General features: G+C 34.4%; 3 protein-coding genes and 1 pseudogene across 3 annotated transcripts; 3 read left to right on the top strand and 1 right to left on the bottom strand.

The window, feature by feature from the left end:
• LOC116113981 overlaps positions 1–22,860 on the top strand; it is a 26,692-nt pseudogene extending 3,832 nt beyond the window's left edge.
• Positions 22,861–38,034: 15,174 nt separating this feature from the next.
• On the top strand, positions 38,035–41,593 carry LOC116113986 (phytosulfokine receptor 1-like). The gene has a single exon (XM_031400136.1). It carries the CDS (start codon positions 38,175–38,177, stop codon positions 41,385–41,387), a length of 3,213 nt encoding a protein of 1,070 aa, XP_031255996.1. The 5' UTR covers positions 38,035–38,174; the 3' UTR covers positions 41,388–41,593.
• Positions 41,594–46,614: 5,021 nt separating this feature from the next.
• LOC116113984 (phytosulfokine receptor 1-like) lies at positions 46,615–50,173 on the top strand. Its single transcript, XM_031400134.1, has one exon. It carries the CDS (start codon positions 46,755–46,757, stop codon positions 49,965–49,967), a length of 3,213 nt encoding a protein of 1,070 aa, XP_031255994.1. The 5' UTR covers positions 46,615–46,754; the 3' UTR covers positions 49,968–50,173.
• Positions 50,174–51,867: 1,694 nt separating this feature from the next.
• LOC116113983 (aldo-keto reductase family 4 member C10-like) lies at positions 51,868–66,151 on the bottom strand. The gene is made up of 4 exons (XM_031400133.1): positions 65,942–66,151; positions 65,270–65,847; positions 63,274–63,528; positions 51,868–52,278 (listed from the first exon to the last, which is right to left on the bottom strand). Exons 2-4 carry the CDS (start codon positions 65,837–65,839, stop codon positions 52,018–52,020), a joined length of 1,086 nt encoding a protein of 361 aa, XP_031255993.1. The 5' UTR covers positions 65,840–65,847; positions 65,942–66,151; the 3' UTR covers positions 51,868–52,017.
• Between the last annotated feature and the right edge of the window lie 5,938 nt (positions 66,152–72,089).

Genomic DNA, 72,089 nt, shown 5'->3' with positions numbered 1-72,089 from the left:
TACCCCTACTAACAAGCCTATATTGTGGAAAAAAAAAAGCCTTTCTAATCATATCAACAAAAAATACATTTTTAGATAAAGAAATGAGAGTCTGTAGCAACTATGCATTTTGCTACTTCCTCTCGTGTTGCGAGTGTATTGTATTGCCAGTTTGAGAGAGTTGAGGATTGTGGATTTAAATTAAGTTGAGTTTGTATTTGCTTATCGGTTCCGATTGAAGTTGAACCATGTTGTGTTAATTGGGGGTGCTTTTTCTCCAGGTGATGCCTCATTGTAGAAGTCTCGTTCTTAACGCCAATCGTGGTCTGACAAAAATTGCATATCCCGCACATCTCTTTCCCCAACCCATTTGTCTCTACCCATTTTGATTTATTGAAAAAATTTCATACCACGAACACAACCCTCTTCCTCGATCTTACGGTGGTGTTGCAGCTCGCCTATGTTTGGCCAAACGTAGTCCCGGTCGTGTCTAGATTTGGAATTGCTGCGTCTAACAATAGTGAAAATAGATGGAACCCTTCCATTTCTTGGGTGGAGGAGAAACTGGAACATAATACTCATTTGGGGATGATGATCCTCCAAATCCATAATTTAGGGAATCCACTATGATAAAATAATAAATAACTAAAATGGACATAATTGAATAATGAATAAATATAAATAATAGATAAAATTGAATAATGAATGAAATTGAATAATGAATAAATATAAATAATAAATTGAATAATAGATGAAATTGAAGGGAGTTTGAGAATTGGAGTAGAGAGAATGACAGTTGAGAGTTGGGAGGAAAATGGCTGGAATTAGGGGTTATTCATAGTTTAGGCATGGGGGGAAGTACAAAAAATAAACCTCCCCCCATTTGATTGTTGGTGAACGGTCAAATTTTGTTTAAAAATTTTTTTTTTTTGTAAAATCATTTTTAACCCCTAAATTTATTATGTATTTCATATAGTATAGGGGTTTTGGATATTTTTTAGGGGGTTTATGTAATTTGGGGAAAGGGGGGTGTGCCGAGGTGGGCGGCAGCGTCCCTCCTCCCTTGGGCTTGGTTAGATCTTATGACCGGTCCTGAGATAGGGTTTTGGGCTTAGGATTTTTTACCACCTCTACTATTAAAAACACAAGGTCAATAAAAAAGGCTTTTTCAACATTATATTATTCATATTTATTATATGTTATGATGTATGTCCTTAGAATGATAAAACTGTGACAATAGTATCAAGTATTTCAAATCTCGATAATGAGGACCCTTTGATCACATATGGTGGCTATTTTAGAAATGTCCATAGCCTTAGTACTATTCTGACTAAGGACAGATGATACGGTAAGGCTATCGTAATGTTGAACAACCTTGTCGAAAGGTAGTGACTGATCTAACTTGTCAAGGCTGTTTGTCGACAACCTAATGCAACGTAGGGGTGCTTGCCATGGGCGAGTTCACCGGACAGACCCATCAAAGGATTTCACATAGATAGTAACCCAGTGTCTTTGGAATAAATCCTCTAACAGATGGTGGTGTATGTGATCCTTCGACTTGAGATCACTAGAGTGCCTTGTCCATCAATTGGTTGTAACAACTGCTTTATACGAAATGCGTATAGAAATACATATAATAAAATACATGTACATTAACAAAAGTAGGTGGGCCCAATTTTTCTTTATTTAAATATATACATTCTTTGTACAAAATAGAGTATCAGTTACACAAGGTCATCAAAAACAGTGGACAGTGTAGCTATTGCTCCTCGCTCGCCGACATCCAAACGACCGTATCCTCACCTAGATCCTGCAAACACAAAGAAAACAACGGGGTGAGCACAAAATAATGCTCAATAAGTAAATCCTCTACTCATATGTCCCCGTAACTCTTTCTCTTAATTCTTTCCTTACACTCTTCTCATCTCATTTATTTTCTCTTTCTGTTTCTCTTTCTCATAGCTCTTTTCTCATGTTTTCTCATTCTTTCTCACTTGAAGGTCACGACCTTATCTCACCGAAGGCACGGTCGGGTGGAGTTCACAAAGCACCAACCCACTCTTTGTGACTTCTACTCACTCAAATGTCACGGCCCCATCTTACCGGAGGCACGGCTGGGAGTCACAAAGCACCCACTCTCGTGACTTTACTCATTTTCTGCTGATCAGACTCGGTTATGCATGGATTCGGAACCCTTGGTCACGTGAGTGTATATTCTCCCTCTCTTGAATGTCATGGCCCTATCTTACCGGAGGCACGGCTGGGAGATCACAAAGCACCCACTACCCGTGACGATTCTACTCATCACTCTCGGGTTCCCCATTGCACAATCTACTCTATTCTCTTCTTTAGCACTACTCTTTCTTTGTTCACTAGTGCTTATTCTCTCTTTCTCTTTACTCTTGGAGTAGCTTAGACTCCAATTCTCTACTCTTTCTTGAGCTACTTCTCAAGTGCACAATTAATGCATATGGATGACTCATGCTCATTAATGCACTCATGAAATGCCAATATGCAATGTTGCAAGAATTAAGGTTTACTAATAATGCTCATACTTCTCTTAGGCATTTCATCAAACAACTCATGTGCATATAAAAACTCTACTTTAACTATAACTCTAATTCTTTCTCTAGCCATCCAAAAATGGGAGGAAACTCTCTCATAAACTCTAAATTCCTGTCAAGGAAAACACTCCCAAAGAGGTATACACAAAACCTCTCAAACTTCATCTCAAATTCCATCTCTCAATACACATCAAAACACTTCTCATAAATGAAGTGTATCCAACAACCATAAAATCAATACTCATCTCAACTCAACTTCTCAACAAGCATAATACATACATATATAAAGAAATCTCTACTCAAATGATTTCTTAAGCTTTAGCTTGAGTTGGATTTACTTACCTTGTGAGTGAGTGGCTTCACTAGCACTTCTCTTTCCCTTTGGTAGCTTGTCTTTTCTCTATAACTTTAAACAATAATACCATAAGATTTCAACACATCCATAATCAAATTTCATATCTAAAGCATGAATCCTTACCTTAGGATGCTTTAGATTAACTCTCTATCAAAAACTATTCAAAAGCCCTCCAAAAGTCCTTAGAAATTCTTGGAAAATGGAGTGGAAGGTTGAGAGAAAATGGGGAATGAGAATGGCGGTGGAAGAAGAAGAATGAAGGGTTTACTAAGGTTAATCCCTTTTTAGCTCAAAATATCTACATTCATTCCTATATTGCCCTTGCTCTTCCTTGGAAATCCCATCATTGTCCTTTCATTCATTACAATCACACCCCCACTCTAACATATTCTCCATGAAATTGCCTTACATTTCACTCCCCACTTTTCCTGCTAATTAGGGGTAGAATGGTCATTGTGCCCCAAAGGAAGAATTCTCTAGAAACTTAACAAAAATCTCAGCCAGTTCTTCGCCGCGGCGAAGCAAGTTTCTTCACCCTGGCGAAGAAATTCGCCGCGGCGAAGTCTGCCTTTCAAAAATTTCAACCAGACTTCACCAATTTCAGGGCATTCAAGCAATTTCAACACATACACACTTAACTAAGGGCACAAAAACAACTTTAAGTGCAAATTGAGCAAATAGGAGTTACATACCTCAAGCGGGCATTACATTGGTGTAGTTTGACACTAGCCTAATGTAGTTTTATTCAGAGCTATTAAAATGGTAGTGATTGGCTACATCGAGAAGTGTATCAAGACTATGGTGGATTGACAAAGGATTCATCACTCTTAGGTACAAAAGAAATTATCTCACTGAGCAATCTGGTAAATGGAAATGACACTAAATCTGTGGCCATAATGGGATTGAGTTGTAGTTCAATCCAATCTATTTTCGGTTGTTGGTCCAATAACCGAATACCGAGATGTCAAAGATATATGAGGTTGACACTATTTCCGTACCTCAACCTTGATGAGATAATGAATGATGAAAGGATTTGATTGCATGATAACCATATCGTTGATAGGTAAGCTGTTTTGCTAAATCTGAATCTATCGAGTGGCCATGACACCTTGCTCGAGGCTAATCTTGGTTTGTGTTTAGTAAGACGATTGATACTATTCACTATCGATATGATGAAGAGCCTTCGGGTCACACACATAGAAGACAGAATAAGGATAAAAAAGTGAGAAGGGTATTTTCATCTTTTAAGATGAAATGGTATTTTGGTAATCTCACAGCGCAATTAAATTTGCTAAGGTTCTTGCCTATATCTAATTTTCATATGGAAATCAAAATAAGTGAGATTATATATATATGTATAACTGTTATATTAATATTAATATTAAAGAAAATATAAAATCAAATTCAAGTTTGAATTTGAAATATAAAATGCCATGTGGGAATTTACCTTGATATTGGTAATTGTATATTTAATTTAATTATGGAATTATTTGATATAATTCAAAAATTAAGTTAGGGTTTTTGGTGTACACTATTTAAGTGTACTTAAAATCAAAAACAAAAAAATAATATTCACAAAAACAAAACCCAAGCCATCCACACTCTCTCTCACTCTCCCAAACCGTGGACTCTCCATTGTTGAAGGAGGAGAATTTTTCTTAGAAAAATTATGCATTCCTATCCTCAATACTTGTGGTTTTGGCTAGCACATCGAATCACTTGGTGATCAGCATCCTGTCTTCATGTGGATACCAAAAGTGCACTTCTAATTTGAAGTGGAAGCGAATCATATCGATTGAAAGGGCCTTCAAATGCTGATATGAATCTCTGATTTTTGGTTTAATATATGTTTCATATGTAAACTCCGTAAATGAGTATAAAGATCTAGGGCTCAAGGTTTATGGATCAAAGTTTGTGTTTGCATTCTGCTGAGCAAATCTGATCCATATACCTACAATGGTATCAGAGCCTCTTATACCTTATTACGTTGTTTTTAAATGACATTTGGTTGATTTGGTTTCGATATGTATCAATTAGGGTTTTAATGTTTTTCTTAAAATCTGTAAATTGATTAATAAAAACTGTTTTGGTTGATGTGTTGCATTGAATGAATATTGCATTAGATCTTTTATTTTTTTTGGTGTTTGATCAAGGTCAGGTAAAACTTGGTCTTGATCTGTAGAATGAATTGCAATGAAGGGCAGTACCTGCTATTGTGCGCTGTCGTAGATGGCAGCAGTTGTGGCAATGTGCAAACGCGTGTTGTTGCTGGTTAAAACACACACAACAGTGCTATTGTTGCATGCTGCCATGTGTGGAAGGGTGTTGGCCGCATGCCTGGGCTGTGTTGCCGCAAACGGCACAACAGCAGCCTTATGCGACAAGTAGCAACACATGTGAATGCACTGCTACTGTCCTCCCCGTGAACTATTTTATGAGGCTGTCCTGTGGTGTCCAAGTGCTCCTTGCACTTGGCCTTGACCAGTATTTGGTTTTTCAACCAAAGGCCTGATCTGGTGTGCGTTAAAATGTGCACCAAAACTGGAATTTTTGGGCAGCCCACGATTTGATGAAATAAGCTAATTTTTTGGGTCATGATTGTGTTATTACATGATATTTTTTTAATCCATTAAATGTTGTTGCATGTTAGAAGCATTATGGAGGCCCAATTGAGTGCGGCCAAATAACGAGGGACTAAAATGAAAATTTTAAAACTTGTTGGACTTAAAGTAACACTGCCGAATATCAAAAGGTAACATAATCTACCAACTTAATCAAATTTTGAATTTTGATTGTTTATGCATCTTCTTGTTTGTGAAAATGCATAGTGTTTGGTGCATAAGCCTATAAACCTAGTTTAATAATTTTTGGGATTATGTAATTTAAATAGGGCTTGCGTGCCTTGCCTTTCTCTTTATTCTCCAATGTAACTTCTCTCTCTCATCTCACTCCCCTTGAATGTAACTCGAGGTTTGTTTTCAAATATGTAAATTGTAATTTTATTTTGAAATTTTTGTAATGTTTAAGAAGAAGAAGCGATGGAAAGAAGAAGGCAAATTACTTGAAGAATCTATTTAATTATTTAAACTTAGGTTGACCTACCGATTCCTCTAGGCTTGAGGAGATCGGTTTTAGTTAAGGCTATGCACCAACACGTTTCCTTAATGTTTAGTATGCATGCTAAGGGTGTATGTTATGACTATAACATGCTAATAAGATAAAATTAGTGAGACATAAAATAAAAACCCCTCAGCTAAAGTATATTAAGTCAATTAATTGAAACGTCTTCCATCACCATGGGTTTGACCAAACCACTGTTCATCGAAACCTTGTTCGCTAAAGCAAAGTGTACACTTCTACCAATTTTTTGGCTTATTTCACATTTGAGGTTGGTAGTAGGAGCTATCATTGGTGTGAATTAAGTTTGTTGACCTACCTAATCAACTTATTTTGGCTTGTTCGCCAAAGCAAAGGTTTGAAATGGGCTAGATGGGATCTCGGTCCACTAGGAAAGCCAACAGGCTTTCCCAAGTTAATAGTGAGGGCTATTAACTTGAGGAAAATAGTGGGAGCAATTATTTAATAAAAAACCTTATTAAATAATAATAAACAATATACTAAAGTTTGTCTTTCTGCACTTGTAGAATCATAAAATGAGCAACAACAACCTTACAATGCGTCTGATAATCAACACAGGCTGGATGGTAGTAATTTTTCAAACTGGTGTAAAGATCTTCAGATTGTACTTAAGTTTGAAAGTAAATTGTGTACCATCAATCAGGCTCTGCATCAAAAGCCTGATAAAGACATCACTCGAGAACCATGAGATGTTGGCAAAAAAGGTCTTGATGATACTAGCATAGAACTTATTAAGTACATTATTTTAGCATCAATGACACTTAAATTGCAATAGCAATATGAAAAACATGGATCCTTCTACCATGATTTTATACCTTCAACATAATGAAGGTATGAGGTGTCGAAATAGTTGTTAACGTGCATAATGGATAAGCGTACTGAAGTTAGACCTCATGTACTCAAGATGATTGTGTACGTTGAAAGGCTTGAGACTTTTGGTTGTGGTTTGGACAATGACTTGATAATCGACTTAGTCTTGCAGTCCTTACCTGATTCTCATTCTCAGTTTATAGATAATATGAGAATGAATGAGAAGACTCTTCTTGAGGTCCTAACCTTAAAAGAAGACTTTAAGTCTAAACCAGTGATGTTAGTTGCTAACACTAGTAAAGAAGTGGTCAAAGGTAAAGGTAAGGCTAAGGCCAAACCCAAACCTAAGTCCAAACCTCAGGATGTTCTTAAGTTTAGGGTTGACATCAACTAAGCTGGGAAGATAGTTTGCTTCTACTGCGGTAAGGCCTTTCTGAAGAATAAGAAGAAGAATGCCTTTTCTTCTAAAGGTGTGTATTAGATCTATTCATCTCTTGTTACATTTTGGGTCATTGACATTAGATGTGGTTCTCACATTTGTGATAATGTGGACCTACTAGTTGAAAATGGAGCACATAAATGCTACATTAGTTGTGGGATGTTATTATTTGACTTTACCTATGGGCTTGTTATTGGAACTTATGGATTATTATGATTTACCTTAGTTTCTAGAAATAATATTTCTGTGTCCACTTTGGACAAATGAGAATATTGCTTTTATTACTAATGGATTATTGTCTTTTAGTATAAATAACATTCTTCATGGAACAATTTCGTAATAATTATATGTTCTTGAAATAGACACTATGAATATTCTCAAAGTAACAACTATGCCAAGATGGCAAATTGAGTTATACATACCTAATTCTGGGGTTATGCCTTAGAGACTACGACTCACGTACTGAACGATGTGCCATCAAAGTTTGTGGATAAGACTCCATATGAACTATAGAATGGGCAAAAGCCTAATTTGTTTTATCTGAAGATTTGGGGTTGTAAAGCTTATGTCAAGAAATTGACTTCAAACAAGCTGGACCTAAATCTAATAAATGTATATTTGTGGAGTATCCTAAGGAGACCAGAGGATACTATTTCTACAACTTAGAAGAGCGTAAAATTTTTGTTGCTTGTACTGATGTTTTCTTAGAGAAGGAATTTCTTCTAAGAGGTACTAGTGGGAGAAAAGTTTAACTCGATGAAGTTCTAGTACCACAAGATACATTAGACGAAGGACAGGATGATGTGCCACAAGAAGTGGTTGAACATCATGAGGAAGTTACTCCACAATCTGTGGATCAAAGTGAACTACCTCGATTAGCACAGGAGTTGCGTAGGTCTGGAAGAGTACATCATAAGCCCAAGAGATATGGTTTTCTCATGACTCAACATGGCGATGTACTAGTCTACCAAGACAATGAACCCAGAACCTACGATGACACTATATCAAATCTAGATTTCGTTAAATGACTTAAAGCCATGAAATATGAGATGGACTCCATGTACTATAACCAAGTATGGTCTTTGGTGGATCCACTTGAATGGGTAAAACCTATAAGGTGTAAATGGGTCTTCAAGAAGAAGACTGACATGGATGGCAGTGTGCATACCTATAAGGCATGACTAGTTGCCAAAGGTTTCAAACAAATTCATGGCATTGACTATGAAGAAATTTTTTCGCCGGTTGCCATGATCAAGTCTATCCAAATTATGTTCGCGATTGCTTCATATCACAACTATGAAATTTGGCTGAAGGATGTCAAAACAGCTTTCTTGAACATAAACCTAGAAGAAGATGTGTATATGACAAAACCCGATGGTTTCGTTCTTGTTAGACAAGCTGATAAGATATGCAAGTTACAAAGGTCCATTTATGGACTCAAGCAAGCTTCTAGGAGCTGGAATATTTGTTTTGATGAAGTTGTAAAAGACTTTGGTTTCATCAAGAACGAAGATAAGCTCTGTGTTTACAAGAAAGCAAGTGGGAGTGCAGTTGCATTCTTGGTGTTGTATGTCGATGACATACTTCTTATTGGGAATGATATACCAAACTTGCAATCAATAAAGACTTGGTTATCTAAGTGCTTCTCTATGAAAGACTTAGGAGAAGCAGCCTATATCCTTGGGATAAAGATCTATTGTGATAGATCACATAGGTTTCTTGGCCTAAGTTAGAGTACATACATAGACAAGGTACTGAAGAGATTCAGTATGGAAGAATCCAAGAAAGGATTTCTTCCAATGTCACATGGTTTTTATCTCTTTAAAGACATGTGTCCTAAAACACAAGATGAGAGAGATAGGATGAAAATGATCTCATATGCGTCACTAATTGGATCCATCATCTATGTCATGTCATGTACTCGGGTTGATGTTTCATGTGCATTAAGCACTTGTAGTAGATATCAATCAAATCCAGGTGACGTCACTAGATAGTTTTCAAGAACATCTTAAGTACCTAAAAATGACTAAGGATATGTTTTTGGTTTATAGAGGGGAAGATGAGCTCGTTGTTAGATGATACAACGATGTTAGTTTTCAAATGGATAAAGATGATTATTATTCCTAGTCTGGTTTTGTATTTTGTCTCAATGGAGGTGCAGTGAGCTGGAAGAGCTCCAAGCAAAGCATTCTAGTGGACTCTACAATAGAAGCTGAGTATATCGCATTATCCGATGCGGCCAAAGAAGCAGTTTGGATTAAGAAGTCATCGAACTTGGTGTGATTTCCACTATTGTTGATTCAATAGATGTCTATTGCGATAACAATGGAGCAATAGCTCAAGCGAAGGAACCATGGTCTAACCAACGATCCAAACACATACTTAGGTGATTTCATCTCATCAGAGAAATGGTTGAGAGAAAAGATGTGCATATTTGCACAGTACATACTGATGACAACCTCGCCGATCCATTGACAAAGGCTTTGTAGTAGTAGAAACATGAAAAGCACTTAATATCATTTGGTATCAAATACATGAATGATTGGCTATAGTGCAAGTGAGAGATTGTCAGAATAGGCGCCTTAGAGCCAATCCATTTTGTAATGTTGACTCTTGTAATAATTTTTATAATCAATAAAAAAGGCTTTTTATATTATGTAATTCATATTTATTATATGTTGTGATGTATGTCCTTAGAATGGTAGAATCGTTACGAGGGTATCAAGTGTTTCAAATATTGATAGAGAGAACCATACGATCACATATGGTGGCTATTCTAGAAATATTTGTAGCCCCAGTATTATTCTGACTAGGGACACATATAATACGGTAAGGCTATCATAGTGTTGAACGACCTTGTTGAAAGGCAGTGATTGATCTCACTTGTCAAGGCTGTTTGCCAACAACCTGGTGCAATACATGGGTGCTTGCCATGGGTGAGTTCACCAGACAGACCCACTAGAGGATTCCACATAGATGGTAACCCCAGTGTCTGTGGAATAAATCCTCTAACGGATGGTGGTGCATGTGATCCTTAGACTTACAATCACCAGAGCACCTTGTGCAATAATTGGTGTAATTTGACACTAGTGTTCCAGCGTAATTCTATTTGGAGCTATCAAAACGATAGTGATTGGCTACATCAAGAAGTATATCAAGACCATAATGGATTGACAAAAGATTCATCACTCTCAAGTACGGGAGCGATTATCTCACTGTGCAATTCGGTAAATGACAACGACATTAAATCTGTGGCCACAGTGTGATTGAGTTGTATCTCAATCCAATCTATTTCCAATCGTTAGCCTAATAACCGAATACTGAGATGTCAGGGATATCTAAGGTTGACATTACTTCTGTACCTCAACCTTGATGAGATAATGAAAGATGAAAGGATTTGATTGCATGATAACCATATCATTGATAAGTAAGCTATTTCGCTGAATCCGAATCTATTGGGTGGCCATGATGCCTTGCTAGAGGCCAATCTTGGTTTATATTTAGTGAGACGATTGATTGGGTGTCAATCGTGATACTACTCACTGCTGATATGATGAAGAGCCTTCGGGTCATACACATAGAAGATAGATTAAGGATAAATAAGTGAAAGAGTATTTTCGTCTTTTAAGATGAAAGGGTATTTCGGTAATCTCACAGTGCAATTAAATTTGCTGAGGTCGTTGCCTATATTAAATTTCATATGGAAATTAAAATAAGTGAGATTATGTATTTAAATATATATATTTAAATATATGTATTTAAATGTTATATTAATATTAATATTAATATTTGAATAATATTAATATTAATGATAATATAAATCAAATTCAAGTTTGAATTAGAAACATAAAATGCCATGTGGGAAATTACCTTGATATTGGTAATTATATATTTAACTTAATTTTGGAATTATTTGATATGATTTCAAAATTAAATTAGGGTTTTTGGTGTACACTATTTAGGTGTTTAAAATCAAAAACAAAAAAATAATTTTCACAAAAACAAAACCCTAGCCATCCACTCTCTCTCTCTCCCTCACTCTCCTAGACTGTGGACTCTCCATTGTTGAAAGAGGAGAATTTTTCTGAGAAAAATTCTACATTCCCATTCTTGATACTTGCAGTTTTGGCTAGCACATCGAGCCGCTTGGTGATCGGTGTCCTGTCTTCATGTGGATACCGAAAGTGCACTTCTAACTTGAAGTAGGAGCAAATTGTGTTGATTGAAGGAGTCTCCAAATACTGGTATGAAACTCTGATTTTTGGTTTAATATATGTTTCATATGCAAACTCCGTAAACGGGTATAAGATATAGGGCTCAAGGTTTATGGATCAAAGTTTTTATTTGTATTCCGTTGTGCAAATCTGATCCGTAGACCTACAATCCTTGGATCTTGTTTTGGGCCCAAGCTTTTTTACCACCTCTACTACTAGAAACACATGGTGAAGGTCAAATATCAATTTCCTTTATATTTGACGTCCTGTTTATTATCCATTTCGTCTTGATGAGATCTATGCGACTTATCTATCTTACTTTACCTTGATTGTAGGTCTTTAATGCAAATTTGAGTCTTAGTGGGTTTTTACGTATATTTTTAGAATTTAAGAATTTTTGAGGAAGAGATGTTATTCTTAAAGATTATTATTATTATTTTAATTAATACCAAAAGTTCTTCTAAGTTCTACCCAAAATTAAGATATTTATTGTATATATAGTTTAGGCTTCTTTTTTTAATGACAATATTTGGAAACAAAAAAAAAAAAAAAAACCTGGTAATATAAATACCTATTAGGTTCAGTGTAATTGACAATTAGACCTAAAGATTTAAATAAGTGATACTGTAAGCCCAAACGATATAGTATAGGGATATTTCCGTCCAAAAGATAACCGTCATTAGCATAATTTGTTATTGTTATCTAACACACAAATTTGACAAAAAAACACAAAAACGCTTTTGTCTTATATGATTATTCATATAATAAACAAATATATATATATATATATATATAGAGAGAACATAAAAAAATGCAAAAAATTGTTTTTCAGAAAAATATATTTTTTATCCAACAAAATTAAAATAACAAGTGTTTACATCAATGAAAAATAGTTTTTTTATTATACAATTTTTCTAATGATTTTAATATTTAAAAATAATAATTTGAAAGATGAAAATCATAATACAATAAAACTTATCTATAGACATAACTAAGGTGAAATCAAACTAATTTTATTACTATGAGGAGGTTATAACTTAATAGAGGTATAGTTACAAAAATTATTGTTTGACTTAGTTATGCTTAATGCAAGTGGTACATAGGTAAAGTAATAAAATTATTAATTGCTACAATTAGACAAAAGAGGAAGGAACCTCTCCCCTTATGGCCAGATGACAAACCCTTTAACCACTGAGGTTAGTTATACCTAGGGAGTCTTGTATTCTAGTAATAGGAGAGGTACCTACTATATTTATACCATTACCTTGGTTCATTAGGCCTTGTAGATTGTTTCGTGGCCTTGAGGATTAGACAATTTCTACAGTTGGGCTTGGATACCTAAAAAAAAAAAAAAAAAGAGGAATGGATAATTTGAGGATGATAGTAAAAAAGTATAGAAAAATTCATGCCAAAACTTTAAACATGTTTGAAAACCTAAAAATATTTTGGTTTTAATAAAAAGTGTTCGTGTGAGCGAGTTATACGTACCTATAAGTTCAAAGATATGGTCACAATTCTAAAATATAAATTATTGTCTCAAACAACTTTACATAAATTTTTTATTTCATTTTACACCTTTAATTTACATATATTTTTTGCTATAGACAGATAATATTACTATGTAGGCAAGTTCCTTAAGATGAAACTTAGAAAAATTATCATTTATTATTTTATCCCTTTCTGTATTTTTTTTTTTTAATGATCAAGGTATCTAAACCTTGCGCGTATCTCAACTAATTCTCCGAGGTCTATTGAATCCATATAAACCCAATGAGTCAAGTAAGTTATAAATGTATAAGCGGTCACTTGGTAAGACTCAATACAAGATGTTTGGATTCTAAACGTCTTGTTCACCGGCAACAAGTCAAGTGGTAACTTTTTCCCTTTGTTATCATGGTCATTGTGTTATCTTGTGAACAAAATAGACAAACTCTTCTGTTTTTAATCTTTCAAGTTTACTCTTTTATCTAACAAATAAGTTAACAACTATTGTCTTTTGGATGAAAATATCTTTATATTTAATACTGACTTGTAATAAAACTTGTTTAAATCTTAGAGCCTAATTATTACTTATATTATATCTAAACGGTGTTCACGTTCGAAAGCTTGTAATCAGAAGGTAAAGGACGCCACATGGAAATTCACTGTTCACCTAAGCATAACTGACTTTTTAACACTTTTGACTCATCCAAATCAACACTAGACTGTTCAACAACTTGCCCTCAATTAACGCGAACTAAGTCAAAATCAAATGACATGAAACCCACTACCCTTTACCATACTGTAAATTTAACTGCTAGTTCGCAAGGGCGAATGGTACTTGTATAATGAATATTAGTTTCCGTTGGTGGTACGCGGAAAGTGGGCCGTGGATATTATCAAAGAGCCGCTTAAGTGCTTGGTCGCCTTTTAACTGAAAGATTTTTTTGTTTTTCTAATTATTTATTGTCTCACGTCTTTGACCTCTTCTTGTTATAGCTTCCCAATATTCTCCTCATAAACCCTCCCGAATTCATCGCTAGCACTTTTATAGCTTTTGTTAATTTTGTCAATCTCTCATCAAACACTATTACTCTCTTCCATTTCCTTAGAGAAATGAAGATGGAATCTGCAGAGATTTTGAATAGATTCTCAGAAAATGCCGACAATCCCTCTCCAGATCATAATTCTAATTCAAATTCAAATTCAAATTCAAATGGCGATGCCGTTGAAGATTCAATTAAAAGTAAAGTGATGGAGTGGGGATCATCCAACCTCATTCACAGCTTCCAAAGCCAGAAGCTCCTCCTGGCCTTTCACCAGTACTCCTCCTCCTCCAGTTACAGAGAATTCATTCCTCGACATGCCTACAATCGGTAAATTTATTCGTGAAAGAAGCAACAACTTCTCTGCTGCAATCGCCAAAACTCTCTCTCTCTCAAAGAAAACTCGATGCAGATGCATGGTCTGAAACTGTAATGATCAAATCGGACGGGTAACTCAGTTCAATATCTCTGGACTCAAAGTTGTAGTGAAGCTCAAGAACGAGATGAAGATGAAAATATAATATAAATGGTCATGATATAAAACCGCATAAGCTCTTTTCAAGATCCAACTGCGAGACAGTACAGCTGTTCGGACCTTTTTTAGACAAAAGGATTGCAATTTATTGAAATTAATATCGACGTCTATCCAAAAGAGAAAAAGATGTATACAAAGACAGGATCTTCTCAGGTGCCGCAGATATTCTTCAACGATAAGTTGTTTGGAGTTTGGTGGCTTTGAATTCTTTGAGGATAGTGGGAGTTTTGACCTCGTTTCAGGGAGATGTTGGTGAAGAAATGTTCTAGTGATGCACCGCACCACCCGTCTATGGTTTGATGTGATCATGATGACGAATCCATGGATGATTTGTTGGATATTATTAGGGTGTTAAGACAGAAGTTGCCAATTCAAGACCGTCTGATGAAGATGAAGATTGTTAAAAACTGCTTTGCTGGAAGTGAGATGGTGGGTATGCTCCACCCTTGGATTGCGGCAGGAGGAAGGTACGTTTTTGAATGTTTTTTATTGAAATTGGATTTTGAGAAATATTGAATGTCTATTTGATTTGGTGTGTTTACAAATATCTGATTATCTCTAGAACTTTTTTTTATCAGAAATTGCTTTTTCATGTTTTTATGGTAAAATGAAAAATTACTGTTTGTCAACTTAATGATGGCGAGCACGCGGGAGATATGATAACCCCGCTATTACATAACTGCTTCCTATTCTAAAACAATAATTAATTAATTCCTTTAATAAACAATCATATCATATCATTGGTTAGAAAACATTATTATGGACTGTGTGTAATATACAAGTTGGTTGATATAATCACAGTACATGGACATCATAGATTAAATTGATAATTGATTTTGTCTGTGTATCAGGTTTGTATTTAATTTATCTGTTTCTTTGAGTTAAAAGAGCTAGAGCAAGGAGGTCCCGTATGATCCCGTGGAAATGTTGTTAACTGTAGCTGTAGGAACTGGCAATTTGAAGGCCCAAAGTTAGAGAATTAATTATAATAATTTTACTTCGTACTAAGTTAACAAATACATTTGGTCAGAAAGAAAATCGAGTTAAACAGAACACAATCAATTAGTATTAAAACTCACATGCGCATGTTCATTTCTGCTCTATATGAGTTTGAAATAGTTTTTTTGTGACGCACCTGTTCTGCCACGATTTACAAAAATTTATATTAAATACGAAAATAGTCCAAGATGATAGGGCATTATTGTCCTTCGAAAATGGGTCTATTTGTTTTTTTCCATGATTATTTTTGACACTATATACTACCCTTTTTCTAAAACTATTAAAAATTATAAATGAAATTTTGCATTCAGGAAGGAATTGAACAAGTGATAAATTCAGAATGAAGAAATGACTGATTTACCTTTTTGTAGTTTTGAGTTGTTGTACAATGATGCAAATTAAAATGTAGGGCGTTGAGATTGGAAAGCAGCTGAGCAAGAAGCATTTTATCCATCACGTTTTCGGGTAAGAAACATGTAAAAATAATAAATTATCAAATGGTGATTAACTTTGGTTATGCTTATGTTATAATATTAATGCAGAGAAAATGATTTTGAAGATGGAAACCATTTCTATCGTTTCCTGGAGCATGAACCCTATATTCCAAAATGCTATAATTTTAGAGGATGCACAAATGATTTTGAGCCTAAGACTGCCGTTTGGTTGGACAAAGACTTAACAAGATAATGTCTGCCATACTTGAGTCTTACGCCTCTGATGATAGATGTCATGTCGACTATGTGGCCATCAGCAGAAGTGGAGAATTTCGAAGGTATTAATTCTTTCTTTTCTTACGAATTGAACACACACACACACACACACACATTTATATATTTTGTAATATTTGGAATTTAATCTATTTGAGTTGTATATTTTTGGTTTATATAACCTTCTAATATTGATTGTTTTATATAATTTATTGTTGCTATGAGTGCAGATATGTTAATTTGCTCAAATCTTCATAGGGTGAACCTTTTACACTTTCAGCAGATAGAAATTAGCCTTCTTCTTGAACTGTACAATCATGTCTCCATGCTATAATTAGGATAGGTCACCCAGAGGGAGTAATTGAAAGGAAATCTCTTTTCTGATTTTCAATTGTATTGGAGGGTATCCCTATTCCTTGATTACAATAAAGAATGGAATCCTCAGAAACAATCGGAGGGGTACCTACTCATTAGTCAAGCCCTTTGGCTCTGGAGACAAGCGCCTAGAGGTTATTAATTTTTTTTTTTTTTTTTTTTTTTTTTTTGGTTGTATAGTATAATTATTTTATGAAATCTAAAAATATTTCATGAAATCTGAAGATATATTGACTTTTTTTCTTACTGAATAAAATGAGCTCATTACTCAGAAATGAATCCTTTAATCCACTTTGGACTTGCAATGGAACAAAATCAAGTCCCACGGTGAGGTTTTTCACATCCCAGGAGTTGAAGCTGATCTAGATTTGCCACAAGAGAATTCTTTCAGAGGGTGGAATGAAGTGAATTTGGATGAGACGACAATTTATCTGACGCGGATCATCAAGTGGTGAGTGATATCTTTTGTATAAATGGTTACAGCGATCTGCTTCAACATTATCCATTGGCAGGTCTTTCATCATCAGTTTAACTGCATGTTATAACGTTGTTGTGCCACGGTTCAAGTCGGATTTTGGACAGGACAAAGAAATCCTGAAGTGGATAATCAGTTATCTGATGCAACCAAAGCTGGTCTCTTGACTCACCTCTTGAGTGATGGGGGTCCCATAATATTGTATACCAGAACTATGATTGGTCATGAATTCCTAACCATCTTTAAGGGAGCCATCATTTGAAAAATTAATATAGGAAAAAAAAAGTAGTTACTAGAGGTGATGATTGTGTATATAAGATCTTAATAGGTGAACACTGTTTCCCCAGCCCTGAGCAGCTGTTTTGAAATGAAAATAGAATGCTAAGAATGATTTACAGTTTTTTCAGTGCATAAGAAAGATTTTGAACTGAAAGAAAAAAAAAATGGCAATACCACTGGCTTGTCTAATCTTTTGTTTTTGTTCCTTACCTGTGAACTCTTCATCGATGGATTACATAATTACCCGGTCCCCATTTACGCAAAAGCCCTTTGATTTTCTCAAACTTTACATCACCTAACCATGTCATTAAAGAACTCTCTAATTTTTTCTAATATAACAAATACCTCGTACAACTTTCTAAATACAATCTTAACGCCATAAATTACATTTTCTTACATGACCATCAACTTCAATTATTTCATGCCCTTCTTCTTCTTTTCTTTTGACTACATTCTATACATTAATCTATATTGTCATATTAATCATTGTAAATTCAATCTAATAAATGGCACAACATATATACTTTGGCTAATTCTAATTTCTTTCTAACATTTTTACCTAAACTTTTGGCCAATACAACCTATATCAAGATCTCCTGGCACAATTCTATAGCTTGTAATATATATAAGGCGTAAACACACCTCATACCAATCAATTTCTAAAATGGTCATGTTATTTATATATAAACTAAACTTTTATTTCTTTGATGTTTCTTTTGATATCTATACTTGGGAAAGCTTTTCTATTCTTTATACAATAAAATCACTTATTACAATTGTTTTTAATTAATCTCAAAACAAGAAACAACATTATACTCATTTGGCCAAGCCATTATTTGGATGATCTTTCTATATTCAAGTACACAAACTTAGAAAATTATATGGCAATTGATATGTCATGACATAATCTACCATTCTCTACTTCACACATGCATATCAAAGTAACAATTTAACATGTAAATCCCTTCTAACACTTTCCCAAAGTCATAGTTTCACAATTTCTAATTCAATAACTAAATAAAATGTGCTATTGAAGAAATACTAAGGGTTCAGTAACTTGAACCATGCACTAAAAGTCATTTATCTCATTGAACTAACATGACCAAGTGATATTATAAATTTTTGGCATACAAAATGCACTCTTGAATACTAAATTTACACTTGGTTAAGCCTAACATAACCTTCGACTCCAATTCTTTCCTTTCTCTAACAATTTCTTCAATAAGATTTAACAAACAATGCAGGCATTTCTCTTTGAATTTTCATCAAACAATTCACATGCACATGCAAATACTTAGTTGGCCCCACTTCCAAATCTCTCCAATCCACCAAATTGGAGCAAAAACCACTAAATTTAACTTCAAATCTGGCCGGATTCAGCACTTCAAAATTTCATCAACAATCTTCCATATTTCATCCATAATTCCACCAAATCCACCACACACACATGAACTACTTCTCATGGCTGGAATTTTACACATCATTCAACATTAAAACAACCAATAATTCTCCCCATATAATCACATACAAACAAACAAGATCAATCTACACAAATTGCTCAAATCAAAACTAAAATTGGATTTACTTACCTTGAATTGGTGCAACACTAATGATATAACCTTTCTTTGCTAAATTCTCTTTCTCTTGGACCTAAATCATATAAAACCATAAGAATTTAAAACTTTAAAGTTTAATTACACACCTTTGTGCTGAATCTTACATTTGGATGCTTTATGATTGAAAATCTACAAAAATTTAAGCCAAATCCTATGAATTCTCTTTGAAATTTGGTGAAGAAGTTTGAGAAAAATGGGATGGGGGTGGCGTGTACTAGGGGTGGGAATGGATAGGGTTTAGTTTATTGAAACCTTATATATATATATATATATATATATATATATATATATATATATATATATATATATATATATATTTATATTCCCATTTTGCCCTTGTACTTTTATGATAATTCCAATTATGCCATACATGCATTTACCGATACCCTCACTTTCAATGGATTAACACATGTTCTTGGTCATTTTCACTCCCCACTCTTTCATCTGTTGTGGTGAAAAGACTATTTTACCCTTATTCTTTTATTTTTTTCTATTACTTTACAACCTATTTATCTCGGCATCCCACCACGTTTTTTTCTATAATCTTTCTACTACTCTATTCTCATCGTTAGCACACTTAATACATTATAATTATCATACTCACTTTTCACTTGAACACGCGATTGGTGTGAAATGACCATTTTGCCCCTATTGAAACTTTTATGGAATTCCTCTATAAACTAGTTAATATATTCACTATAACTATAAATAATCCCTACCATATTTCTGATGTGGGTATTACATCCTATCCCTTTCTCATTTTCTTTACATTGAGGGCAATGTTGACTTTAACTTTGGGTAGGGATTTTGGGAAATTTTTTTAAAACTTTAATATTTTTGCACAATTAGGTAGTTTTAGGTGTTTTTATGATAGGACATCTTGAGAAATTTAAAATTTTTAATATATTTGCACAATTAGGTAGTTTTTGGTGTTTTTATGATCATGACATCTGAGAAAGTTTGAATTTTTTTTTTTTGCTCACATAAGTCTATGAGAGTAATGATTGTGTGTTATAATGATTTCTGAAAAATGTTGAATATTGCTTAAAATTTGAGTTTGGTTGACTTTATGTTGCTAGAGGCTCTTTTGTTAGAGTAGATGCCGTAAAGCCAATCAATTATTGTAGAATTGACTCTTTGTAATAATGTTCATTAATCAATAATAAAAGGCATTTTATTCTATATCGCGTAAATCATTATTATTGCAATATGTATTGATATATAGATTAGACATTGTTGAGGAGATGATCTAGGCTATCTTTGGATCGTTTGAGCCTTTCTAGCTAACCTTTATCATATTTATCACTAGTCACCTCTTTGAGCTTTTTTATATAATAGAGCCATATTTTTCTTGTGTGGCCAAATTGTCTGACTCTTATATGCCTAAACACTTTATTCTTACAATTTAAGAGAACTACGTGGCATATACATAGCATAAAGAGCAATAAAGGTCTATGTACAAATGGTTGACCAATAAAAAATCCACCATCCAAGGCTATAAAAATGATAAGTTTGGGGGTTGTGGAAAGTCAACAATAAAGCAAGATATTCTATTTTCAAGTAAAGAAAAAAAAATGGTAGTTGACAAAAGAGAAAGGTCGAGCAGTGGTGAAAAGTTAAGAATTGAAGTATAGAGGTTCTTTGTGTTTGCATTATGATCAAAGCGAGTTCTCTTCCTTTGTTTATCCTATCCTTTCTTTGGAGCCTATTACCTTAGCCTAACATTACAAGCTTTATAAAGATATTTTGATCTTTGGCAATGCACTAGTTTACATTAGTGGAGAGTGATTTGAAAAGTAGGCCTATGGAGTTTGTTAGAGATCTATCATATATGTGCTTGTTTGCATAAAACAATCTGAGAAGTCGAATGGTAATTTTGCAATACCCACATTTAGAAATATGGTAGGGATTATTTTATAGTTATAGTGAATATATTTAACTAGTTTTATAGAGGAATTCCATAAAAGTTTCAATAGGGGCAAAATGGTCACTTCACATAAAATCACGTGTTCAAGTGAAAAGTGAGTATGATAAATATAATTTACTAAGTGTGCTAGCCATGAGAATAGGGTGGTAGAAAGATTATGGAAAAATGCATCCGGTGTGATACCGAGATAAATACGTGTTTGTAAAGTAATAGAAAGAAATTAAAGAATAAGGGTAAAATGGTCTTTTCACTCACAACTAGATGAAAGAGTGGGGAGTGAAAATGACCAAGAACATGTGTTAAATCCATTGAAAGTGAGGGTATATCGGTAAATGCATGTATGGCATAATTGGAATTATTATAAAAGTGCAAGGGCAAAATGGGAATATATATATACGTATATACTTTATTAGTTATAAGGCTTCAATTGACAAGCCCTAGCCATTCTTATCCCTTGAGCACGCCACCTTCCTCCCCCATTTCTCTTCCATTTCTTCAAAGTCTTCCAAGGGAATTACATGAGAATTCATGCCTAAGTGAATATATGTTCATTTTGTGGCTTTCTAAGGTTAGAATTTTAGCAAATGTTTGTGATTTGTGTTTTATAAGTATGAGTTCTCATGAATTTATGTGTTTTAGCATGAATCAATGGAGAAAGTGAGCAAAGGAAGCAAAGAAAAGGATTCTTGCAAGAAAAAGGTAAGTAAACCCAATCTAAGCTTTAATTTGAGTAGTTTATGTGTAATTTGATTCTTGAGTGTTTGTTTATGATGTATGATAAGAATTATTGGTTGTTTATATTTTTGTTTGATGGAGAATAATGTGTAGAAATTCAGCCAAGATGAGTAGTTATGTAGATGTGATGTTTTGGTTGAACTTTGGATGAAATTTTGATGATTTGATGTTGGAATTTGGAAGTGTTGAATCCGGCTAGATTCGAAGTTAAGTTTGGTGAGTTTTTACTCCAATTTTAGTGGATTTGGAGAGATGTGGAAGTGTGGCCAACCAAGTATTTGCATGTGCATGTGAATTGTTTGATGAAAATTCAAAGAGAAATGCATGCATGAGTTTGTTAAATCTTGTTGAAGAAATTGTTTGAGAAAGGAAAGAATTGGAGTTGAGAGGTTGTGTTAGGCTTAACCAAGTGTAAGTTTTAGTATTCAAGAGTGCATTTTGTTATGCCAAAATCTAGAATAACACTTGGTTATGTTAGTTCAATGAAATGAATGGCCTTTAGTGCATGGTTCNTATGCAATGGAACAAAATCAAGTCCCACGGTGAGGTTTTTCACATCCCAAAGAGTTGAAGCTGATCTAAGATTCGCTACAAGAGAATTCTTTCAGAGGGGTGGAATTGAAGTGAATTTGGATGGGAGGACAATTTATCTGACGCGGATCATCAAGTGGTGAGTGATATCTTTTGTATAAATGGTTACAGCGATCTGCTTCAACATTATTCATTGGCAGGTCTTTCATCATCTGTTTAACTACATGTTATAACGTTGTTGTGCCACAGGTTCAAGTCGGATTTTGGACAGGACAAAGAAATCCTGAAGTGGATAATCAGTTATCTGGATGCAACCAAAGCTGGTCTCTTGACTCACCTCTTGAGTGATGGAGGTCCCATAAATATTGTATACCAGAACTATGATTGGTCAATGAATTCCTAACCATCTTTAAGGGAGCCATCATTTGAAAAATTAATATAGGAAAAAAAAAAGTATAGTACTAGAGGTGATGATTCTGTATATAAGATCTTAATAGGTGAACACCTGGATTCCCCAGCCCTGAGCAGCTGTTTTGAAATGAAAATAGAATAGCTAAGAATGATTTACAGTTTTTTCAGTGCATAAGAAAGATTTTGAACTGAAAGAAAAAAAAAATGGCAATACCACTGGCTTGTCTAATCTTTTGTTTTTTGTTCCTTACCTGTGAAACTCTTCATCGATGGATTACATTAATTACCCTGTCCCCATTTACGCAAAAGCCCTTTGATTTTCTCAAACTTATACATCACCTAACCATGTCATTAAAGAACTCTCTAATATTTTTCTAATATAACAAATATACCTCGTACAACTTTCTAAATACAAATCTTAACGCCATAAATTTACATTTTCTTACATGACCATCAACTTCAATTATTATTCATGCCCTTCTTTCTTCTTTTCTTTTGACTACATTCTATACATTAATCTATATTGTCATATTAATCATTGTAAATTCAATCTAATAAATGGCACAACATATATACTTTGGCTAAATTCTAATTTCTTTCTAACATTTTTAACTAAACTTTTGGCCAATACAACCTATCTCAAGATCTCCTGGCACAATTCTATAGCTTGTAATATATAATAAGGCGTGAAAACACACTCATACCAATCAATTTCTAAAATGGTCATGTATTTAATATATAAACTAAACTTTTATTTCTTTGATGTTTCTTTTGATATCTATACTTGGGAAAGCTTTTCTATTCTTTATACAATAAAATCACTTATTACATATTGTTTTTAATTAATCTCAAAACAAGAAACAACATTATACTCATTTGGCCAAGCCATTATTTGGATGATCTTTCTATATTCAAGTACACAAACTTGAGAAATTATTATGGCATATTGATATGTCATGACATAATCTACCATTCTCTACTATCAACAATGTCATATCAAAGTAACAATTTAACATGTAAATCCCTTCTAACACTTTCCCAAAGTCATAAGTTTCACAATTTCTAATTCAATAACTAAATAAAATGTGCTATTGAAGAAATACTAAGGGTTCAAGTAACTTGAACCATGCACTAAAAGTCATTTATCTCATTGAACTAACATGACCAAGTGATATTATAAATTTTTGGCATAACAAATGCACTCTTGAATACTAAATTTACACTTGGTTAAGCCTAACATAAACTTTCGACTCCAATTCTTTCCTTTCTCTAACAATTTCTTCAATAAGATTTAACAAACTATGCATGCATTTTCTTTGAATTTTCATCAAACAATTCACATGCACATGCAAATACTTAGTTGGCCACACTTCCAAATCTCTCCAAATCCACAAAATTGGAGCAAAAACTCACTAAATTTAACTTCAAATTGGCCGGATTCAGCACTTCAAAATTTCATCAACAATTCTTCCATATTTCATCATAATTCCACCAAATCACCACACACAACATGAACTACTTCTCATGGCTGGAATTTTACACATCATTCAACATTAAAACAACCAATAATTCTCCCCATATCACATACAAACATACAAGAATCAATTACACAAATATGCTCAAATCAAACTAAAATTGGATTTACTACCTTGAATTTGTGCAAACATAATGATATAACCTTTCTTTGCTAAATTCTCTTTCTCTTGGACCTAAATCATATAAACCATAAGAATTTAAACTTTAAAGTTTAATTACACACCTTTGTGCTAGATCTTACATTTGGATGCTTTATGATTGAAAATCTACAAAAATTTAAGCCAAATCCTATGAATTCTCTTTGAAATTTGGTGAAGAAGTTTGAGAAAAATTGGATGAGGGTGGGCGTGTACTAGGGGTGGGAATGGATAGGGTTTAGTTTATTGAAACCTTATTATATATATTATATATATATATATATATATAATATATATATATAATATATATATATAATATTTATATTCCCATTTGCCCTTGTACTTTTATGATAATTCCAATTATGCCATACATGCATTTACCGATATACCTCACTTAATGGATTTAACACATGTTCTTGGTCATTTTCACTCCCCACTCTTTCATTAGTTGTGAGTGAAAAGACTATTTACCCTTATTCTTTTATTTTTTTCTATTACTTTACAAACACGTATTTATCTCGGCATCCCACCCGTTTATTTCTAATCTTTCTATACTCTATTCTCATCGTTAGCACACTAATACATTATAATTATCATATCCACTTTTCATGAACACGCGATTCTGTGTGAAATGACCATTTTGCCCCTATTGAAACTTTATGGAATTCCTCTATAAAACTAGTGTAAATATATTCACTATAACTATAAAATAATCCTACCATATTTCTGAATGTGGGTATTACATCTATCCCTTTCTCATTTTCTTTACATTGAGGGCAATGTGACTTTAACTTTGGGGTAGGGAATTTGGGAAATTTTTTTAAAACTTTTAATATTTTTGCACAATTAGGTAGTTTTAGGTGTTTTATGATAGGACATCTTGAGAAATTTAAATTTTAATATATTTGCACAATTAGGTAGTTTTTGTGTTTTTTATGATCATGACATCTTGAGAAAGTTTGATTTTTTTTTTTTGCTCACATAAGTCTATGATGAGAGTATGATTGTGGTGTTATAGATTTCTGAAAAATGTTGAATATTGCTTAAAATTTGAGTTCGGTTGACTTTATGTGCTAGAGTCTTTTGTTAGAGTAGATGCCGTAAAGCCAATCAATTATTGAGAATTGACTCTTTGTAATAATGTTCATTAATCAATAATAAAAGGCATTTTATTCTATATCGCGTAAATCTATTATTCATATATTGATATATAGATTAGACATTGTTGAGGAGATGACTAGGCTATCTTTGGATCGTTTGAGCCTTTCTAGCTAACCTTTATCATATTTATCACTAGTCACCTCTTTGAGCTTTTTGATATAATAGAGCCATATTTTCCTTGTGTGGCCAAATTGTCGACTCTTATAAGCCTAAACACTTATTCTTACAATTTAAGAGAACTACGTGGCATATACATAGCATAAAGAGCAATAAAGGTCTATGTACAAATGGTTGACCAATAAAAAATCCACCATCCAAGGCTATAAAAATGATAAGTTTGGGGTTGTGGAAAGTCAACAATAAAGCAAGATATTCTATTTTCAAGTAAAGAAAAAAAAATGGTAGTTGACAAAAGAGAAAGGTGAGCAGTGGTATGAAAGTTAAGAATTGAAGGATAGAGGTCTTTGTGTTTGCATTATGACAAAGCGAGTTCTCTTCCTTTGTTTATCCTATCCTTTCTTTGGAGCCTATTACTTAGCCTAACATTACAAGCTTTATAAAGTATTTTGACTTTGGCAATGCACTAGTTTACATTAGTGGAGAGTGATTTGAAAAGTAGGCCTATGGAGTTTTAGAGACTATCATTAGTGGTTTGCATAAAACCATCTGAGAAGTGAATGGTAATTTGCAATACCCACATTTAGAAATATGGTAGGGATTATTTTATAGTTATAGTGAATATATTTAACTAGTTATAGAGGAATTCCATAAAAGTTTCAATAGGGGCAAAATGGTCACTTCACATAAATCACGTGTTCAATGAAAAGTGAGTATGATAAATATAATTTACTAAGTGTGCTAGCCATGGATAGGGTGGTAGAAAGATTATGGAAAAATGCATCGGTGTGATACCGAGATAAATACGTGTTGTAAAGTAATAGAAAGAAATTAAAGAATAAGGGTAAAATGGTCTTTTCACTCACAACTAGATGAAAGAGTGGGGGGTGAAAATGACCCAGAACATGTGTTAAATCCATGAAAGTGAGGGTATTCGGTAAATGCAGTATGGCATAATTGGAATTATTATAAAAGTGCAAGGGCAAAATGGGAATATATATATACGTATATACTATTAGTTATAAGGCTTCAATTGACAAGCCCTAGCCATTCTATCCCTTGAGCACGCCACCTTCCTCCCCATTTCTCTTCCATTTTTCAAAGTCTTCCAAGGGATACATGAGAATTCATGCCTAAGTGAAAATGTTCATTTGTGGCTTTCTAAGGTAAGAATTTTAGCAAAAGTTTGGGATTTGTGTTTTATAAGTATGAGTTCTCATGAATTTATGTGTTTTAGCATGAATCAATGGAGAAAGTGAGCAAAGGAAGCAAAGAAAAGGATTCTTGCAAGAAAAAGGTAAGTAAACCCAATCTAAGCTTAATTTGAGTAGTATATGTGCAAGTGATCTTTAGTGTTTGTGTAGGATGTATGATAAGAAGTATTGGTGTGACATGTTTGTTTGATGGAGAATAATGTGTAGAAATTCAGCCAAGATGAGTAGTTAGTAGATGTGATGTTTTGGTTGAACTTGGATGAATTTTGATGATTTGATGTTGGAATTTGGAAGTGTTGAATCCGGCTAGATTCGAAGTTAGTTTGGTGAGTTTTTACTCCAATTTAGTGGATGGAGAGATGTGGAAGTGTGGCCAACCAAGTATTTGCATGTGCATGTGAATTGTTTGATGAAAATTCAAAGAGAAATGCATGCATGAGTTTGTAAATCTTGTTGAAGAAATTGTTTGAGAAAGGAAAGAATGGAGTTGAGAGGTTGTGTTAGGCTTAACCAAGTGTAGTTTTAGTATTCAAGAGTGCATTTTGTTATGCCAAAATCTAGATAACACTTGGTTATGTTAGTTCAATGAAATGAATGGCCTTTAGTGCATGGTTCTAGTTGCTTGAACTTTCAGCATCAGTTGAATGGCATATTGTATTTAGTCATTGAATTATGAGTTCTGAAACTTATGTCTTTGGAAAAGTGATGGCAAGAACGGATATTAAATTGTTGCAATAGTGTAGTATTGATGTAGTAAAAGGGTGATCATATTATAATATTACAATATGCCACAAAAATTGTCAAGCTTGTATGCTTGAAATTAAAAAGATCATTCAAAGAATGGCTTGGCCAAATGAGATATTGTTTGTTCTGTTTGAGATTAGTTATAAATAATATGTACTAAGTGATTTTATTGTATAAAGAATAGAAAAGCTTTCCCATGAATAAATATCAAAGAAACATCAAAGAAATAGAAGTTTAGTATATGTATTAAATACATGACCATTTTAGAAATTGATTGGTATGAGTATAGTTTTCATGCCTTACTATATATTACAAGCTATAGAATTGTGTAGAGATCTTGAGAATATTTTGTATTGGCCAAAGTTTAGTTAAGAATGTTAGAAAGAAATTAGAATTTAGCCAAAGTAGATATGTTGTGCCATATGTTAGATTATATTTACAATGATTAATATGGCAATATAGATTAATGTATGGAATGTAGCCAAAAGAAAAGAAGAAAGAAGGGCATGTATAACAATTAAGTTGATGGTCATGTTAAGAGAATGCAAATTTATGGCATAAAATTTGTATTTAGAAAGTTATACAAGGCATATTTGTAACATTAGAAAAATTAGAGTGTAGTTTAATGACATGGTTATATGATATATATATATATATATAATGAGAAAATAGTAGCATAATTGGGCAAGTTAGTAGACTTAATACCTAAGTTGTGGCATAGATTTTTATAGAAGAAATTAGATTGCCATAAGTAAAATTTATTCCCTAGTTGAATTGTACCGTTTTAACATCTCACTAATAGAATTATAGAAGAGTAGAATTTGTGAAGATAATTTAATTGTGCACGTGTACATTTACATAGCATGATAGAATTGAAGAATTATATAATTATGTAGAAATTATACAAGCGCTTACGTACACATGATGCATAGAATTCATAAATAAGAAAAAATAGAAAATGCTTAAGTTAAGCATGTTACTAGAATAGAACTTTGGGCTTTCCAGAAAAGTATAGAAATAAAAGCCTTAGAATTAATAGAATACATGCCAGAGTCCGACACATATTTTGGGATCATGCATAGACAACATATAAATGCATGACATAGGATAGCATATATTTCAGATATTTTAAAATTATTGGAAAATGTCTAGCTAGTTATTTTTTTCAAATTTACAGAGCATGTTTTCAAAGGGCTATTGCGATAGGAAACCTGTGAGCATTCGCTGCGTTAGCTAGTGGCGACAGAGATGTAGAAGTTTCCCATATGCATGCCACCATCAGTGAGCAGCCTCAGAATAGAAAACAAAATCGTATAGTCCGCTAAAAGTGCATGTGGATGAGGACTATACTCAGAAAGAATTTCAGAATACGCTCACACGGCCAGGGTTCCAAATCCATGCCTCAGCCTAGTCTGATTGGCAAATAGAACAGAATACAGAAAGAGTTTCAGAAAGAAAGAAAAATGGAATAGGAAATAGAGCAGAAAGAATTAGAAAAAAAAAAATTCAGAAAAAATACAAACATTATCATTAGCATATGCATTAGACATTTTATGTGCATTGCATCTTCTGCATTTATGCATAGATTAAAGAGTTTATTTTATTATTCCATGTCTGACTAGCCAAGAAAAGAAAATAGAAGCTCGTGAGAATAGAGAAGAAAAGAGAATAAAAGCGCATGAGAATAGCCAAGAAAAGAAAATAGAAACCCATGAGAATAGAGAAGAAAAGAAAATAGAAGCCTACAAGAATAGAAAAGAAACTAGAGATATACAAGAAAAAAACAGAAATTTGATACATGCTAAAAAAGAACAGAAATTAGGAACATGGCAAATAGCAAGAAAACTTAGCGATTTGTTGAGTAGACAAAGAAATAGAAAGTTATAATCGGATAGAGAAGAGAAATAAAATGATAAAGAATATCACAACACTAGAAGGATTTAGAAAGATTTGAGAAAAATAGAAGACTACTAATTAAGTAGTACGCCTAAGAATAAAGAGAGAAAGCAAGTAGAAATTTAGAAGCAGTACAGCGAAAACGGGGACAGCGGAGTAAGAGCATAGTTAGATTTGGTTTACTTACTGAGCATTTATAGCTCACCCCGTTGCTTTCTTTATTTTGTTGGTATTAGATTGTAGTGGTCAGGAGACGTCAAGCTAGCAAGATGATTGCATACACTGTCTCAGTGAAGGAATTAATGTAGATTTATATATGTGAGAAATAATCATTGTGTAATAGTATGATATAACTGGATTAAGGATACAAATTTTAGATGAGCACCCTTTTTTAAGCTAGCAATTTTCTAGATTCTCTCTATAAGATACTTAGTGAATACTTGCCTAGTGAGATATTGCAAATTTGAACTGAGGATTACACATTTAGAGAATTGATAGTGAAATACGGTTAAATTTTGAATTTTGAATTTTTATAATATTTGGTTTTTTCCTCAAGTTATATCTCATACGCAATGTTTGAGACAAACATATATTTTGATCCCAAAACTAATGTTTTTGTTTTTATTTTGAGTCTAGGTTAGGTTTAGTATGGATGTTTATGGGTGCCATCTCTGGAAACTCTCACGAGACTATAACTTGTGGAACTAGGGCAACCTAGGGTTTAAAGGCTTGTTGCATATGCTAAATGCAACCGTGACAATCCACAAAAGTGATTTTGGTTAGCCTAGGCATATATTTTATTTTGTTTTTTATTTTTAAGGTTTTAGATCACTTTGCCTACTGGGGACTAGCAAGATGCTAGTTTAGGGTTGTGATAAGTGCTTGAAAATGCACTTATACTTAGTAGTTTATCAATATAATTTGTGAGAAATCAGGTTTAATTTGTGTTATTTGACTTAATTGTTTCATAAATGTGTTTTTTGGGATCATGAGTATGTTTGGTGTCTTTTCATGTCATAAATACTTAAAAATAAATTTTGAATCGAGAATGATGTTTGTAACGTAATTTGTGATTACTAGGAACAAACAGTTCGAGAATAAGAGTTGAAACGAGGAAGCTATGTCATTTTGAGTATGAATCGTAAGTCCTAAAACATGATTGATTCTGAAACATGTTTTAGTATTTTGACGATAACTAGATATGTAGACCTTGGATTAGGATGATTATTGAACCATTAGAAATTTGACTCAAAGGGCTACAATTTATGTATTTACGCATTTTCCAGATTCAGAAGTTATCCTGCTAACCTTTTGACATCATTACAAGCCACGAGATTCAAAATCTTATTCCGCGGCATTGTAGTCTCGGGTTTTGTTGGGAAATAATGAAATCTTATGCGTGTCGCAGCATGCAAAAATTAATGTCGCAGCCCATGTCATGGAATCTTAATTCTATGTGATTTTTACTAAGTCGTATCCTAATTTGCCTAGGATTGTTCCAATCATATTCTTAAAACCATAGCACTATAAATTGATGTCTTTGGCTATTTTTAGGGGGGTTCGAAAACGGTTGGAAGTGGCAAACTTTGGGGATTGCAATTCTAGCAATGCATAGAAGAAATCTTCTTTGCTTTATTCTATCTTCAAGATGTTTTTGAATCTGATTGTTTCTTTTAAACTTTTGCACTATGAACTAATTTTATTTTGCTAGGGCTAAGATGTAGCCAAGTTATGAAGATACATTTTTTATGATTTAAGTTACTCCATGTTCTATTTTCCATGATTGAGTGTTTATTATTGTTCTTAATGTTTTTGGATTCTTGATCAACATTCAAATTGATTTGTTGTTCATAATGAGATTGGGAAGTGATTTATGAAATTAGCTTCTTGTAACAAATATCATTAATTGAGCGAAAACTAGAGATAGATAAACACAATTTGTGTGACCTGGGGTGGAATCCATAGAGGCTTAATGATCCTTTAAGACCTAAATTCAATTTAGATACATCTTGAGCTGGTAATAGAGGTTTAATCCAATATTGTTCGAGAGAAAATAGTGGAGTTTCAAGGAATTCGGTCATCAATTAGGAAAATAGGGTGGGACTAGTAAGAAATTGACGTTTTATCATGTTAAATAGGTGAAATCAGATGCTCTAGTTCTTTCTTTTGATTGAATCAATTCCAAATTTAGACTTTAGTTACAATTAAGTTTTTGTTCTTTATTTTTTTTAGTTTTTGAATATATATTTTTAGTATTTAACTACTCTAATTTTGGTTTTTCAATTTGTGTTAAGACTAGTAATAGGTTAACTTTCCTCATGGGATTGACACTCTATTTTAACTTTATTACTTGAGCTATTTAGTGCACTCGCTAAGTTTCACTCATCACTTAACATCTGCCAGCATAAAAAATAAGACCATAGCCCCTATTATGTTAAGTTTTTTTATGGAAACTCATTAAATATGAAAATGAAAATTTTACCCTTAAAATAGGATCTCATAACCACCCCAAAACTTATTAATTTTAAATCCAACAAACAAAATTTATGAAACTTTCATATTTACCCAATAAATTTGTTTGCTCTATGCTAACAAACGACATTTTAGTGGAATCTAAGTAAGTTTTAAATTGGTTGTTGCTTTTGCATGCATCAATTTTTGGCATCGTTGCCAGGGATTTTTCTTAAATTGGCTTTTTATTTAGTTTTTTGTTATTTTAGTTTTTAGTTTTTAGTTTAGATTGTTTTTGTTTTTGTTTTTCAAGTGTCTTGGTGAATGAGCTCTTATTACAATTTGAGGTTGAATCCCCAATTTCATTTGATTCTACCTATCACCCATTCTTGACAACCTATGAATAAGAGAATGCTCAATCAAGCGATCAATACCGATCTTCCATCCACAGGTAGTTCGCCAAACGATTCAAATTATTTCGATCACAAGGAGATAGTTGGGAATAATCAAATTTGAACTCTTAAGGAGATGGTTGCATTGAGTTTGGACTAACAACCTTTGTTCATTTGATACGAGGAAACAGGTGAAGCTTTTGAATTGAAGTAAGACATGATTCATCTCTTTCCTATTTTTCAAGGTTAACGAGAGAGAATGCAAATAAACATCTCAAGGAATTTCATGTTGTATGTTCTAGCATGAAACCAATTGGTGCTATTGAGAAACAAGTTAAACTCAGGGCATTTCCATTCCTTTAGCAAACAGCGGTAAGGAGTGTTTCTACTATCTACCATTTGGGACCATTGATAGTTGGAATGAAATGAAAAGACTCCTTTTATAGAAATATTTTTTTGGCTTCTAGAGCTACTCACATCTAGAAAGAGATTTGTGGCATCCGATAGTACAACGAGGAAAATTTGTATGAGTATTGGGAGCGGTTTAAGAAACTTTGTGCTAGTTGCCCTCTTCGTCAAATAAGTGAACAACTCTTACTCCAATACTTCTACGAGGGATTGATGCCTATGGAAATAAGTATGATCAAATGCAGCAGGTGGTGGAGCTTTGGTTGATGAAACCCCTGAGAATGCAAGAAGAAACTTGATTGCAATTATGGTTGCGAATGCTCAACAGTTTGGCTCCCAATTTGGTCCATCACCAAAAAAGGTCAATGAAGTGGGTACTTCGACTAATATTGAGCAGCAATTGACCACCTTGACTACACTTGTGCAATAAGTGGTGGTCAGACAAGTTAAAACATATAGAATTTCCTCTAACATTGGTCATTCTATTGATATGTGATCTACTCTTTAAGATCCTAATGTGGAGCAAGCAAATGCTTTGGGAGGATTTCAAGGACAACAAAGGCAAAGATATGACCCTTTTCTCCAACACCTATAACCCACGATAGAGGGACCACCCCAACTTTAGCTATTTGGGAAACCACCAAGTTGTTGTCCCTACTAGTCTACCTGATTTTCCTTATCCAAAAGCGCAACAACCTTATCAAATGAGGCCACAAAACGCTCCCCCACCTCAAGGCAAGTCTCTAGAAGAATTAATAAATTCTTTAGCCACCAACACTCTCAAATTCCAATAAGAGACTATCAAGTTCCAGCAAGACACTAAGACATTGATTAAGAACCTTGAAAACCAAGTTAGTCGATTAGCAACTACCTTTGGAAGACTAAAGGCACAAGGATCCGGTAAACTTCATTTTCAAACCGTGGTCAGCCCTAGGGAGGATGTTAGTGCTATATCATTGAGAAGTAGGAAACAACTTGAAGAAGCTCACAATAAACAAATCAATAATGAAGAGACTAAGGATGAGCCGATTCAAGATGGAGCAAACAAGTCCAATAATGAGGGAGATAGGGTGACAACTTCAAAGAAGCAAAACAGCCACTTAAGGTACAATCTAAGTTTCCAATTTCTACTTATGAACCTCCTTTACCTTTTCCTAGTGGGTTTGCAAAATCAAAGAAGGAGAAGCACGAACAAGAAATCTTGAATACCTTCCAGAAAGTGCAAGTCAACACACCGTTGTTGGATGCTATCAAACAAGTACCACGCTATGCGATATCTTAAAGGAATTGTGTACCAACAAACAGAACCTCAAGGGAAATGAGGTGGTGAACATAGGGGAGAATATGGTCGATGGTTTTGTAAACGAAGCCATACCATGCATTATAAGTAACACTAAATTTGAAAAAGGCTATGTTAGATTTAGGTGCTTCAATTAATGTTTTGTCTTATTCTATTTATGTTGCTCTAAACCTTGGCTCTCTTAAAGAAACCAGCATAGTTATTCAACTAGCTGATCATTCTACACCTATCCAAAGAGAGTTTTGGAAGATGTTTTGGTGCAAGTCAATGAGCTCATCTTCCCGGTTGATTTTTATCTACTTGATATGGAAGATGACTCTACTACTAAGTCCACCATTGTCGGTATCTCTCTGTCCAAAATATTTAATTATCATTGATGCACATATAAAGACAAAGTAAGATTAATATCGTCTTTTACATGATTTCCAAATTAACAATTAATGGGAATTCAAACGACGTCACAGTTTTTGTCTTCGTTTGATGAATTTATGAAACTATGGGAGACACTTGATAAAAATCTATATCATTCCCCACAAAGACTTTTTGAAACTATAGGGGGCAAATTGATTTTCTCTTTAAAGTTAAAATAAAAAGCTTTACCAAAAGAACTGATGGTAAGGGTTTCATAACTTAAACCCGGAGGTGGAAAAAATGGGTTGGGTTAGGTGGGTCAACCCTAACCCAGTTTGCCTCAATTCAGGACCAACCTGGCACGGCTTAAAGGCATGTCGGGTTCAACCCGACCTGGGTATCCTCCGTCGGGCGGACTGGGCCTTTATAGGCCAACCCGATGACCCGACAGGTCATTTTTTTTTTAAATAACCCGTCCAACCCATCAGGTTAGACAAAAAAAAAAAAAAATTGTTTTTACAAAAACCCATTTTACCCTTCAAAACGTTTCATAGCAGTTGGATGTTTTCTTTTCCCATTTTTTTCTATAAATAGGATCTGAACTTCTCATATTTCCTCACATCCCAAATTCTCTCATTCTCTCATTTTCTCTATAAAAATCTGTCAATCTATTTGTTGTCAATTTTCTCTCATTTTAATTTTTATTAGTTTTTGCAATTTTCAATTCATATTTCCAAATTCCAATTCTCCTTCTTTAATTTTTTTATATCCATTTTTTTTTTTTTTTTTTAAACTAGAATGGATAGATATTTCTATCCCACCATCAATTTCGATGATGAAGAAAATTATCCTAGTCCTCTTGAATTTACTAACATAAATGCAGTAGATTCAAATAGTCCCGATTTCCCATTCTCAGAATCTAATACACCTCATAATATTCTCCCCTTCCTCCCCATGCTACTACAGCTCCCAAGGGTTCTAAAGGTCGTTCTCATAATCGTCATTCTCGTCTAACTCCATCTAAAGTAGAAGTGGGTTCATCAACTATAGTCAGAACCGACGAGAGGCACACATCAGACGTTTGGGTGCATTTCGAAAAGTTTTACGAGACAGAAAATAGAGTTCAAGTGAAGAAAGCAAGATGCAAGTATTGTAGAAATATTTATAAAACTGATATAGGTAATGGTACTAGTACTTTAAAAAGGTATGCTAGTAAATATATAAATCATCATGGAAATAAAGAAACCAATCAAACTCAAATAACTAGTATGGGTAATACTTGGCATTATAATTATGATGTATATAAGGAACAATTAGCTTTATATATTGCTGCAACTGATCGACCTATTAATATGGCTGAAGATAAATATTTTTGAAAGATTTATTAAAAATTCATTTTTCCATAATTTAAAACTTATTCTAAAATTGTAACTAGAAATGATTTAATAAAATTGTTTGGGAAAATGAAATTAGAATTAAGAAACAAAATACATAGTTGTGATGTTATTGTGGCTCTAACTACAGATATTTGGAGTGGTAGAGCTAAATAAGATTATATTTGTGTGACTAGATATTATTTTGATAACCAATGTAAATTAAATAAATCTTTATTAGGATTTAGATTAATGATGTGGATCATAGCGGTCAACAAATTTATAATAAAATTGTTGAAGTTTTAGAAGATTATGATATTGTTCACAAAGTGATAAGTTTAACTTTAGATAATGCAAGTGCTAACAGTAGAGCTATAGATTTTTTTAAAATAATTTTTCTTTTTTTATGACAATTAGAGGTTTTTTCACCAACATTGTGCATGTCACATTATTAGTTTAATTGTAAAGAGTGGTATGAAAAGAATTAGAAATAATATTGATAGAATTAGGGATTCTTTAGCTTGGATTACTAGTAGTAATAGAAGAAATGCAGAATTTCAATATGCTTATAAAAAAACAAATTTATCTCCTAGAACTTTTTCATTAGACGTGCTTGTTAGGTGGAATAGTAGTTATTTAATCCTTAATTCACGTTTACCTTATGCAAATTTAATTAGTTATTTTGTAGCAAATCATAGGGGTCCTCATTATTTGGTAGAGAGTGATTGACATATAGCTCAAAAGTTTTATTATTTTCTTAAAATCTTTTATCTTTTCACTTTAAAATTTTCTGGTTTGTATTATCCTACTAAATCATTGGTAATACATACAATTATAAAAATTTCAGATCTATTTGCTTGAAACAGAAACAATGAAATTTTAGCGGAACCAATAGAGGCAATGAAATTAAAATTTAAAAAATATTAGAAACTCATTCCTTTTCTTTTTTGTTTAGCTGTCATATTTGATCTTAGGATTAAATTAGCGGGTTTCGAAAATGGTTTAAACTCATTAAGTGAAAATTTACAAGATGAAATGTATGCCAATCAACTAGGAGAGATAAGACAACGTCTTAGAGAGATATATTTGCAATATGAAAGTAGATATGGGAACCAGCAAAAAGGTGCAATACCCGAGAAAGTAGCATCAAAAGACACAAATAAAGACTTCGCCTTCTGGAGTGCACTTAATAGGCCGAAAAAGACCCAAACCCGAAGCACAGCCTCCTCTTCAAAAGCATCAACAATGAATATAATGTCCTCCATGCAGCCATAGAGTAATGAGCTTAACCAATATTTGAAAACCCCTGACTTGCTACTAGAAAATCCACAACAAAGAGTCAACTTTGACGTCTTAGAATATTAGAAAACCAGAAAATATATTTTTCTTGAACTATCAAGACTTGACCTATATGTTTTTTTTTTTTCCTGTCTCAACCATCTCATTCGAACAAATATTTAGTGCAAGTGGAAAAATTTTAAATAAAAGGAGGACTAAATTTTCACCAAAATTGATTGAAGTTCTCACATATCTTCGAGATTGGGAACGGTCGCGCCATCAAAATCAATACGAGGTTGTTGACGATACCTTAGTTGAATCATTTCAATTTTGTAATTTAGATGATACAGATGAGGGTGGTCCTAGTCAACCCTCAAATTAGTTGTTTTGTAAATTATAACTTTGTAATTTGTAAATTAACTGTCAATTATTGCACTCTTTTTTCTTTATCAAGTTTTTGTCCTAATTGAGTTTTTCTTGATAAAGTTTTTAACGAGGCAATAATTGTTATAATTTCATATTTCATATTTTATTTTTTAATAAATAAATAAATCTAATTTTTCTTATATTACAATTTAATTATATTAAAATTGAATTAATATTTGAAATGTTAACTAAAAAAAATTAATTGAATTGAATTGATATTTGAAAAATTAACTAAAAAAAATTAAAAATAAAAAAATTTGGGCCAACCCAACCCAGTCCGCACAAAAACCCACCGGATTAGGGTTGACAGGTTGGACTGGACTAACCCTTGTAAACAAAGAGCCAGGTATCGTTGTTGGCGGGCCAGGCTCTAACCCGCCACAGGTCGGGCTAAGCAGGTTATTTTTCCATCGCTATGTCCCCGAATATTAAACGTTAAAAATGGGAAAGGTGCGTATTACAGAGGCGGCCCGGCGTTGTCTGTAGGAGTGAGTAGTCATTAAGAAATAAGAATAGGTGGCAGCCCAACCTTTGACTTGCTTTATTGCTACCCCGTTTATCACCCGCTATAGCCGGTAATCCGAAGCCACCATTTTGTTTCTCTTCTAACACAACAAAACCCTTTTGAAGTCAAACCCGTCATTTTGTTTCTTTATTATCCATCTATCTCTATCATTCCCAAGAGCCAAACCCTTTTTTTTTTTCTTTTCTTCTTCATCATGCTTCCTACTGATTCTTGATTTTACATTACATGCACATAACTCTCTTGGGCTATCATGGGGTTTCAAGATTTGTTTTTTATCATCATTTTTGTTGGGTTCTACTTGCAAGCTCAAGCACTGGCACTGAATCAAAACTTGACATGCAATCAAAATGATTTGGCAGCATTGCGAGGTTTCTTCAACAGTTTGGATTCAAGAATCGATGGTTTGGACACCAATTCATCAACTGATTGCTGTAACTGGGTAGGCGTCACTTGCAATTCTTCATCTTCACTTGGATTAAATGATACTTCAGGTTCTGGTAGAGTAACCATGTTGGTTCTTGATAAAAGAAGATTGACTGGCAGATTATCTGATTCATTAGGCAATCTTCTTCATCTTAGAGTCCTCAATCTCTCTCACAATTTCCTCAAATCTTCACTTCCTCTCTCTTTGTTCAATTTGCCAAATTTACAAGTACTAGACTTGAACTCCAATGATTTTTATGGTCCTTTTCCTCAAACTATCAATTTTCCTTCACAATTTAGATTCCTCAATCTCTCTCACAATTTCCTCAAAGGTTCCCTTCCTTCCTCTTTGTTCCATTTGCCAAATTTACAAGTCTTAGACTTGAACTCTAATGACTTTTATGGTCCACTTCCTCTTACCATCAATCTACCTTCACTTCAACTTCTTGACATTTCTTCAAACTCCTTAAACACTTCAGTCCCTACTCATATTTGCTACAATTCTTCTGAAATTCGTATTCTTCGTTTATCAATTAACTATTTCTCTGGTCATCTATTACCAGGATTAGGAAATTGTGTTTCTTTGGAGGAACTATGTCTTGGCATGAATAATTTGAGTGGTGTTATAGCTGAGGACATATTTCACCTTCAAAACTTGAGTTTATTGGGTCTCCAAGACAACAGATTTTATGGACAGCTTAGTTCTGTCATTTCTAATCTTTCTAGTCTTAAGCGTTTAGATATATCATCTAACGAGTTTTCAGGTATGATCCCAGATTTGTTTGCTAAATTAAGTAAGTTTCAATATCTTGTTGCTCATTCCAATAACTTTAGTGGTAGGATACCTCTTTCATTGTCAAATTCACCGACTCTTAAGTTGCTTAACTTGAGGAATAACTCTTTGGAAGGTTCGTTAGATCTTAATTGTTTAGCTATGACTAATCTGATATCTCTTGATTTAGGTACTAATAGGTTTAATGGTTCTCTCCCTAGTAATCTTCCCTTGTGTAGGCAATTGAAAAGCATCAATCTTGCCAGGAACAATTTCAGTGGTCAAATTCCGAAAAGCTTTGAGAATTTTCAAAGCCTCTCGTATCTGTCCCTCACAAATGCCGGCATCTTTAATCTTTCATCTGCTCTCAAAATCTTGCAGCACTGCAGGAACCTAACTACTTTAGTTCTCACCCGCAACTTTCCGGATGAAGAATTGCCTGCTGATCCAAGCCTTCATTTTCAGAACTTGAAAGCTCTTGTTATTGCGAATTGTAGACTTAGGGGTTTGATACCCCAATGGTTGAGTGGTTGCACCAAGTTGCAGTTGTTGGATTTATCTTGGAATCAGTTCGGTGGAACAATTCCGGTCTGGTTTGGCAGTTTTCAGGATCTCTTTTACTTGGACTTATCAAACAACACCTTCATTGGGGAGATTCCGAAAAGCATAACTGGATTACCAAGCCTCATCAGTAGGAATATTTCATTGGAGGAGCCTTCCCCAGATATACCTTTTTTCTTGAAAAGAAATGAAAGTGTCAGAGGTTTGCAATATAATCAAATTTTAAGCTTTCCTCCAACTCTTTACCTTAGCTATAATGCCCTTAATGGATCGATCTGGCCAGAGTTTGGGAAGCTGACAAAACTCCATGTCTTGAATTTAAAAGCTAATGATATATCTGGACCAATTCCGAGTGAATTATCTGGCATGACAAGCTTGGAGAGTCTAGATTTGTCTGATAATAATCTAACAGGGACCATACCATCTTCTTTGGTAGAACTCAGCTTTTTGTCCAAGTTTAGTGTTGCCTTTAATCAACTCTATGGGAAGATCCCTTCTGGAGGTCAGTTTGCAACTTTTCCAAATTCAAGCTTTGAAGGGAATAATCTGTGTGGCGAGCATCGATCCCCTTGTGAGAACAATAATAAAGATATCAATCAAGTTCCTGTTGGGTCTCGTAAAAAATCAAAAAGGAGCAAAGATATCATTATAGGAATGGCTGTTGGGGTCACATTTGGGACAGCTTTTCTTCTTGTCCTCATGATCATGATTTTGTTGCGGGCACATAGCCGGGGAGAGGTCGATCCTGAAATAGAGGAGGCTGACACCAGTGATAAAGATTTGGAAGAACTCGGGTCAAGGTTATTAGTTTTGTTTCAGAACAAGGACAATAATAAAGAGCTCTCCATTAATGATCTTTTGAAATCTACTAACAATTTTGATCAAGCAAATATCATAGGCTGCGGGGGTTTCGGTCTTGTTTACAGAGCCACTCTCCCTGATGGTAGGAAGGTTGCTGTCAAACGGCTCTCTGGTGACTGTGGTCAGATGGAGAGGGAATTCCGTGCTGAAGTTGAAACCCTCTCAAGAGCTCAACATCCAAATCTTGTTCATCTTCAAGGATACTGCATCTACAGAAATGACAGGCTCTTGATATATTCGTACATGGAAAATGGGAGCTTGGATTATTGGTTACATGAGAAACTTGATGGACCATCCTCACTTGATTGGGATATGAGGCTTCAAATTGCACAAGGGGCAGCACGGGGGCTTGCTTATTTGCACCAATCATGTGAGCCTCATATCCTCCACCGAGACATAAAGTCCAGTAATATTCTTTTGGATGAGAATTTTGTAGCCCACTTAGCTGATTTTGGTCTTGCTAGGCTCATACTCCCCTATGATACTCATGTGACTACTGATCTTGTTGGTACATTAGGCTATATCCCTCCTGAGTATGGCCAAGCCTCTGTTGCTACTTATAAAGGTGATGTGTACAGCTTTGGGGTTGTGCTTTTAGAACTTCTTACTGGGAAAAGGCCAATGGATATGTGTAAACCGCGAGGATGCAGGGATTTGATTTCTTGGGTGATACGGATGAAGGAAGAAAACAGGGAAAGTGAGGTGTTAGATCCTTTCGTTTATGACAAGCAGCACGATAAGGAACTGTTGAGGGTTCTTGACATTGCATGTTTGTGCTTATGTGAATCTCCTAAAGTGCGGCCTACCACTCAGCAACTAGTTTCTTGGCTTGACAACATTATCTAGTTCTCTAGTTCTTCCATTTGCTGCTCTGTTTATCGGTGTTTTTTCAATATAGACAGTGATCCTGTTGTAAATATTTGTCCACGTACTTGGATTCACTGAGTTGCCGCCTCTGATAACTTTGAGGAGAGATAGGGATCTGACAGAGGAAACTAAACTACTGATCCTGGACACTGTAAGTCCTTGCATTCAACAGAAAGTGTTGGTTCTCAAACATGTACGAAATAGAATTTTGAATATTTGTGTATTATGGTCGTTCTTAGTTTATATAAAGAATGAGAAGCATATCTGAAATTATGTCTGAAAGTTTTCAATCTATATTTTGGTGCATGTCATTTTAGCTCAATAAGAAATTGAAATGATTTTGTTTTAGTTAATGTGGTTTGGCCAATTTTGTATTTATTATTTTATTTTTTAAATAAATAAAATCTAATTTTTCTTATATTACAATTTAATTGATTAAATTGAATTAATATTTGAAATATTAACTAAAAAAAATTAATTTATTGAATCGATATTTGAAAAGTTAACTAAAAAAAATTACACAAAAAAATTTGGACCCCCGGCCCATCATACAAAACCCACCGATTAGGGTTATGGGTTGGACTAACTAACCCTTGAACAAAGAGCCAGGTATGGTGTTGGCGGGCCGGTTAGGCCTGACCCGTGATTTGGTCTAACCCCACAGTCGGGCTAACAGGTTTTTTTCCACCGCTATGTCCCCGAATATTAACGTTAAAAATGGGAAAAGTGCTTATTACGAGGCGGCCCGGCGTTGTCTGTAGAGTGCGTAGTCATTAAGAAATAATATGGCAGCCCAACCTTTGACTTGCTTTATTGCTATCCTTTATCACCCGCTATAGCCGGTAATCCGAAGCCACCATTTTGTTTCTCTTCTAACACAACACAACAACCTTTTGAAGTCAAACCCGTCATTTTGTTTCTTTATTATCCATCTATCTCTATCATTCCCAAGAGCCAAACCCTTTTTTTTTTTCTTTTCTTCTTCATCATGCTTCCTACTGATTCTTGATTTTACATTCATGCACATAACTCTCTTGGGCATCATGGGGTTTAAAGATTTGTTTTTTATCATCATTTTTGTGGGCCTACTTGCAAGCTCAAGCACAGGCACTGAATCAAAACTTGACATGCAATCAAAATGATTTGGCGCATTGCGAGTTCTTCAACAGTTTGGATTCAAAGATCGATGGTTTGGACACCAATTCATCAACTGATTGCTGTAACTGGGTAGGCGGTCACTTGCATTCTTCATCTTCACTTGGATTAAATGATACTTCAGGTTCTGGTAGAGTAACCATGTTGGTTCTTGATAAAGAAGATTGACTGGCAGATTATCTGATTCATTAGGCAATCTTCTTCATCTTAGAGTCCTCATCTCTCTCACAATTTCCTCAAATCTTCACTTCCTCTCTCTTTGTTCAATTTGCCAAATTACAAGTACTAGACTTGAACTCCATGATTTTTATGGTCCTTTTCCTCAAACTATCATTTTCCTTCACAATTTAGATTCCTCAATCTCTCTCACAATTTCCTCAAAGGTCCCTTCCTTCCTCTTTGTTCCATTTGCCAAATTTACAAGTCTTAGACTTAACTCTAAGACTTTTATGGTCCACTTCCTCTTACCATCAATCTACCTTCACTTCAACTTCTTGACATTTCTTCAAACTCCTTAAACACTTCATCCCTACTCATTTTGCTACAATTCTTCTGAAATTCGTATTCTTCGTTTATCAATTAACTATTTCTCTGGTCATCTATTACCAGGATTAGGAAATTGTGTTTCTTTGGAGAACTATGTCTTGGCATGAATATTTGAGTGGCGTTATAGCTGAGGACATATTTCACCTTCAAAACTTAGTTTTATGGGTCTCCAAGACAACAGATTTTATGGACAGCTTAGTTCTGTCATTTCTAATCTTTCTAGTCTTAAGCGTTTAGATATATCATCTAATGAGTTTTCAGGTATGATCCCGATTTGTTTGCTAAATTATTAAGTTTCAATATCTTGTTGCTCATTCCAATAACTTTAGTGGTAGGATACCTCTTTCATTGTCAAATTCACCGACTCTTAAGTTGCTTAACTTGGGAATAACTCTTTGGAAGGTTCGTTAGATCTTAATTGTTTAGCTATGCTATCGATATCTAAAAATCTCTCAATCTCTTTGTTGTCAATTTGCTCTCATTTTAATTTTTATTAGTTTTTGCAATTTTTAATTCATATTTCCAAATTCCAATTCTCTTTCTTTAATTCTTTTATATCCAATATATATATTTTTTAAACTAGAATGGATAGATATTTCCATCCCACCATCAATTTCGATGATGAAGAAAATTATCTTTGTCCCTTTGAATTTACTAACATAAATGCAATAGATTCAAATAGTTCCGCTTTCCCATTCTCAGAATCTAATACACCTCATAATATTCTCTCTTTCCTCCCCATGCTACTACAGCTCCCGGGGGTTCTAAAGGTCGTTCTCGTAATCGTCATCCTCGTCCAACTCCATCTAAAGTAGAAGTGAGTTCATCAACTATAGTCAGAACCGACGAGAGGCACACATCAAACGTTTGGGTACATTTCAAAAAGTTTTACGAGACAAAAAATGGAGTTTAAGTGAAGAAAGCAAGATGTAAGTATTGTAAAAATATTTATAAAACTGATGTAGGTAATGGTACTAGTACTTTAAAAAGGCATGCTAGTAAATATATAAATCATTATGGAAATAAAGAAACCAATCAAACTCAAATAACTAGTATGAGTAATACTTGGCATTATAATTATGATGTATGTAAGGAATAATTAACTTTGTATATTGTTGCAACTGATCGACCTATTAATATGGCTAAAGATAAATATTTTTGAAAGATTTATTAAAAAATCATTTTTCCATAATTTAAAACTTATTCTAAAATTGCAACTAGAAATGATTTAATAAAATTGTTTGGGAAAATGAAATTAGAATTAAGAAATAAAATACATAGTTGTGATGTTATTGTGGCTCTAACTGCAGATATTTGGAGTGGTAGAGCTAAATAAGATTATATTTGTATGACTAGTTATTATTTTGATAACCAATGTAAATTAAATAAATCTTTATTAGGATTTAGATTAATGGATGTGGATCATAGTGGTCAACAAATTTATAAGAAAGTTGAAGTTTTAGAAGATTATGATATTGTTCACAAAGTGATAAGTTTAGCTTTAGATAATGCAAGTGCTAACAATAGAGCTATAGTTTTTTTTTTTTTTAAATAAATTTTCCTTTTTATGACAATTCGAAGTTTTTTCACTAACGTTGTACATGTCACATTATTAATTTAATTGTAAAAAGTGGTATGAAAAGAATTAGAAATAATATTGATAGAATTAGGGATTCTTTAGCTTAGATTACTAGTAGTAATAGAAAAAATGCAGAATTTCAATATGCTTGTAAAAAATCAAATTTGTCTCCTATAACTTTTTCATTAGACATGCCTGTTAGGTGGAATAGTAGTTATTTAATCCTTAATTCATGTTTACCTTATGCAAATTTAATTAGTTATTTTGTAGCAAATTATAGGGGTCCTCATTATTTGGTAGAGAGTGATTAACATATAGCTCAAAAGTTTTATTATTTTCTTAAAATCTTTTATCTTTTCACTTTAAAACTTTCTGATGTGTATTATCCTACTAAACCATTGCTAATACACACAATTATAAAAATTTCAGATTTATTTGCTTGAAACAGAAACAATAAAATTTTAGCGGGACCAATATATGCAATGGAATTAAAATTTAAAAAATACTGGAAACCCATTCCTTTTCTTTTTTTGTTTAGCTATCATATTTGATCGTAAGATTAAATTAACGAGTTTAGAAAATCGTTTAAACTCGTTAAGTGAAAATTTACAAGATGAAGCGTATATCAATCAACTAGGAGAGATAAGACAGTGTCTTAGAGAGGTATATTTGCAATATGAAAGCAGATATGTGAACCAGCAAAGAGGTGCAATACCCGAGGAAGTAGCATCAAAAGACACAAATGAAGATTTCGCCTCCTAGAGTGCACTTAATAGGCCAAAAAAGACCCGAACCCGAACCCGAAACACAATCTCCTCTTCAGACGCATCAACAACGAATATAATGTCCTCCATGCAGCTGTAGAGTAATGAGCTTAACCAATATTTGGAAACCCCTGACTTGCTACTAGAAAATCCGCAACAAATAGTCAACTTTGGCATCTTAGAATATTAGAAAACCAGAAAATGTATTTTTCCTGTACTATCAAGACTTGACCTAGATGTTTTCTCTGTTCCTGTCTTAACCATCTCATCTGAACAAACATTTAGTGCAAGTGGAAGAATTTTAAATAAAAGGAAGACTAAACTTTCACCAAAATTGATTGAAATCCTCACATGTATCCGAGATTGAGAATGGCGCGCCATCAGGATCAATACGAGGTTGTCGACGATATCTTAGTTGAATCATTTCAATTTTGTAATTTAGATGATACAGATGAGGGAGATCGTTGTTTTGTAAATTGTAACTTTGTAATTTGTAAATTAACTGTCAATTATTGCACTCTTTTTTCCTTATAAAGTTTTTGTTTTAATTGAGTTTTTCTTGATAAGGTTTTTAACGAGGCAATAATTGTTGTAATTTCGTATTTCTTATTTTATTTTTTAATAAATGAATAAATCTAATTTTTCTTATATTACAATTTAATTGTATTAAAATTGAATTAATATTTGAAATATTAACTAAAAAAAATTAATTTAATTGAATCGATATTTGAAAAGTTAACTAAAAAAAATTACACAAAAAAATTTGGACCGACTCGGCCCAGTCCATACAAAAACCCACCGGATTAGGGTTGATGGGTTGGACTAGACTAACCCTTGTAAACAAAGAGCCAGGTATGGTTGTTGGCGGGCCAGGTTAGGCCTGACCCGTGATTTGGTCTAACCCGCCACAGGTCGGGCTAAGCAGGTTTTTTTCCACCGCTATGTCCCCGAATATTAAACGTTAAAAATGGGAAAAGTGCGTATTACAGAGGCGGCCCGGCGTTGTCTGTAGGAGTGCGTAGTCATTAAGAAATAAGAATAGGTGGCAGCCCAACCTTTGACTTGCTTTATTGCTATCCCGTTTATCACCCGCTATAGCCGGTAATCCGAAGCCACCATTTTGTTTCTCTTCTAACACAACAAAACCCTTTTGAAGTCAAACCCGTCATTTTGTTTCTTTATTATCCATCTATCTCTATCATTCCCAAGAGCCAAACCCTTTTTTTTTTTCTTTTCTTCTTCATCATGCTTCCTACTGATTCTTGATTTTACATTACATGCACATAACTCTCTTGGGCTATCATGGGGTTTCAAGATTTGTTTTTTATCATCATTTTTGTTGGGTTCTACTTGCAAGCTCAAGCACTGGCACTGAATCAAAACTTGACATGCAATCAAAATGATTTGGCAGCATTGCGAGGTTTCTTCAACAGTTTGGATTCAAGAATCGATGGTTTGGACACCAATTCATCAACTGATTGCTGTAACTGGGTAGGCGTCACTTGCAATTCTTCATCTTCACTTGGATTAAATGATACTTCAGGTTCTGGTAGAGTAACCATGTTGGTTCTTGATAAAAGAAGATTGACTGGCAGATTATCTGATTCATTAGGCAATCTTCTTCATCTTAGAGTCCTCAATCTCTCTCACAATTTCCTCAAATCTTCACTTCCTCTCTCTTTGTTCAATTTGCCAAATTTACAAGTACTAGACTTGAACTCCAATGATTTTTATGGTCCTTTTCCTCAAACTATCAATTTTCCTTCACAATTTAGATTCCTCAATCTCTCTCACAATTTCCTCAAAGGTTCCCTTCCTTCCTCTTTGTTCCATTTGCCAAATTTACAAGTCTTAGACTTGAACTCTAATGACTTTTATGGTCCACTTCCTCTTACCATCAATCTACCTTCACTTCAACTTCTTGACATTTCTTCAAACTCCTTAAACACTTCAGTCCCTACTCATATTTGCTACAATTCTTCTGAAATTCGTATTCTTCGTTTATCAATTAACTATTTCTCTGGTCATCTATTACCAGGATTAGGAAATTGTGTTTCTTTGGAGGAACTATGTCTTGGCATGAATAATTTGAGTGGTGTTATAGCTGAGGACATATTTCACCTTCAAAACTTGAGTTTATTGGGTCTCCAAGACAACAGATTTTATGGACAGCTTAGTTCTGTCATTTCTAATCTTTCTAGTCTTAAGCGTTTAGATATATCATCTAACGAGTTTTCAGGTATGATCCCAGATTTGTTTGCTAAATTAAGTAAGTTTCAATATCTTGTTGCTCATTCCAATAACTTTAGTGGTAGGATACCTCTTTCATTGTCAAATTCACCGACTCTTAAGTTGCTTAACTTGAGGAATAACTCTTTGGAAGGTTCGTTAGATCTTAATTGTTTAGCTATGACTAATCTGATATCTCTTGATTTAGGTACTAATAGGTTTAATGGTTCTCTCCCTAGTAATCTTCCCTTGTGTAGGCAATTGAAAAGCATCAATCTTGCCAGGAACAATTTCAGTGGTCAAATTCCGAAAAGCTTTGAGAATTTTCAAAGCCTCTCGTATCTGTCCCTCACAAATGCCGGCATCTTTAATCTTTCATCTGCTCTCAAAATCTTGCAGCACTGCAGGAACCTAACTACTTTAGTTCTCACCCGCAACTTTCCGGATGAAGAATTGCCTGCTGATCCAAGCCTTCATTTTCAGAACTTGAAAGCTCTTGTTATTGCGAATTGTAGACTTAGGGGTTTGATACCCCAATGGTTGAGTGGTTGCACCAAGTTGCAGTTGTTGGATTTATCTTGGAATCAGTTCGGTGGAACAATTCCGGTCTGGTTTGGCAGTTTTCAGGATCTCTTTTACTTGGACTTATCAAACAACACCTTCATTGGGGAGATTCCGAAAAGCATAACTGGATTACCAAGCCTCATCAGTAGGAATATTTCATTGGAGGAGCCTTCCCCAGATATACCTTTTTTCTTGAAAAGAAATGAAAGTGTCAGAGGTTTGCAATATAATCAAATTTTAAGCTTTCCTCCAACTCTTTACCTTAGCTATAATGCCCTTAATGGATCGATCTGGCCAGAGTTTGGGAAGCTGACAAAACTCCATGTCTTGAATTTAAAAGCTAATGATATATCTGGACCAATTCCGAGTGAATTATCTGGCATGACAAGCTTGGAGAGTCTAGATTTGTCTGATAATAATCTAACAGGGACCATACCATCTTCTTTGGTAGAACTCAGCTTTTTGTCCAAGTTTAGTGTTGCCTTTAATCAACTCTATGGGAAGATCCCTTCTGGAGGTCAGTTTGCAACTTTTCCAAATTCAAGCTTTGAAGGGAATAATCTGTGTGGCGAGCATCGATCCCCTTGTGAGAACAATAATAAAGATATCAATCAAGTTCCTGTTGGGTCTCGTAAAAAATCAAAAAGGAGCAAAGATATCATTATAGGAATGGCTGTTGGGGTCACATTTGGGACAGCTTTTCTTCTTGTCCTCATGATCATGATTTTGTTGCGGGCACATAGCCGGGGAGAGGTCGATCCTGAAATAGAGGAGGCTGACACCAGTGATAAAGATTTGGAAGAACTCGGGTCAAGGTTATTAGTTTTGTTTCAGAACAAGGACAATAATAAAGAGCTCTCCATTAATGATCTTTTGAAATCTACTAACAATTTTGATCAAGCAAATATCATAGGCTGCGGGGGTTTCGGTCTTGTTTACAGAGCCACTCTCCCTGATGGTAGGAAGGTTGCTGTCAAACGGCTCTCTGGTGACTGTGGTCAGATGGAGAGGGAATTCCGTGCTGAAGTTGAAACCCTCTCAAGAGCTCAACATCCAAATCTTGTTCATCTTCAAGGATACTGCATCTACAGAAATGACAGGCTCTTGATATATTCGTACATGGAAAATGGGAGCTTGGATTATTGGTTACATGAGAAACTTGATGGACCATCCTCACTTGATTGGGATATGAGGCTTCAAATTGCACAAGGGGCAGCACGGGGGCTTGCTTATTTGCACCAATCATGTGAGCCTCATATCCTCCACCGAGACATAAAGTCCAGTAATATTCTTTTGGATGAGAATTTTGTAGCCCACTTAGCTGATTTTGGTCTTGCTAGGCTCATACTCCCCTATGATACTCATGTGACTACTGATCTTGTTGGTACATTAGGCTATATCCCTCCTGAGTATGGCCAAGCCTCTGTTGCTACTTATAAAGGTGATGTGTACAGCTTTGGGGTTGTGCTTTTAGAACTTCTTACTGGGAAAAGGCCAATGGATATGTGTAAACCGCGAGGATGCAGGGATTTGATTTCTTGGGTGATACGGATGAAGGAAGAAAACAGGGAAAGTGAGGTGTTAGATCCTTTCGTTTATGACAAGCAGCACGATAAGGAACTGTTGAGGGTTCTTGACATTGCATGTTTGTGCTTATGTGAATCTCCTAAAGTGCGGCCTACCACTCAGCAACTAGTTTCTTGGCTTGACAACATTATCTAGTTCTCTAGTTCTTCCATTTGCTGCTCTGTTTATCGGTGTTTTTTCAATATAGACAGTGATCCTGTTGTAAATATTTGTCCACGTACTTGGATTCACTGAGTTGCCGCCTCTGATAACTTTGAGGAGAGATAGGGATCTGACAGAGGAAACTAAACTACTGATCCTGGACACTGTAAGTCCTTGCATTCAACAGAAAGTGTTGGTTCTCAAACATGTACGAAATAGAATTTTGAATATTTGTGTATTATGGTCGTTCTTAGTTTATATAAAGAATGAGAAGCATATCTGAAATTATGTCTGAAAGTTTTCAATCTATATTTTGGTGCATGTCATTTTAGCTCAATAAGAAATTGAAATGATTTTGTTTTAGTTAATGTGGTTTGGCCAATTTTTCGCTCTTTTGAGATCTGTGGTCGGAAAGGAACCCAGAAGTTGTTAGTGACTGGTTGAATCAGTTAATTTCTTGGTTCTGAAAAGTTTCTCATAACTGAAGATTGCGAGTTTCTTTTCCATATTGTAGTGTAACAAAAAAAAAAAAAAAAAAGAAAAAAAAGAAATGGAGACCAGTAGGAGTGCCTACTAAACCTGTAACAAGTATTGCTGTATGCTTTTGCAGGCAAAAGTATTTCCAAAAACTTTAGTGACTATGGTGCCTTAAGAATTCTATTTCCTGATGAATTTTTAGCATCTTTGTTTACATAATTTAGAAGATTGAAAAATCTGGAACCTCATTTGCATCATTCCCAAAGAAACAGCTATGCTCATGTGAAGATTTTGTATTGTTGGACTTCAGTTTATGAGTCTCACATTAGTTTCTTCTGTCAAAAATTCATGTATCGTGGCATGTGGAAGTTATAGTAAATTAAATGAATAAGATGCACTTGTCTAATTTGACCACAAAATTCATAAACCAAATTTTTCTTGGTCTGCAGAGAATGATATCATACCACAGACTTGAAAATCAAAACCAACTTGTCTGTATTTTTCTAATTAATCTTTAAAAGTGGCGGGTCAAATCAGAAAAGCCAAAGTGGATGCCAGTCCTTTGAAATTTTTCCTTTTCCTACCCTCATCTTATTAAACAGAACAACTTCAACACAATTTTAATCATCAGAAGCAATAACATCGAACCTAATAAATCACTATTGATAACAGACATCGAATGTCAAAGGAATATAGTAGAATGTTGAATTGATAACATGAGATGAAATTAAGAATAACATCATATTTATATAATAAGGAAGTTTTATTCAAATGGAAGACTTATGTAACACAAGGTTGAATTTTACACAAGATATTGACATTTTTCTTGGGAGTTTGGATGCTAATTGGTCTTCAAGTAAATAGGTACCAAGATGTATGGTTTTTAATTCTCTGTTAACCTACCCTAGTGAAGAAAATTCCTCAAAATCTGTTAATTAAACATTTATTATGAATCAATATATTATAGTAATACGTCTTAGTGGGCGTTTTAATGGTGACTCCATTTCCACTACTAATTAGAAGATAATAGTGGATGTTCCACTATCAGAACCAGCAACTGGTTTATGTAAAACTTAGATTAGGTTCCTACAGGAAATGATGATACATTACCATTACCAACTCACCATTTTGAAATAACTTAAAAACTTTTTCAAACAAATAGTTAATTGATCAAAATTCCATTTAGAATAATAAATGTTTACGGGAACATCCACCATGTGAATTAACAATAATACTATACTTACAAAGAAATCTTACAAAAATTTCCATACAAAATGAGGTGACAAAAAATGAATGAAAGAGTAAAACAAATAGTCAAACTCATTAAATTCACTATTCCATTCATTTTTTGCCACATCATTTTGTATGGAGATCTTTGTAAAATTTATTTGTAAGTGTAGTATTACTCATTAATTAATAATGTAAAATTTGGCTTTCCATTCAGCATCCACAAAATCAAAATCTTACAAACAATGGGCATACCATACCACATATTATAATAATCAGCATTATCACAATTTGAAAATAAATGATATATTATCTTTTAGAAAAAAAACAAGTATTAAAATCAGGCATTGGATTCCACATCATCTTCCATCTCACGCACAGCTTGAAGAGGACCACTACCAAACATGAACCCAGTGGCTGAGAGACTACTGAAAGGTTCATTTCCAAATAAACATACCTGAGGCTCAATCTGGTTCAACCAGTTCCATTCTTCCTCTGATAGACACCAACTAAAGATATCTATGTTTTTCCTTATCCGTTCCGGCTTTAGGCTACATGGTAGCACACTTGTGCCTCGCTGCAGTCCCCACCGTAGAATAACCTAAAAGTAATGCTCAACTTTAACTTCAACAATCATCAGGGGAAATGTTAACCACATAAGAAATCTACTCTTGAATCACGTTTAACTTCAAATCTAGCTTTCCTAAACATTTGAAAACAGTAAACTACTATAACCCTCTTCGACATACAGTAGAAGCTTTTGAAAACTTGTTATTCAACGGATAATGTATGTTGAACACTCAGTCTTTATCTCTATAAACCAAAGCATCAACAAATCTGTAAATGAAAAATTTAAAGACATAATTAATCTTGGTCATCCTTTTGGTGTATCTATAAACAAAGTGTACAATCTTATTGATCTAAGCTTACCAAAATAGTGACTAGTTGTTCCTTTCCGTTTACAAAGCCTTTATTGCTTTATTTCCAGTCTGTGAATATTCAATATCAGTGCAAATATTTCTTGTTCAAGTTGGCTGAAACAATAGTGGTTAACAAATAGGCATTTGTGAGAAGCTTCAAAAATTTTGTACTTCAAATATTACAGATAAGGCTGACATGTCAAGCTTTCTGCAAATCTTGGACAATCCTCAAGATGAGTATTGATGAGTTCAACTTGCTGATATTTTTTATATTTATATTCTGGGTAAATATCCTTGGGACCCCTAAGGTTCCATAGTATCGATTCATCCCCTGCAGTAATAAAACTATCTCAACACCTTCCACAGTAAGTGATTCTAAGGGTTTTGTGATATCTGTCCAAAAGTTTTTAAAGCCACAAGAATGATAAACCATATGGGGTGTAAGAGATATTTTTAGAACCGCAAGTATGACACCTAAGATCCAATAAGGATGAGCTGTAAGAATCCTACATTGTCTGGTTAAGGAGGCTCATTGGGCTATATAAATGTACACCTATTCTACTATTTTATTAGGCTTTTTGGGTGATTACAAAGGCAAAACCATGAGGTCTAGGCCTAAAGCGGGTAATATCAGTGCTATATGGCAAAGAATCATTACAATTGGTATTGAGTTAAACCTACCTTACATGTTGGGCAACTATTGCACATGAGGAGTTACTCCTAAAGAGAGTAGATTGTAGCATCCAAGATCTAAAGACTCTTTAAGGCAGAGAGCTAGAGGCTAAGAAGTATGAGATGAGGGTTAGGCATAAAGCAGATAATATTATACTATATAGCAAAAAATCATTACAATTGGTATCAAGGTTGAGCCTACCTCACGGTGTGGACCAAAGCCACATTGGCTGAGATGCCACATGGGAATTGTGAATGATGAAAACACAACCGTAATGCTCAATAAAAATGCTATTTGTTAACACTCAGCACAACCTTCAAGTAACTAGAAAATTTTACTGATATATTGAAATGAAAATGATGGCCGAACAAGCTAAATACAGGGAATAACAATGACAGAAAAAATAAAAAGGGTGATTAGCACTTCGAGGGGCTAGTGGCCCCCAACAATAATTCCAGATTTCACTCTTTCTTCGAGAACCACCTTGTCCTCAAGGTGAAAACCTGGGAACTCATAAGCCTTCAAAGTGGCTTCAAAGGGTGGGAGGTCCTACCATTTAATCAGAACTTCCAGGGAGCCATCCAGCAGCTGGGGAGTGGAGAGGACAGCTTCGGGGTGCACTTGAATTTCCAAGTCTTCAGTCAGAAAAGAGGGAAGCTGTTGGACAAGTACTAAAGAATGAAGACTCCGTTTAAGTTGGGAAACATGAAACACCAGGTGGATACAAGAAGTAGGGGGAAGGTCCAACCGATAAGCCACTTGTCCAACCTTGTCTAACACCTTAAAGGGGCCATAAAAGCAAGGGCTTAGCTTCTCATTGAGCTTCTTAGCTAAGGACCGAAACCTATACGACTGGAGCTTCAAGTATACTAAATTCCCGGGTTGAAAAGAGACATCTCTACGGTATGTGAATCCGCAGACTGCTTCATCTAATCTTGAGCTACGGCCAAATTGTGCTTGAGCTCTTCCAATATGGCATTTATGTCCCTAATCTGTCGGTTGACATCTTCCACTAAGGAGGGACAGTCAGTGAGCTTTAAAAGAATTGGAGGATCCCTGCCATATAGAGCCTTGAAGGGGGTCATTTTGGTGGAGCTGTGGTACGTAGTGTTGTACCAAAACTCAACCCACACTAACCATTTGGGCCACTGCTGGGGTTGGGAGCTGCAAAAACAGCAGAGGTATGCCTCTAAGCACCGGTTAACAACCTCCGTTTGCCCATCTATTTAGGGATGATAGACGGAGCTAAATTTAAGGGATGTTCCTCCTGATTTAAACAATTCTTGCCAAAATTGGCTCATGAATACCTTATCGCGATCAGAGACAATAGATTGTGGGAAGCTACGAAGTTTAACCACCTCACGCAGAAACACATTAGTGACATCTTTGGCGGTGTAAGGATGGGCTAACAAGACGAAGTGAGAATATTTTATAAATCGATCGACCACCACCAAAATAGTATCATAACCTTTGGCCCTAGGTAACCCACCTATGAAGTCCATTGAAAGATAATCAAACACTTGGGTTGGGATATGAAGGGGCTGTAACATCCCTGCAGGTCTGAGGGAAGAGTGCTTGTTGACTTGGCAAGTGGCACATGCTTGAACAAATTTCTGCACATCTTGTCTAATACCCTCCCAAAACACAACAACAGCTATTCTTTTATAAGTCCTAAAGAAGCCAGAGTGGCCACCACTAGGACTACAATGAAATTCTAGTAACTTAGGAACGAATGTTGAGTTTTTAGGGAGTACCAACCTGTTCTTAAACAATAAACAACCTTTACAAAGTTGGTAGTGAGGACAACTACTGGGGTCGAAAAGGAGGTCTTGAAAAATGACTTGTAGCTTTGGATCAGCTTGCGCTTCAACGACTAATCCATCATAATCAACGAACTGAACCTTGGTAATGGTAGTAAGTTCCCTTGTGTCCTCTCTATGGGATAAAGCATCAGCCACTATGTTAGAATTGCCCGGATAGTAGTGAATCTCAAATGAGTACCTCATGAGCTTTGAAATCTACTTGTAATGTTCTGGCATTTTAACTCTTTGGTCTGTAAGAAATTGCAAGCTTCCTGGTCCGTCTTGATGATAAATTTGCAGCCAATGAGATAATGACTCCATTTACGAACAACAAAGACGATAGCCATAAGTTTCCGTTCGTAGACTGGCTTAAGCCGAGATTGAAGTGAGAAAGCCTTACTGATGAAAGCAATAGGCCTAGCATTCTGAACTAAAATAGCACCCATTCTAGCCCCTAAAGTGTCTGTTTGAATTTCAAATGGAAGCTCAAAATTGGGTATTATTAAGACGGGAACAGTAGTCATGGTAGTCTTAAGATTGTCAAATGCCCGTTGAGCTTCATCACCCCAACTAAAGGAATCTTTTTTCAACAATTGGGTAAGTGGCTAAGCGATAGAACCATAGCCTTTCACAAATCGCCGGTAATACCCCGTAAGCCCTAAAAACCCTCTCAAACTGTTCACATTATGTGGTACATGCCAAGATATCATCGATTCAATCTTCTGTGGATCAGCCTCCACCCCCTTGGCTGAGATTAAGTGACCCAGATATTCTAACTTATATTGAGAAAATAGGCATTTCTTTTTATTGACCACCAATGCATTATTGCCGCAAATGGTGAATGTGGGTAGTCATGTCAGGGCTGTAGATGAGAATATCGTCAAAAAAAACCAAGATAAACTTCCGTAATAATGGTCGAAAAATCATATTCATAAGGGCCTGGAATGTGGATGGTGCATTCGTCAACCCGAAAGGCATCACTAAGAACTCACAATAGCCTTCGTGGGTGCGAAAGGCTGTCTTTGGAATGTCCTCCTCTTTAACTCGAATTTGATGATACCTGGACTTTAGATCTAACTTGGAAAAAACTGTAGTCCCCGCTAGCTCATCCAACAACTCTTCAAAGGATGGAGTAGGGAACTTGTTGGGTATTGTAATGTTGTTTAAGGCTCTAAAGTCGACACAAAATCGCCAACTCCCATCATTTTTCTTAACTAACAACACGGGGCTGGCGTAAGGGCTTGTGCTAGGTTGGATAATTCTCGCATCCATCATCTCCCCAACTAATCTCTCAATCCCATTCTTTTGGAGGTAAGGGTATTTGTATGGTCTAATGTTGGGTGGTTTGGCTCCTGGTTGAAGGGTGATGGCATGGTCTAGTTGTCTGCGGGGAGGTAGCCTAGTAGTTTGGTCAAAAACTTGGGCGAAATCATTTAACACCGTAGCCACCACAAGTTCCACTTTTCCTTCTTCCTGACTATCCTTGACCTCTATTGAACTGCATTCTACCAAGTGTCCATCCCCCTCCATTTGCAACATCCTAAGTAAAGTTTTCAGAGAAACTACTGTCTTAACAAGTGAAGGATCACCCTTGAGTGTCACCCTTTGCCCTCCCTTATCAAACGCCACAGTCAACTTGCCCCAATTGGAACAAACATCTCCCAAGGTGCTTAACCAAGCAATTCCAAGGACCACATCGGCCCCACCCAATTGAAATGGAAAAAAATCTAGTTGAACTTTCATCCCTTGCATTTCTAACTTTACATCCCGACAAATTCCTTCACCCTTGATTCTAAACCCATTACCCACCATGACCCCGAAAGACTTAGCTCCATCAATCGGAATTTCTAGTTTTTGCACCAAGGCATGTGAGATAAAATTGTGTGAGGCTCCATTATCCACTAACACAACCACCTCCTCACTCCCAATCTACCCCCGAAGCTTCATGGTTCAATCCGATGTAATGCCAACAATTGAGTTCATGGATAAAGATAGAGGATTACCTTCCGCGGTAGTTTCTGCCTTTGGCTTACTCACAGGTTCTCCTTTGTCAGTCTCATCGTCGTCAAACAGTAATAAAATTTGGAGAGATCGACTCTTACATCGATGATTGGGACTAAATTTCTCGTCACACCGAAAATAAAGTCCTCTTTCTCGTTTATATTACAAATCGGCCTCTGTTAACTGCCCGAATCCGTCATTTCGAGGTGGAGTTGCTGTTCCTTCCATCGGCTTTTCTCTCTTGTCCCACACACGATTACTTTGTCCTGGTTTAGTGGGTTTGGTTGCTAGGTTCCCCCAATTTGGGCAACCCAGATCTGAATAAGAAGAGGTCCGATTGTAACTCTCGGGTTTGCCTGTTTGGGCTTTGGAAAACCTGGGCTTAGTTTTGTCCGAGACCCAATTCTTTTCTTCTATTCGATGGGCCTGGTCAATGAGTTCAAATAAACTTTTGGACTTACTCAGCCTTAGTTCAGCTTGTAACCCCTCTCTAAGGCCATTTGCAAAGATGTCCATTAGGAGATCTTCTCCTAACTCACGCAGAGGAGTTGAGAACTCTTCAAAATGTTCGCGATATTCAGTCACAGTCCCAGTTTGCCTCAACGCCACCAGTGCTTCATAAGCAGACCCCTTTTACGATGGTCGGAATCGTTCAACTAATGGTTCAAGACTCTACCCTCCATACACACCGTCGCAGCTTGCACTTTCTCTTCTTCCTCATAACGATTGACCGTAAAGTACCGATCAGCTCTGAAGGTCCATCCAAAAGGATCATCTCCATTAAATATCGGCAACTCCAGTTTGCGAATCCTCTTGTCCTTCCCATTATCACTGCTATGTTCTCCTTCAAGTTCCTTGTCTCGGCCAGAATTATGATTCTCTGAAGACGAGGATGATTTCTCCTTCTCTCGGTATCATTTCTCATCCCTTTCCTCCCTCATACGCATTAATTCGCGCATCTCCGTTAAATACTCTTTAATGCTATCCAAGTCAATCTTCATCGTGTCCATGTCTTCCTTCACTTTTTTCATTTCCTTTTCAACGTTATCCATTATGCTCCATCTTAGATTTTACCATTCCCCAACCTAGCTCTGATAGCAATTTGATGAAAACACAACCGCAATGCTCAATAAAAATGCTATTTGTTAACACTCAGCACAACGTTTAAGTAACTGGAAAATTATACTGATATATTGAAATTAAAATGATGGCCGAACAAGCTAGATACAGGGAATAACAATGACAGAAAAAATAAAAGGGGTGACTAGCACTTCAAGGGGCTAGTGGCCTCCAACAATAATTCCAGATTTCATTGCCCCATTAACCAGCTATTTCCTCCCCTTATATACAACTGAAATCACACTCTCAACACTCCTTCCTACGTGGAGATTCCACACTAACTAACTCTAATCTGAATTTCCCTTACTGCCCATTCTAACTGAATTTCCCTGGCTGCCCTTTCCTTTCTTCTTGTATAGCTTAGTTATAAGAGGCCTATCAGACTCCCATAGAGAGTAGATTGTCACATCCAAGATCCAAGACTCTTTGAGGCCTATAACAGGAGCTAAGAATAATGAAATGGGGATAAAATTTCATAATTTCACATTGCTTAAGTAAATATGCTCAAATAGTATGAGACAATTTGAGTGATTCCAAAATCAAACTATAAAGGGTAGAACCAAAGCGAACAATGTCATTCCATATGATACCCAATAACAGAGGATGGATTCAATATTATAACAAACCTCAAATCTAAGTGATATTTATCCTATATTTATTCTTAAGCTTAGTGCATGGCATTTTATGAAGGAGTTCAGAACATGATATAAAACTATTGTCTAGTAGGGTTATGGATTTTGTGGGTTGGGTTTTGTCAAATCTAACCCCACTAGATTAATTTTTCAGGTTCAAATGTTTGGATCTGATGCAACATGAGACATGCTGTAACTCAACCATATTTGGGTTGGATTAGGTTCTCGAGTCAAACTGTGTTTTTTCCCTCTTCAACTTCAAACACAGCAATTTTCTCCTCTCTTTACCCTAACTGCTTATATTTAGTATATATGAAGTCTTTTAAACACTGGTAGTAAGTTTAATGAAGAGTACATCCCATAAAATTGTCGATTAATAAATTAGGGTTCTTTTTCCTCTCTCTCTTTTTTCTTTTGTGTTTGTGAGCTTATCAAAGCCCAGCCACAACAATCACCTTCCTCTATAATTGTCTCTAGAAAAGAAGAAAAATCAATATCATGTACTAATCATGAAAAGAAAATGAAAGAAAATCAATTTTTGTTGAAATTTTTCAAGACACAACATGTTCCAAAGAGCAAAAATCTCACTTGCAGCAACTTGGTGGTCGGAGACAGTAAGATGATTGAAGAATATAAAATGTGATGAGAAAAGAAGAGAAATCGTTGAAGTGTTAGACTTAAGGTTTGGTTGTTTTAATGGAGGTCAATGATTCAGTGTGGCAAAGAACATGGTAAGCAATCAATGGCCTAATCACAAGATTCCTCATAGAATTTAGAGTTTACAAAAAAATATTACTACTGAGTCGGTTCAATGAAATTGTTACTGCACAACCTGACACCAAAACCTACCACATCAGGTTGCTTAAGCAATCAAAACAAATAAGAATAAACCTGATCCAATCCACCATTTTTCAGGTTGGGTCGAGTGGGTAAGCTTCAAATTTACTACTGTGTTGGGTTCAATCAGGTAGTTATGGCACAACCTGAAACCAAAATCTACCACATCAGGTTGGCTTAAGTGCAACCTAAAACAAATAAGAATAAACCTGATCCAACCCGCTAATTTCAGCTTGGGTCAAGTAGGGCAAAATGTGCCAACCCCTATTGCACAGTAGGCAAGTTTGCTAAGAAACTTGCGCTATGCTCTCTTGCATGTAGGTTGAATGGTCCACTAAAGGAATTAATTGTGAATTGGGGCATTCAATCACAAATAACATTAAGCAAATAAAGTATCGTTTGACAAGATATGGAAACAAATAAATAAAATTGTTTCAATTACTTATGTCACTTAGCAACTTATGTGATAACATACTGTGATAAAAGGTGGATTTTTAGTAAGCAAAATGCACATGAGAAACTAAGAAAATACAAGTAGAAAACATTGACTGAAGGCCAAATGGTTAATATGATTAACCTCCTATAACTAAGATTTACAAGAAGAAGAGAGGAAGGGGCAGTATGGGTAATTGAGAAGAGAGTTAGTTAGTTGTGGAATATTCCACGTGGATTCAGAAAAGGGGAATTTGGGTGTGACTTCATTCTTGTATATAAGAGAGGGAAAATGCATGTGGAGAGTATCGAATATTTTGGATCATTGTTGGGAGGCCACTAGCTCCTCGAATTGCTAGTATTCCTTTATTTTTCTGTTTATCATTGTGCTATGTTTTTTCTTACTATCTTCATATCAATATATACAGATTTCCTGTTGCTTATTGGTTGTGTTGAGTGTTAATGAACTGTATTTTGATTGTTTTGGTTGAGTTCCCATCATAATACAAAGTGAAAAGGCTCAAAATATAGAGCATAGAATGACATGGGCATAATTAATGTAAAACAAAAGACAGGAGGAGAAATTTTGGAGTAAAGAAAGAGAGAGAAATTTGGGACAAGATCCAACCAACCCCATTTTATAACATCTCAGGTATTATTAGAATATAACTATTGAAGACACTGCACATGGTTTTAACAAGGTTCATCGATAAATGCACCTCCAATCTGTAATAGTAGGTTAACATAGGATGTTGAAGGGGCCACCCTCTTCTCCTATGGTTCATGTTTATCTGAATGATTACTTAAATATATGGAGGTTGTTGGGTTTAAGATGCTGCACAAAGAACAAAAAACTCATTGTTTACTCAAAAAAAAAAAAATTTTCTTTTTTTGGGATTTTACATGATTAAGTTGGATTATTACTTGCTTGGATTAGATATAGTGTTTCTAAATTTGTTTTCTTATTTGAGTAGGTTTTGAAATCCTTAAGTGTAATCAGTATAGATTGGTTTTATTTACGACTGGACATCATAAATTTTTCCCAGAGAGAGGAAAATAATATTACTTGAGAAAAAGAGGTTGCAAAAGTGAACCAGAAGTTCATTAAAAAGAGTCTGAGGAAAATAAAAGCCATAGGAGACTACATGCCAAAAATTCTCTCTGCATTTGAATGGTGCATAATAAGAGGCAGCCCCAAAATACAAAATTAATAAAATTCCTTCCCCATTTAAATTGATGAAAAAAAAAAAAAAAAATGAGTTCTCTTGGGACTAAGGTCATTTTCCTAAAAATCAGCAGTACTTTCTTGCTAAATCACCTAAAACAGAGAAAAGACTGCGCATCTCTATAAAAGTCTTTGCCATTTTTCATTTCCCCAAGCTTCAAAAGTGGCTGGGGATGCCTAGAAAATTTAGCTGGCTTGCACAAATTTTTCCCATAGAGAGGATACGATAAGACAACCTCCCATAAGATAAGAAACAAGAAAATAAAACTGAAAAAGGGGAAAATATACTTCAATGAGCCTGCTAAAGGTTTTTACTTAAAAGTTCCTTCAGTAAGTTCTCACAGGTACAAGATAGTTTTCTAACCCTATTTATCATACCATTCATAGTACACTTAACATGAATCCTACCTCAACTCACTACAAGTCTAGTTATCTCACCCATAAAGAATGATGCAAACCAAGCACCAAAGGTTTAATTTTTATTTTAAGAGATATTGCTAAATGAAGAATTATTACTCATTTTAAGAAATAGGTTATTTAGGGATATTACTTAATTGACTGATTATTACATGTTTAGGTTAGATTTAGTTTTCCAGAATTTGATTTTTATTTAACCAGGATTTTAATTTCTTATTCGAAGTAGATGTAGGTTTCCCTTTCATAAAGGTCTTGATCATTACAAAGACGCCTTTTGTTTTGCTGTTGGAGAATATAGACTAATTGCATACATATATTGATGAATTGGTTTCTCTCGTCTTTCACAAAATTCTTCTTTTCCCTTCTAATTTTTTCTTCTCAAAGATTATCCTCTCTAATTTCTTTTCATTTCTTCTCTTTTGTCTCTCTATCCTTGCTTTTTATTTCTGTCCTTCTTTCCTCTTTATGTCTTACACCAGTTCAGTGTGGATGGAAGTGGAACTTACAAGGGGACTGAGGGGACCTAGACAATGAGGGTGTAGGAAAAGTGAAATAAGGTAGCAAGTAGTGGATTGAGGGGATGTTGGCAGGAAACTTCCATGGGTTTAGGCTGGGACAGGTGGCGATTGGGGGTTGGGACAGCAAAGGAATTCAGTTAGGGAGAGAGAGAGAGAGAGAGAGAGGTGGAGGATAAAAAGAGAGGGAGAGAGCAGATTAGGGCAGAGAAGAATATAGGGAAATTTGGGAGGAGCTAACCCTTGAAGTTAGCAATTAGGGAGGAGCTGGCCCTCGAAGTCCAACACTATCTTTGTTTCTCTTTTTTTGGCTTTCTTTGTTTCTTTCGGCTGTTGTTGGATGGTGTTTTGGCTGTTTATCATCTTGTATCTCTTTTGCTGATTATCAATATATATATAAATAACATTTTCTGGATATTTGGTTGCTGGTTGTGATTATTATTCTAGGTTTAATTGGCTGATGTCTGTTAGTGTTAATTGTTTGGGTGAGTTTTTGGAGAGGTTCCCATCAGGGACTTTGTCATCTTAATATGGCTCTCTTATTGGGATAAAATTTAATCTGATACATTATGTATTAGGGGAACCATTATGATGGTGATTCATTTTTATGCTAAGCCAGTCCAATTAATCATGCAAATATATTTCATTTTGTAATGGCATATTCCCTCCTGCTTTTTGTATAAATGTTCTCCAACAAGGGCATTCATCTTACTAATGCTTTTAGGAATTATTACACATACTATAAAAACATGGCTAGTTCATTCTCTCTTTTTAGGTTTAAAATGTTATTTAGCAAGTTCCAATCAAGACTTTGTTTCATTCTCCTACAGTCCTACTGAACCCTGAAAAATTTGATGGAGCACAATCCTTTTTGATCCAGATAAGCCACCATACTCTCAAATTTTGGCAAAGAAATAATAATTGATACGCTACACTATTTCAAAAGGCAAACAAGGGAACTACTGAAAAGTAATCAAACAATATCTAGCGAAATCAATGTGATATAGAGTGATTAAAAATTACCTGTTCAGGAGTTTTTTTGTGTCTATCTGCTATCTCTGCAACAGCTGATAATTTCAGCATAGGTCCATGTACCGATCTTGACCTTCTGAATGAGATCCGTGGAGTTCCAGCTTCGTCTTCACCACCTGATCCACTATCAGATGGTCCAGGACTTGAAGTAGGCACTCCTAAAGGTGTATGAGCAGATACATGGATACCTTTCGATTGACAGAACTTTACTAGTTCATCTTGTCTCCAAAAAGGATGCAACTCGACCTATAAAAAGCCCATCATAAATGAATAACCAACCTCTGAATTCAAGGGCAAAGCTTCATATGAACGAAATCATAGTCACTCATGAAAACCAAAGAATTATCAACTACTAAATAGACTAATATTTAATAACAGTAAAGACAAAAAATAAAGACATGAGGATAACATCAGCAACATCAGCAAGGTAAAGGTTCAATTATTAAGCATTAAATAATGATAAATTGCTAGTTACAAATTATAATGATTTCAATAATAACTTCTAAAATAAAATGATATGACACTGAGAGTAGCAGGGTTTACGTTCTTTAGGAAGTCTAAAAGCTTTACCCCACAGTTCTATAGCTGATTAAACCAAAAGCTCCGCAAAACTATAATGAGATATACAAAGTTAGAAAAACAAAACTAGGAGATCTGATGAAAATTTATAAAATTCCATCAAAAGTAATTTAACAATTACATCCTTTTACAATAGTTGTAATTAACAGGACACATATTCCAATGGTTGGCCAATGCCGCATCACTCCCCATCACAAACAGGAGATGCACCACATGATTATGCTGCAATAATATAGAATTCCACCAATAAAAATTCTTACTACTCTTATTATCAACATATGATAAATTCAATAATGAGCACTATTATTTTGATCATGGCTGGTAAGACAAAATTTAGTAATTACGGAGATCGTCATAGAGACCAAGAAACCCTAGATTTGTGTTCTCTCAAATCTTTCTTCTGTCTCTTCGCATATCTCTGTTCTTCTATTTCTTTCTCTTTTTCTCTAATAATTTTATTTTGGTTTCGTATTAGGTAGTCATCCCTGATCACTTAGTTCCCCCAGCCCCAAACAGTAGTGAATTCAAATTTAAGAGACTTCACCAGCTCATCCAACTGGCACCTTTGTTGATGAATGTACATAATGGTTTGTAACCCAACTTAGCGCGGTAATGAAGTTAATTAAAGGTAAATTTCTCCAATGATATATACAAATTCCAATATGACAGCTACAAATCCATATCAGAAGAGTTCTTCAATGAACAAAGTTTCAAAGTAGATTCCAAGGCCTTGAAATATTGAAATACTATATAATCGATTGTAGCATATTAAATTGGGATATGTATCTATAAAGGAAAAGTAAGCTTCAGTTATAATATAAGATTTAGAGGCAAGAGGTGTAGAATTTTGATAATGGTTTTCAGACAATAAAATACGGATCTTCTTTAGAGCCAGAAAAACGACTTAATAACAAATGCTTGGAAGCTTGCTAGCTAAAGTTGGAGGGTGCAGGTGCAATTCCATTTATTTTAACATTGAATTCCTTAGTGATGCATCGCTAAAAAATGTGGAATCTTTAAACAGAAGAGATATAATTGTTAGGTTGGCGTTCGTCCAACCATTAAATCACTAGAATTTCCTAAAAAGACAGCAAATCAAAGAATACTGCGAGATAAACACTTAAACAAAGTTGAAGCTTGTTCTGCTGGGCATGACATAAAACTTGACAACCTAAGCTGTATATGTCCATGGGGCCATAGATCTCAAACATTCAAGATATTGATTCAGAAAGAAATTGGGTTAGTGAAATTTTCATGCTAAAGCGAACTAAAATTAAGTTTGTCAGACATGACCTTGCCAAAACTCACATAAACTAAATCAATCTCACCATGTAAAACTCCATTACACAGGCTAAGCAAGGCCATAATTGAACATAAAATCTTTCGTGAGAAGAGAAATGGAACTGACCTGATTGACTGCAGGTACAATTTTTGCAAATTTGAGCAACTCTTTGATCTGCTGGACCCTGAAATTGCTGACACCAATAGCTCTAACCAGACCCATATCAACCAAACCCTCCATTGCTTTCCAAGCTTTTTTCAAGCGATTCAAGAACTGTCTATACTCACTCCCTTTCCCCGACTTTGAAGGGGGATCTGTAGCATCTCCAAAAGCTGAAGTCTCAGGCCAATGCATCAAATAAAGATCTAAATAAGAGACTCCAAGATTCTTAAGAGAAACTCTAACATAATTCTCAATCTTATTGAGTGAATTCATAGTACAATATAATGTAGAGGTCAAGAACACATCTTCTCTCTTGAGTGAAAGTGGGCCTTTAAATGCTTCATCAAGTGCTTCTCCAACTTCAATCTCATTACCATAAAGATGTGCGCAATCTATGTGACGGTAACCCACTAACAGAGCTGTTTTGACAGCTTCAACACAAAGCTCTCCTCCACTTTGCCATGTCCCCAACCCAATGGCCGGAATTTTAGCTCCAGTGTTCAACACAAAGTGACTTCCAACTTTTCCTTTCATTTCCTTTCCTTAATTGCAAATTAAACAAAAACCCAGATATCAATTTATAAAACCCAGATCAGTACATGGTTTTTACTTGAAATTTGAACTTATGTTTGTCACCTTTACTGAAGAAGCCCAACGGCAATTGAATATTTGATCAATCTACAAAGCATCACTCCACACGGAACTCCAACTCGTAATTCTAAAATAGGTAAAGTGTATTTAACGAGACTACCAAGACTTTGTTTTACGTTTTGTATCAAAAATACGCCTCCTGGTCAACCACCTCCCTACCCCAGCAGACAAAACAAGCGCTTAGCTGTAATTTCAATCCTAATCTTTTCTTTCACTTTTGCAATAACCTTGAAGACAAAAACTCACTAAAATAATATCACATCTCACATGAGAAAAAAAAAAATTGTGTTTATATTTTTAGTATTTTTATCATAACCTTGGTAAACTGTTAAAATAAAAAAATAAAAAAAAAATTGTGTTTATATTTTTAGTATTTTTATCATAACCTTGGTAAACTGTTTATTATCCCGAGTAAACAACATAACTTTTAAATTAAATCTATATATGTTTACTTAAGTATTAAAAAAAAAAAAAATTCAATCTATAACCATACCCAATTAATTAATAAGGCTTATCTTATCCACATATCACCCAATTTCATTGATATTTTGTGCAGTTTAGTCAATGTTTTTTTAATAAGTATCTTGGTCCAAAGTTAAAGTAACTTTTATTCTATCAAACATGTATCCATATGAGGTAGATACAGTTTTGAGATTACATCCTTGTGAAAAAGTAGCTGAAACCTAAAAAAAAAAATACCCTCGTCCACCCCAAAAACTTGTGTAGTCGATTTTAGGACTATGAAGGAGGAGATTGAGAATAAGAAGGAAAGAGAGCAATTGAAGCTTGATGTAGATGGTGACATTAAAGAGTCGAGAGTTTTGATTTTCATAGATGATCCGGAATGAAAAAAAAAAAAAAAAAAAAAAAAAAAAAAAAAAAAAACAATCGAGCTTACTACTCTAATAAAGCATTTCTTGGGAGGCAACCTAAGCTCTTTACTTTAATTTTGATTTTTGTTTGTACTTGAGTCATTTATTTTTTTATTTTTTTACATTTTCGTTTAGTTTGATTAACATTGATGTTGTGTTTGTTCTATAAATTCATATCTTTAACAAGTGAGGTGTGCTGCCGATAAGGTACACCAAAAGTCTCTTTGTTTTTGCAGGAAGTTGATTTAAATAATGGAATGAAATGAGAGAGGTGATTGAATTGTCATGCGAATTCGCTCTTCACTATTGAAGAAAGGGGGTAAATTTTCCTTTTCTCTTTTTCCTTTTGTTTACATTTGTACATTGGGGACACTGTAGACATTAGGTTATGGGTAAGGGAAGTCTCTTCCAAAACTTTTGAATTTATGGATTTATGAGGAATTTTTGCTTTGTTTTGAATTTTGTTTAGTTCTTGGATTAATTTGTATGTCAATGATAACACTATATGATTGTGACAAACATGTAACTTTGAGAAGACATTAACTTTTGCGTAGTGTAAGGATGTTAGTAGGTGTCAATTGCATCTAGTTCAAGACTCTCTGGAGAATGGGTTTGAATGGTTGAATAATTGGAATACTTAGAGAAGTTTTTGAATAATTGGAATACTTAGAGAAGTTTTATATGTAATTTTTTATGGGCATCTAATTTTGAGATCACAACAAACTCTAGAACTCATTTGATTACCACTTGAGGCGAACTCTTAGAATCCGCATCGCTTAGGATATGATTTAGACAATTTTCTTTAGAACGATTGAACCTTTCAAGCCAACCTACATTATTTTTATCTCTAGTCAACCCTTTGAGCCTATTATATACACTTGGTAAGCTTTTTTTTTTTTTTTTTTTTAAACCTACTATATCTTACCTTGATGATGAAGCCTAAAACACTTTTTGACCCATCTTGTTGTGAGAGACTTAATTTGGTGTAACCTTAGAAGAAAAACTAATTAAAAGAAGTCTGATAGAAGAAAATAAATGTATCTTTTGGACCACAACCTGAGTATGTGCAATGAGATAGGTTAGGGGTTGTGAAAAAAAATGATAGTAGAAGCAAGGTAGGGTAGACAATTGTTTTTAATAGTTACTATCTTCCTATAAAAAGAAAAAAAAAAAAGCAAAAAAAAAAAAAAAAATTTTAAAAGAAAAAGATCAAAAGATATGAAGAAGTAGCTAGTGAGAAGAACATGGAATAAGGTTTACATTTTATCAGGGTTTGTGCTAATGTTGGAAGGAAGAGTTCAATCTATGTGAAAGAGTAGTGGGTGAATGAATAGAAGAAGCAAAGAGGAGATTGTTCATGGTCATATATTGTAAAATATCAAGTCTCTTACACTTGTAAATTTCCTTTCCGCTCTTCCGTAACCAGTTACCTTAGCGTAAAAGTTACAACCGTAATAAAGATGTAATGATCCAAGGCAGTGTTTGGATTCTACATCAATGGAGAGTGGCTTGAAAAATGAGCCTATGGACTTTGCTTGTACGATTTTTATTATTTATTTTTATGAGAAAACTTAAGAAATCAAATTTATTTGCCTATGAATGTTGTGCCTAAAATCATCCGGGTTTAGATAAATGGTTTGTGATTGTTCATATGAGAGGGTCTATAACAAAAGTGTAATTGATATTTGCTTATTCTTTATATTTACGTGATGTTAATTATTCGACTTGTGCATGTAGACACAATTTTTGAGACAAATATATGTATTGATCCTAAAATTATTGTTTGAGTCTTTAGTTTTGAGTATAGGTTAGGTTTGGTTTGGATGTTTGTGAGTATCATCGCTGAAAACCCTCACATACGCTAAATGCAACCGTGACAATCTACAAAAGTGATTTAGGATAGTTTAGATCTAGGTTTTATTTTGTTTTTAATTTTCAAGCTAAAAGACTTGTTTTATCGCTTAAGCTAAAAGACTTGTTTTATCGCTTAGCTTGCTAAGGACTAGCAAGAAGCTTGCTGGAGCTTGTGATAAAAGCTTAAAAATATATATTTACTTAGTGGTTTATGGGGATTATTTGGAAATTAGGTTTAAATTGAGTAAGTTGGCTTAATTATTGCACAAATGTCTTTGATGAGATCACTAGTATATTTTTAGTGTTTTTAGGTCACCAATTATAACACCCACATTCAGAAATATGGTAGGGATTATTTTATAGTCATAGTGAATATATTTAACTAGTTTTATAGTGGAATTCCATAAAAGTTTCAATAGGGGCAAAATGGTCATTTCACATAGAATCACGTGTTCAAGTGAAAAGTGAGTATGATAAATATAATGTATTAAGTGTGCTAGCCATGAGAATAGAGTGGTAGAAAGGTTATGGACAATACACGTGATGTGACGCCGAGATAAATACGTGTTTGTAAAGTAATAGGAAGAAATTAAAGAATAAGGGTAAAATGGTCTTTTCACTCAAATTAGAGTTTATGATGGGAAGTGAAAATGACCAAGAACATGTGTTAAATCCATTGAAAGTGAGGGTATATCAATAAATGCACTATGGCATAAATGAAATTATCATAAAAGTGCAAGGGCAAAATGGGAATATACATATATTTATTTAATTATAAGACTTCAATTGATAAAACCCTAACTATTTGCAACCAAAAACGCCAACCGCCTTCTTCCCCCATTTCTCTTCCATTTCTTCAAAGTTTTCCAAAAGAATTACATGAGAATTCATGCTTAAGTGAATATATGTTCATTTTATGGCTTTCTAAGGTAAGAATTTTAGCAAAAAGTTTGTGATTTGTGTTTTATAAGTATGAGTTCTCATGAATTTATGTGTTTTAGCATGAATCAATGGAGAAAGTGAGCAAAGGAAGCAAAGAAAAGGATTCTTGCAAGAAAAAGGTAAGTGAATCAAACTTAAGCCTTGTTTTGAGCCATAATTGTAATTGTTGATTATTGTATGGTTGTATATGATGTATGGTGAGAATTGTTGGCCATTTAAATGTTTGTTTGATGGAGAATAATGTGTAGAAGTTCAACTAAGATGATTAGTTATGTAGATGTGATGTTTTGGTTGAACCTTGGATGAAATCTTGAAGACTTGATGTTGGAATTTGGAAGTGTTGAATTCGGCTAGAATAGGAGCTGTGTTTTTGTTGAATTTTCTTCCAACTTTAAGGTATTTGGAGAGATGTGGAGGTGTGGCTAGCCATGTACTTGTATGTGCTTGTAAAGTGTTTGGTGAAATTTCAAAAAGAAATTCATGCATGAATTTATCAAATATTGTTAAAGACATTGTTTGAGAAAGGAAAGAATGGATGTTAAAAGGTTGTATTAGACTTGACCAAGTATAAGTTTAAGTGTTTAAGAGTGCATTTTGTTATGCCAAAATTAGAATAACACTTGGTTATGTTAGTTCAATGACATGAATGGCCTTTAGTGCATGATTCAGGTTGCTTGAACTTTTAGCATTAGTTTGAATGACATATTGTATTTAGTCATTGAATTAAGAGTTTTGAAACCTATGACTTTAGAAAAGTGATGGCAAGAATTGCATATTAAATTGTTGCAATAGTGTAGTATTGATGATAATAAAAGATGGGTGATTATATTATAATATTACAATATGCCACAATAAGTTGTCAAGCTTGTATGCTTAAAATTAGAAAGATCATCCAAAGATTGGCTTGACCAAATGAGTATATTGTTGTCTCTTGTTTTGAGATTAGTTATAAACAATATGTAACAAGTGATTTTATTGTATAAAGAATAGAAAAGCTTTCTCAAGTATAGATATCAAAAGAAACATCAAAGAAATAAAAGTTTGGTTTATGTATTAAATACATGACCATTTTAGAAATTGATTGGTATGAGTATAGTTTTCATGCCTTATTATATATTATAAGCTATAGAATTGTGCTAGAAGATCTTGAGAATATTTTGTATTGGTCAAAAGTTTAGTTAAGAATGTTAGAAAGAAATTAGAATTTAGCCAAAGTATATATGTTGTGTCATATGTTAGATTGTATTTACAATGATTAATATGGCAATATAGATTAATGTATAGAATGTAGCCAAAAGAAAAGAAGAAAGAAGGGCATGTATAACAATTGAAGTTGATGGTCATGTTAAGAGAATGCAAATTTATGGCATTAAAATTTGCATTTAGAAAGTTGTACAAGGCATGTTTGTTATATTAAAAAATATTAGAGAGTTATTTAATGACATGGTTATATATATATATAAATTTGAGAAATCTAGTAGCATAATTGGGCAAGTTAGTAGACTTAATACCTAAGTTGTGGCATAGATTTTTACAGAAGAAATTAGATTGCCCAAAATATAGAATTCATTCCCTAGTTGAATTTTGCCATTTTAATATCTCACTAATAGAATTATAGAAGAGTAAAATTTGTGAGAGATAACGTAATTGTATACGTGTACATTTTATATAACATAATAGAATTGAAGAATTATAGAATTATGTAGAAACTATAGAATCGCGTACGTACACACGATATATAGAATTCAGAAATAAAGAATAAAATAGAAAATGTTTAAGTTAAGCGTGTTACTAGAATAGAACTTTGGGTTTTCCAGAAAAATATAGAAATAAAAGCCTTAGAATTAATAGAATACATACCAAAGTCAGACAAGTATTTTGGGATCATGCATAGACAGCATATAAATACATGACATAACATAGCATGTATTTCAGAAATTTTAAAATTATTGGAAAATGTCTAGCTAGTTATTTTTTTAAGATTTACAGAGCATGTTTTCAGAAGGCTGTTGCGATGGGGAACCTGTGAGCATTCGCTGCGATAGCTAGTGGCGATAGAGATGCAGAAGTTTCCCACATGCACGCCGCCATCAGTGAGTGGCCTCAGAATAGAAAACAGATTCGTATAGTCCGCTAGAAGTGCATGTGGATGAGGATTGTATCCAAAAAGAATTTCAAAATACGCTCACATGGCCAGGGTTCCAAATCCATGCCTCAGCCTAGTCCGATCGGCAAACCAGAACAAAATACAGAAAAAGAAAGAAAAATATAATAAGAAATAAAAAATAGAAAGAATTTCAGAAAGAAAAGAAAAGAATTTCTGAAAGAAAAAGAAAAGACTTTCACGAAGAAAAGAAAAGAATTTCAAAAAGAATTAGAAAAGAATTTTCAGAAAGAATACAAACATGATCATTTGCATATGCATCAGACATTTTATGTGCATTGTATCTTATGCATTTATGCAT

Source organism: Pistacia vera, unplaced genomic scaffold (genome assembly GCF_008641045.1).
Source record: "Pistacia vera cultivar Batoury unplaced genomic scaffold, PisVer_v2 Contig694, whole genome shotgun sequence".
NCBI lineage: Eukaryota > Viridiplantae > Streptophyta > Magnoliopsida > Sapindales > Anacardiaceae > Pistacia > Pistacia vera.
The sequence above is the reverse complement of the archived record's forward strand: the minus strand, read 5'-3'. Positions and strand labels throughout refer to the sequence as shown.

Excerpts from the sequence above, each read along its gene's own strand:
- LOC116113984 (XM_031400134.1), top strand. The coding sequence starts at position 46,755 with ATGGGGTTTCAAGATTTGTTTTTTATCATCATTTTTGTTGGGTTCTAC.
- LOC116113983 (XM_031400133.1), bottom strand. The coding sequence starts at position 65,839 with ATGAAAGGAAAAGTTGGAAGTCACTTTGTGTTGAACACTGGAGCTAAA. Across the intron at positions 63,529-65,269 it reads TTGTACCTGCAGTCAATCAG|GTCGAGTTGCATCCTTTTTG; the intron begins GTCAGTTCCATT and ends GGCTTTTTATAG. Across the intron at positions 52,279-63,273 it reads ACAAAAAAACTCCTGAACAG|GTTATTCTACGGTGGGGACT; the intron begins GTAATTTTTAAT and ends CATTACTTTTAG.
- LOC116113986 (XM_031400136.1), top strand. The coding sequence starts at position 38,175 with ATGGGGTTTCAAGATTTGTTTTTTATCATCATTTTTGTTGGGTTCTAC.